We start from the raw sequence: 72,089 nt of genomic DNA, 5'->3' as shown, positions 1-72,089 counted from the left end.
AAACACGAACGTGTGTGTGTGTTTATTTATCTGGGTGTGTCTGCTCCCCCAATTTCTTTCCTCCACCTCTTTTCATTTCTGTATTAGCCCACCAGCAATGTAAAGGTCACACATTGCAGCGGCGTTTGACTCTGCAGTCTGTTAAATAATAGCGTTGCTATTTACTGTTCTCAACCCCAGCCTGACATCTATGTGTGGCCTGGGGGCTACATCATCTCCACAGCATCGCTTCAGCGGCAGCTCGGCATCGTGTCATCGCACAAGGGCACATTGGTCTGGTTCATGTTTTGAACTTGTTCAGCCCCCCCAGACAGAGAGTATTTGAATGGAAATGAGGGCGGGGTGGGGCAAGAATAGGGTGAAAGGCTAACAGGATAACTACAGATTCTAACTATTTATAACATCATTTTTTTCAGATATATGAGATATGAATTTTTCCATTTTAAGCTACATTCAATTGAAAGGAATGTTCCAGAGCTGTTCTTCCTTACTTACTACAGTAAATAGAAAAGGTACATTTTTACTTAACTCACCAATCTTCAGCTATGCCTCCTCCGAGATTTCTCACTTGCGGAGGTCATTTTCAGTAAAAAATTTAGGGTTGCCAAATTATGGAACGGCTTTTCCCAGTTAGCGAAGAACTGCTCTTCTATAAAATGTTACAAAAGACCATTTAATTACCGTTATTCAACATCTTTTTCTTTAGGTGGTAAGTTCAACATTACCACCCGGCCTCAAAAAAGCCGACTTGGCTTTCTGCCTCCCCATGCGCTTCATAATATTAGATAGGAGAAAAGGAGCAATAAGGAAAGAAATAAAAAAATAAAGAAATACTATAGTGTTTTTGTTACCGACAGAAAATTGAGGATTAGCAACTAAAAGCAAAAAGAGCACACGAAAAAAAAATGTGCTTGCTGACTCTACTTTCTTTGCAGTCTCAATGTTGTCAAGAGAATTTTGACTTTTTTATACACTGATGCCTTCTTTTATCAAGATTTGTCCTAGAGGTCACAACAGCAAACTCCAACCACGAGCATTGATGTAAGGTGTGTCCTCTTTTTCAGTCACACAAGAGGAATTGATGTTCAAGTGAGGTGTAGTTCATTGAAAGTTTGAGTTAGATTTAATTTATATCCCCTAAAAGTAATGAAAATAAAATAGTGAGAATATAAAATGATTAAATCTCTGTTGGAAACACTGTTCCAAAGGTTAGTCGTGTTAGATTGACTGTGTATGTCGGGCCTGAACTGAACATTTCCCTCACACCCATGTTGGTCAGTTTGAGCATGAAACTGCTGCTTTTCTTTGTCGGGGCAGTATGTCCTTGTTGGGCAGACGTTGTCGTGATTTTCTACATTTAATTTTGGAACAAAGTTGGTCTCTTTTGAGCTCATTAGCTCTCAGATGTTGCCTCTAAACCTTACAGCTGGTAAATTACTGCTAATTGCTACTCAACCTATTATGACCCGTCTGTGTGTCATTGATTGCGATTGTGATTAAGCAACTTTGAGGTAAGTGCCTTTTTGAATGAGTTTTCATCAAGTGTGTTTGTTATTTTATCTACCTCCTGTAGGATAATGATTATGAACTGAGGAATGACAGTAAAATAATAACGTGCTTTGGGAATGTGCTGTTTTAGAGACCTTCATTAAACAGGGAGGGGTTTAGTGTCAATATCAAGGACGCACTCAGAACTTATGTTACAGATATCGGCTCTACTCATTCCTAATGAGCAGGTCATCTTATCCAGAGCCGACTGTTGCACTGTGTGTGGCATTTTAATATCAGACAGGTACCACGAACAGCTACAGTAAGAAGTATATGACCCATTTCCATTCACAAATCATCTATCCCCATATGACCATTTTTCATTGTGTGACTTTCTTGGACCCTTATTACAGTAGGTTTAAATGTAGTCCACCGAATAAAACGTGACACAAATACCTTTTTATTTGTTTTCCTGACGACAGAAAGCGGTTACCTTGGCATGGTTAAAATTAGCCATATACGTTTTCACTTTCTCTTTAGTAGATAATTGCATCCTTTTTGTGAACTCCTCTTTCAGTGAGTGACTCTATTACAACGTACGCAGATGTTCCAAGGCTTCAAGGCTTCATTTAATGAGCCTCATGCAGAATTGAGGAAAATAATTTTTCTGTGATTAATCACACTGTGTGAGCTCAACCCTGGCATCGTCTGTGCACAAGGTCTAGGACATCCTTGCAGGGTGTCCCATTTGTAATGATTTCAGTGCTCTCCAGTTCTCCTTGGGTCATGTTCAAACAAACAAAATCACTGATAGCACATTCATGCAGTGAATTCCAATTTTCTTTTTCTGAAGTTGACCTTAAAAAATTGGGATTTACATAAAGAATGAAAAAAAAAAAGCTGTCAGGTTGGTGAGGTTGAAATAAAGGATTTCGTAATGGTGAATCCTCTAAGACTAAACAATCTGTGCAATTCCCGCATTAATACAACAATACCTCGACTTGTCTTTCAGCATCTGCACCAATGCATGCATTCAACATGCTCCATAAGATTCCTTGTGCCAAATAGAGAGCGCTGTGAACTGCCAAAAATTAGACAGATACTCCAATTATATATTTCGGAGTACCAAGCATATGGAAAATAAATTTAAACATTTTGAAAAGCTGCAAATATTAAATAAATACACTCCAGGGCTGAATTGAAATAGAGGTCAATTGATAGCAACCATAGCACAAGTAGATTTACCTTGGTGGGTTTTTTTTAAAATGTCCATTTGTTGCACACATTTGAAAGAGTGGGAGATGCTTGAATGATAGAAAAAAGGGTATTTCCCTATTAAAAAGAAATTCATTACCGCCAAACAGAGGGGACTATAATGTAAATACAGCAAGTGCTAAACTGTCCCAATCCAGTGGCAGCCTCTAGGCTTGTCATTTGCCAGTCAAGAAGAGGTATTTTATCTTTGTTTGAATAGAGCTCTCTTGTTCCCCTCGCCTCTGGTTCCGCACGTCTCAGCAGCAGCTCCAGTTCAACATGTGTAGTGCCTATGTTATCTTAAGTGCCTTTTCTCCCTGGGGCTTACAGAAAGGAAGACAGAGAGAGAGAAAGAAAGAACCTTTCCCCCCCCCTCTAGCCAGGGAGAAAAAGAGGAATAAATCAAGGTAAGTGTACTGTGTATGTGTGTGAGTTAGAGAGATCATCTCTATCAGTGTGTGTTTATATGTGTCAGTCTATCTGCACGAGAGTGAGCTTTAGTATCGCAGTATCTGAGAGTGTGTGTGTGTGTGTGTGTTTGTGTGTGTGTGTGTGTGTGTGTGTAAAGCTACCTGTGTTTTGGTATATCTGAGGGAGAGTCGGCGCCTTATGCTCCCTGGCACAGATGACTCTAGGTAATTGCTCCTTATCTGGTGGCCTGTCAGTTCACATCAATGTGACAAAGGGAGGGGGCTCGAGGAGCGATTTAATCCAGCACCTCTCCCCCCTCTCCTTTTAATGATCATTATGAATGATGTATGCTCTACTGGCGTGTGTGTGTGTGTGTGTGTGTGTCTGCATGTCACAATGAGAAGATGATGATCATGTGAGTGTGTACTGCAGTCAAGAGTGAGTCACCAATGGACACTGTGTGTGTGTGTGTGTGTGTGTGTGTGTGTGTGTGTGTGTGTGTGTGTGTGTTCACTCACCTCTCACTGTCCTTGGTTGATTCTGCATTCATGAAACACACTTTTCTTTGTAAATATTGTTCTGAAAGGGAACATTTGGTTTGTGGGTCCCAGTGAGTATTACTGTGACGCCTTTGGGATTTGGTGAGCGACAAAAAAACAGAAGGATTATTATGTTTGTTAAGAAACAGAGAAAGAGGAATCAAGAGACACACTGAGCTGGTGAGAGAGATAATAGACACAGAAAAGAGAAAAGGAAATATGTGCATGAGTGTGTTTAGTTAGACAAATGTGTGCCTGCTGCACATGTCTTTTTGTGTGCGCATGCTCATACGTTCACATATGTTCAGAGTCTATATCTCTGTGCATTGTTTCTTTTCATCAAGCCTTTCAACCGTGGCTCAGCAGGAGTTGTAATTGTCTCCGATGGGACTGGCCCGCTGGGTAATGACTGACTGAAACAGGTTTTGGATGGCTTCCTTAAATATTTCAGCCCATATAAACGTGAGGTCTCCCTGCTCCCGCCTCAGGCTCAGCCAACACTACCACTTAGCGGGCTGCCCCTGCCTTTGACGGAGCACAAGAAAGAGAAAGAGAGCCGGATACAAATAAAGAGGGAATGTGGGGGACCGGTTAATGTGTGTGCTCTGTGCTCGCACACCTTCGCGGATGTGAAAGGGAAGTGTGAAAGTGCTGGTACAATCCATCTGCGGAAACCAGCGTATAATGACAAGCCGTCATTAAACCGCCGTCTAGGAACTGGCAGGTTGAGCCGCATCTCCAGATGTCAAAGTTACTTCAAATGGTGATGCCCGTTTGCAACAACGAACCACTTCCTCATTATAGCATTTCGTTGTTGCAGCTTGTTACGCGGACATCTTTGTCAACACCACAGAGGAGCTTTCTGCATGATACCAAATATTTGGCTTCTTCAAATGCTTCACCTCGAATCCCGCTTCCACATTCTACCTTTTCCTCTCACTTGCATCCTGTCTAACTGTCACTCTTCCCCTTTCAGTCACTCTTTCCTCCTCCATCTACCCACTCCCTCTCACTTCTCTCTCCCTCTATCTTCCTCTGTGTGTGTGCGTGTGTGTGTGTGTTGTTACCTCTTCTTTTCTCCCCTTCCTCTCCGTCCTATTCAGGCACCTTCCACAGATCCAAGGCAAAGGGAAAAAGATAATTCCCTGGTTCTCTGCAGAGAGACAGTGAGCAAAAATAGAGAAGGTTACCTTTCATGTTCAATTTTAAAGGAATGTTTGAGATTTCCCAGAGATGATTAAAAAGGAACGCTCCTGACAAGGTCACACAGACTAAAACGAGCAGACACACAGAGACCCACACACAGAGAGCTTGGTCAAAGCACCTTTGGGATGTGATTCTGTTTCTAAAACATAAAACTGGAAAGCAAAAAAAGAAGACGAAGAAGAAAAACATCCATGCCTGGGTGGAGAGAAACATAGACAGGATAGTGTGCCCGTGTTTGCGCTGCTCCTGTTACCTGAGAGGCTAAATGGCAACGGCAGCACAATTGATTGGACATTCATCACCTTTTATTTTTTGTTGTAACAACACAACACTTTAAATATTTATATCCGTTTGTGTGTCTGTGCAGCCTGCATAAGACTCGCATAAGACTTGAATGTTTATTTTCACGTTTGCATGTGTGTGTTTACAGCCTTATTAAGGTTTAACTTCTAGCTTTAAGCAGCATTGTATCTCTGGAGACCAATTATTTGACAAGGCTAAGGAAATTCTAGTGCCACTGAAGGGATATTGTGGGGTTCTGACAACACTTCAGTTTCCTCTGGCATGTTGACTGCGTGTGTGTGTGTGTGTGTGTGTGTGTGTGTGTGTGTGTGTGCATGCGTGTGTGAACTGTATGCGTGCATGCGTACGTACGGGTAGTATTTATCATCAGAATTCCAATTAGCTTTCACATTAGTAACGATCATGATTTTCCAGGGTGATGCTTTGATCAGCGTATTGGCCCTTGCACAACATCACACGAGGAACACGCACGTGTGTGTTCTGCGGTGCGTGTCGGTGTCACACACTCCAAATCGCTGTCAATCACGGCGTTAAGGTATTCTGGATGTGTCCCAGCCACTTGGTAACTATAGCGGAGACTGACAGAGGTGCTGCGGGACAAAGTGGATTTGGCGTTTTGAATGAGTTATCCCGAATTCAGACTGTGTCCGTCTCCAGAGGCTTGGATGAATGGCCCGATTCTCTCTCCACCTCACTTTTTTTCTCTCTGACTTTCCAGCCCTCTCTCCTCCCTCTCTCCCTCCCTTTCAAACTTTCCCAGTCTCTCGTCTCTCCAAATCCTTACATTGTGTCTTATTTTTGATCACTCCCTCCCTTCAGCCTCCCATTTTTGGCTGTTCCTTTCTCCTGTCCTTCCTACCCTCGCTACTTCTTTCTCTTACTCCTTCATTTCTCTTTGGCCTCACGCAACTTTCTGTCCATTCTCCCCCTCAAGTGTTTTTTTCCCCCCAACAATGGGCTGCACTCAGCAAGCTCCAACTCTGTTGCCATAGTGAGACGAGGTCCACTAATGCCCTTGGCTATCCCAACTTGAACCCGTGACAGAGTTTTCCTTTACACCAGGGCTTCTCTCTTTCTTCATCATCCTCTATTCCCACTTCCTCCTTTCTCAACAGGAACGCCAGTTCATTCTGTTGTTTTCCTTAAGCTCCTCTCAATCCTCTCGTCTCTCTGTCTTCACATGTAATCACACAAATCAAATCTATTTTGAATTTGGTCTGACCACACCCTGAGGGTCAATTTATGCTCTCTCTGAACAAGTTCTTAAGAAGTGCTCTCTGACCACATCAGAAATCAAAAGTGTTTTTTAATTGTTGCAAATAGCCACAAGGGAAGGAGGAGTGAAAAGCCAGCCATCACGGGGGGGACGCAATATTTTCAGACCGTCTCTCCAGGGAGACATTCACACTGTTGCACTCGGTTGTGTAACAAATGGAAAAAGAGAGATAAAGAGACAAGTGCAATGCCTGGCTCTTGTCTCACTTACGCACAGCTGGCCAAGCATGGCAGGAAGAGGGTGCGAATGTCGGATTCATCGCCTTCCAGAAGTTCCAGAAATGGTCTGACACAGACCCCTAATATCTAATGTCAAAAAGGTGTGTGCGTGTGTGTGTGCGTATGAGTGTGCGTGTGTGTGTGTGTGTGTGAAATCTTTCTGACATCACGATGGAACTGAGGCTGTCTGACAACTAAGAAATCTGACAACCACAGCGACTACACAGCAACTATAGGTGTGAGGAGGGGATGAGACAGTATGTCATTTGAACTTTTTACATCCTTCACGCAATTATTCCTTCACTTTGTGTGTGAAACCAAGTGCAACACAATGGATGCCTTTGCAGTGTTATCCCTATTCTGATAACTGGCTGCACAGCTGCATCTGGCCTCTCTCTATGACAGCTGGACTTTTGTCCAGCACTCAAATGGACCCATTTGTGAAAGCAAAATTAATACTTTGTTCTTTAGACATGGTCACGAGACACTTTGTACAAACTAGTTTGCTTCAAAGCGCGACCCTGCTTAACACCTCAGCTAACCTCCTTATGTCCCCCAGTGCTGCTCCTGCTGCTTCTTCTTCTCCCAACTCCTCCTGCTATGTCACTCCCTTTCTTTGTACTTTTTTTTTTTCTCACCTATCCCTCTGCGTTCAGCTAAATGACCCCCGAGAGTCCCACTTCCTCCCCTCTCCTCCCTCTGGCCTTCTGTTTCCTTTAAATCTCTTCCCATCCCTCATAACTCCCCCCTGTGCTATGCCGCCTTCTCTTTTCCCTTCCCTCTTCTTTTCTTCCCAAAAGGGCCTGTGGATAAAGACGATGCAGTCTTTATTTTTGGCCAAGGACAAGGATTAGCAAAAAATAAATAAATAATAATAAATGGTTTTGCCCAAAGTGACTCATACAGTATGTATCCACGGAGAAGAATGCACAGAAGCAACCACATGTCTAGATACGCATACAATATAAACATACATCAAAGTCAAATGTGCATGTAGCTGCATCCACACAAAGCCAATATGTGCAGATGTCTCGCACGTATAACTGTACCTCGGATCACATACCATCCAGACACATCCACGTGTGGTCTATAATTAGAACCCTGGTCAATGTAAAGCTCTGCAGAGTCAGCAGCTTAGAAATACACACACACACACACACACACACACACACACACACACACACACACACACACACACACACACACACACACACACACACACACACACACACACACACACACACACACACACACACACACACACACACACACACACACACACACACACACACACACACACACGCAGAGGTACTGAATGGAGACAGGCACAGAAGGGGGAGGGGGGGAGGGGGGGGGGGGGGGAGACAAAAGCCTCACATAAGGCTGCTGTTATGTGACCCCTCTTGCTGCTGTAAGTCATTCTCCCTTTCTCTACGAAGCAAAAGAAGGAGCTACTGTATCTACATCACTGTACACTACATTAGGGTCTTTATGCGTCAATGACATCAGTGAAGACTCCCAAGTGCAGGGGGAGCTGTTTATAAAGCCCATGTTTATGGTGGATGTGAATCTAGTGATCTACTGGATGGATGGACTGATGGGATAGATAGTGATTTGATTTTGGTAACTTGTTTGTTCACTCTATTTTCCTTGCAGTTGTTTCAAGATCTTTTCAATATTTTGTAATAACATGTAGGCCAGTTTAATATTTGATTGTGAAATGTTTCTAGCTAACTACCAACTTACAAAGTTTCTTCTTTTCATTCTGCAGCAAAAGTTAAGGATATCCTGAGAGAGATTTAAGGGCCCTTGCCACCTATTAGACAAATGACTTAATGACTAAGTAATTGCACCAAGCCACGGAGAAACAAAATAAATACAATGTCCCTATGGAGAAAGATATTTGGTTAACAATAGTGGATTTTAATTAAAAAGTACCAGACTACACAATAAAAAATGTAATGAAAAATACAACTAATAATTGATAGATGAAGACCACCACTTTTAAAGACAAATATAATCAGCAAGATAAATCTGCTGTATTTATTAGGATTCCTTGCATCACTTTCGCAAATAATTATAATCCTTGTGATTTACTAACAGAGTTGGCAGTAAAACATAATTATCCTCCCCATTCCAGTGCAATAGACTGATCAAACCTGAATTATCTGAAAGATAAAACTCATACTCTTGCAGTGACTTTTTGTTGTTGTTGTTGTTGTTGTTTTTTTAGAGTAGAGCAGGTGCAATATGATATTGTGTCAATATTATGCCCACAATGATATTGTGTAGCTCAATCAAGTGCCTCCCAAATATCTCCCTCTCCTGCTCTTTCGGAGATGCAGACTTGGAACTATTACAATTTATCTCAAATCTGGTAGAGTTTGTATTTTGCACTGTTTTGAGCAGAATTAATTTTTCCAAAAATTAGAAAATACACAATAAAAAATGTTAAAGATTACAATTATTTGTATAACTTTTCGAACTGTGTAAGATATTCCTGATATGCATTATTGTTTGGAGAAATTCTGCAATTGGTGAACAGCTGCTATGACAAACCTAACAACGTAACACCAAAAGGTGTAAGCTGCAATTAAAGGTAAATGGAATCTATTAATTAATCTACTAGCTGGACATATTTTTTCAAGTCCCGGGAAATATGTGAAACAAAACCTCTGAACTTTTCCCCAATGTAAAGTTTAATACCTGAAAACTCACAAGGCGTAGGAAAACCTGTTGGCTGGATATTTTCATACTAAAGGGGAAAAAAAGCCACTTGTCAAATGCGTCATAAACGATAAGCCCTATAGTGCACTGCACTTAATGTTTTCACTGTTATACACTGCTCATGTTTCATTGTATGTGTGTGTTGACTAAACATTTTTCCACATGTGCTAATTTAGTATTAAAAGCACCTGTACCCAGAAATACTGAATTGCAGGGGTTAAATGTTTAGATTTGAATCCGTCAATCTTTATGTCAACTGTGAATACTCTCTTTCTCACTTTTCACCGAAATCCGCCGCTGAAACACTCCGTCTCAGCATTTTAGCCCGAAACTATGTCTGGCAGAGGCATGAGCTGAGTGGGAACATGATCTATAATTCATCTCTACTTATGAGCAGACAGTCTGTCAGGGTGTGTTTTGTGTTTGTGCATATGTTTTTTGTGAGTGGATGTGAGTGAGCAATGTGTTTTCAGGACTTTTACCAAAATGAGAGTCTAAAAGTGACATTTTTTAAATTATCAGTCACACTGTGTGCTCAGAAAGAAACCTTTAGCATAATTTTTTTACATTACATTGCCAATATGTAGTCTGTTGCTAGCGGTTTAGACGTGGTCATGGCAACGTTGTTACCATGGCTTTTGTAGAGCCAAAGGAAGAGGAAGACAAACCTGAAGTGGAAACTATTGTGTGGTGTATTTCTTTGGAAAATGGTGCATTATTGTTTAATGTTGAGAGCATTGTCCCTAGCACCATCTCTCTTACACTAGGATTAAAAGCACAAGTGTGTTAAGCTCTTGCAAAAACAAAAGAATTACTGTACCAACAGACAGGTTAAAAAAAATGGGTGTAAAAGTACCGCCGATATTACTGTTATAGTGCAATAAGTGACAGCACTCTTGATCCACGCAGCGTTTTTATTTCTTCCAAAAAACCACGTGAGACACTGTTTTATGCGTTTGTCTATGGCTGAATATTCATGGGTGCATCTGTGTCTGAATGTGTGTGTCAGAGTGCAGATTTGTACTTTCCCTTGGGTTTTTACACATGCTGTGCACGTCTTTGTGTTGCATGTGGCAGACAAAGAACGACAGAGAGAACGAGAGAAACCGAGACTCATGGATAAAGACATTGTGGGACAGAAGCTGTATTGATTTATCAATAATATGCCAACATGTCAAGAGGGCCTCAAAGAAAATGTCTCAGTAAAGTTACCTTGCACACGACTAAAACAAGCTACTAAAACAAGCCTCATAGTTTCAATGTGTTCAATACAAAAGAATCTAAACACATTTTAAATATTACTTTTTTTTAGATTAATGCATTAGTTAAAAAAGGTAAATGTAAAAACAAAAAGAGGCATATAAGGTTTTTCTTTTATTCACTCTCTCGCCCCACCCAGGCTACAGGCCACACACGCTAAAACTTATGATGCATTACTACTCCTCCCATGCACACAAAAATACACACTTGTGCACAATAGCATGCACTTGTTCACTGGCTACTATCAAACCACACACACACACACACACACACACACACACACACACACACACACACACACACACACACACACACACACACACACACACACACACACACACACACACACACACACACACACACACACACACACACACACACACACACACACACACACACACACTAAGCCATAGGGCTATTCATCTGCCTGGAGCAGTGGCTTATGAAAGGTCAGTCTCTGAGTTATGACAGAATCTCCTGGCCACAACAACCTCAGCGTGGGTGGCAGGGCAGTGATTCTGTGTGTACAAGTGTGTTTGGTACATGTCCATGTGCGCGTGTGTGGTAAATGTTCACGTCTGTGCGAGGGAGAACAGGGGCTGACCTGTAATGAGTGTGTTACTGTCGCAGGACAGTAAAGGTGAAGGAGGAAGAAAATGAGCACCTCACAAGCAAAGTGGGTCTGCGGAAACAGTTTACCTCAATGCATGGGATGGAAAAGGACAGCTTAGAGGAAAGACAAATAGAGTGGAGCTCTAGAGAATTGAATATGAGGCGGTGAGACAGCTGATGGGGGACAAAGCTGTGGCAGAGATGGAAGAGGAGAGACAGAGAGTGGTCAGTGGAGTGAGAGAATGCCGGACATGTTCCAGGGGAGAGGATAGATTAGCACATGGGACAGGGGGCTGGGGCTAAATGAGAGATTGTGAATTATCTAGTGTGTCAATACATGTATGTCAATCTGTGAGTGTCTTTATGCGAATCCATTCATGTATGAGAGTGTGTATGTGTCTTGGCAGCAACCGAGGGGCAGATGCTGCCTGCACTCCAGGCCCACTGCTTTATGGCCTTCTGCGGAAATGTTGTTGTGCCAACCATAGCTCTCATCCGCAGCCAATCACCCGCCTGGGTCCACGATGGACTAGAGTTACACAAAACCATATACATATACCAGCAGCAACACACACACACACACAAACTCACCTGAGCGCACGCACAGAAAATGCCATAATGAGACGAGAGACATGGGTAATAAATGGAAAGTGTGCGTCTCAGTGGTGATTGTGTTCATTAAGGTATGGTGTGTGTCTGCAATCAGCAGGAGACATTTACCACACACACACACACACACACACACACACACACACACACACACACACACACACACACACACACACACACACACACACACACACACACACACACACACACACACACACACACACACACACACACACACACACACACACATCATTATCTGGTATACCAGATGATCATTCACTGGAGAATTCAAGCCCCATGCACATTGTTTTGCCTCAGTTGTGTTATATTTTAGTTGCGTTATATTCTCCTTATTTGCTGTTAGTTTTGCTGTTTCTAAGTTTATTTTAATCGTTCACCGTAATTATGGCTTGTTCATCGGCCCTTAAGGGAAACTATTTTGTTTTCCAAATTAATTGTTTATTGCACAGGGTAAACTGCACCCATTTTGGTTGGTGTGCTTTTTCCTAGGTGTTTTGAATACCTTAAGGGATTCAATAGCAATTACACAGGTAATGCAAATTAAGGATGAACCTTACTAATCAAGCAAGCTAGCTAGTGCTAGTGCTCCTGCAGATAATTGTCCTGTATGAAGCATCAGGTTACATGATGGAGGATCACTATGTCAAATATGTACATATTAACTAAAAATGCAATGTACCTAATGTGCAAACACATTGCAGGACTTAATAATATTTTTTAAATAACTCAATAGCATGTAATCAGGAAAAAATCAGTTAGACTAGACACACTAGAAATGCTGTTAATTTTCAAAATGATAATATCACAAAGTTATGTGTTTTCTTATGGCCTCCACACCCACAGTTACATTCCCATGACCCTGAGTGCTAACGCAGTGTTCTCATGAAAACAAAGCACATGAATCTATGAAAGTATGTCCCCGTCATTATATACGATACAAACAATGTATAAAAGAACATGTGTAACACAGGACTTAGTTCATTTAACACCTACTCACTTAGTCAGCACTCAGACATCTGGCATATGTATTGTATGTGATCCACTTAACTGTAATTAGAAAAGTAGAGACACTTTTAAAACTCAACGACGAAAAGTTGGTTGTTTGGACATCTGTAGACTCCTCACTTTTCCAGCGACCCAGGTTAGCTGACTTACGCGGTAGCGGGTTGGTGTATTGTAGTCAGTGGTGTCTGGAGGTATTGGTAGGTTGGTATGGGGTCAAGACCTGCCCTATTGATTTTTTTTTCTAATCCGTCAAAGGTCAAGGTCAGAGCATGGGGTCAAAGTTGTACCGGTCTTGCGATCACATTTTACAGAAGAATGATCGATGTATTATTATGCGGCCCTGCATCCTCTCTCATATTTGTCATGTTATAATAGTTTCATCAATTTTGTCAATAAATGAAATAAACTTTTAATACATTTTAACAATGAAGAATATATTGAATATCTAAGGCTGCATGCAGCGTGGGTGTAGTGTCTCTGAGGGCATTTCCAGTTTCTTTGACAGTTACCATTTTTCAAACTTCATCTTTGACAGATTCTTGGCAATTTGACAGATTTTCTCCCTGCTTCGTTTCTGCAGTAGAGACGTCAGGAGGCACAAATAACTCTTAATTTATTTACTCTGTGGTAGCAGAACATGTTACATGAGCCCGCAGAGACTCCTGCAAGTTAAACTGGACTTAACATGTTTAAATCTGATCAACTCTGAAACACTCACTGTAGACTTGAATATCCTGCAAGCCTTTGGCAACTAACAGCCCAAAATGAAAAAGACCACACTGATACACGACAAAATTGTTTTGTTAATTTTTTAAGAGCCAAATTTTAGAAAGAAATAACTTGTCATACATCAAGGCCAATATTGTCGCGCTCCAGATGTTCACATGCTGTGCAAAAATACGTACACACACACACGCACACACACGCACGCACGCACACACACACACACACACACACACACACACACACACACACACACACACACACACACACACACACACACACACACACACACACACACACACACACACACACACACACACACACACACACACACACACACACACACACACACACACACACACACACACACACACACAGGCTGACTAAAAAGACATTTAAGGATGCTTTATGATAAGCGATATACAGCTGTTCCAACCTCTGAACCATTCTGAGTTGTAGCAGCATTTTACAGAGAGAAAATTTGCTTTTGACAAGCTTTTAATCTCTCTAACCCGCACTCTGTCTATTCAAAAAATTCTGTCCCCTCTCTTCTACCCCGAGAGATCGAACCGGAGCCTACATATCATTCCTGCTGTCACTTGAGTGCTGCCACTGCTTCGCTGTCCAAACAGAACTCCATCAAGAAGTGGACAGGGAGAGTTGTCATGCAATGGCCAATAACAGAAGACTGACATTGAGGCAAAGACTTTCTCATCGTATGTATCACAGATCCCCATTATTTATCTTCCTACGCATGATATCCAGCTTCAGTCCAACTTCGGCAGAAAAATAATCCCAAAATGTTTGGTTTTTTGCATGAATAAACATTTTGTATCCTTTATATAAACTGCAGTTCTGTCTTGTGTTTTGTCCCTTTTGTTTTCATATACACAAGTACAATTCGAGATTTAGAAAAGAAGAAGAAGAAAGATTGGCAGAGAGGTGAAAGAGTGAAGTAAGAAATTGAAAGTAAAGCAAGAGAAAAAAAAGAGGGGGTGGATACCTCAGAGGGAGGGATAGAGAGGGCATCAAGCAAGAGAGGCAGAACATGCTGTGGAAGGGAAAAACAGGGAAGCAGTGAAGAATATGAGATAAAGAGAAAGCAACGGAGGGATGAAGAACAGAGGCACGGAGATGAAAAAGGCAGAAGAAAGGAAGAAAGAGTGAAACAGAAGGAGAGGTTGAAGGTTGAAAGGTAGACAGACAGATCACAACCAAACTGAGACTAGCCGACAGCTGTGAGAGCAGAATTTGATACTGCGGCACAGACACACAAACACGGACGGGCGCACACACACACTGTATGCAGGCATGTGCGTGTGTGTGTGTGTATGTACATGCACTAGCACAAACACAGGCTCACACGGGCACATACACATGCTCACACTATCCAAAAGAGCCACATTACACATGAAATATTAATGGTGCAAAGCAATCAGCAAAAATGGAGATGGGGGAGACAGAGGGAAGAAGAGAGAGGGAGACAGAAGGGGGGTGAAGGGGCCATATGTCTTTATTACCAGTTCTAGTCTGACATGTTGACGGTCGGAAAATCATATGCATTTTGAATCATCACTCTCACCAGGAGCATGATCAACCCACAGGAACAACTTAGTTTCTTCCTCAGTGTAGTTGACACTTATTCCATTCTGCAACAAAGGAAGGTCATCCCGAGTGCTAAAATGCCCTAATGTAGAGCCACTCTGCCAGCAATAAATATATAGAAAAATGTGTATGTATGTGTGTGTGTGTGTGTTTATCTGTATGTAATGCTGTTAGAAATGCAAAGCCTAATTCAGCTTCTCAAGCATGGATGGCTTGTGTGAATCTCAATAAATCATTAATGAATAATTTTCACAGGTGAGAGCGTGCGCGCAAAGAAAAAGATGAAAACAAAATTGGGTGAGAACATACTGTCTTCCTCGCTAAATACTAATGTAAGAATACAGTATGTGTTGTATGTGTGTGTGTGTGTGTGTGTGTGTGTGCACACACATCTGTTAATTCCTGATGATAAAGCACAAACAGTCTGGTGTGTATGTTCTCTTAAGCACCTTTCTGCCCCTTAAAAGCTTCAGGTAATAACACCATCCATCACCGGCTTGTGCGGACATGTGCGCATGTGACGTGTGTGTGTGTTCACACGTTCGACAGAAAGGTCAAAAACAGGAGGAGTTTGCAGAAACACAGGAGGTATCGCTTCGCCGCAGGAGTTTAATCAGAAGGAAGAAATATGCCAGCGTGTACACACACACACACACACACACACACACACAGGCAGACACTGAGCTGCACGCACAAACAGACACGAACGCCCAGGACATGAACATCAGCCGGGTACATGCATTAGTGCACAGCAGTAGCTCCTTACTAATGAAGAGGGGAAACATTGTGGAACGGCGTGTCTAGGCAGGTGTGAGAAGAAATAAACAAATAAGGAGATCAACACTGCCGAGATTACAGCACATTCATTACAGCGTTTAGTGTGTTCCCATCAAACAGACTCTTTTCTTTTCCCCTTTATCAGACAGGATCAGCCGCTTCTCACGTGTTTCCTCTTTTACAGCTGTACATCTGATGTTTGCTACAGCAGTGTCACACCACTCGTTCCACTATGACAAACTACCTGGAAGCACAATTGATGTTCAAGTGCAAAAAAGGAGTCACTCAGGCTGACTTTTGAATTTAGGGTTCTTAATCTTGAAATCATCCTCGCCGCTTGTGATTGTGCGTTCACACTGAACGCGAAGCATATTTTTGAGAGATCACGTGCAATGCAAAGACGACGCAATACGCAGGTAGGCACGTCTACAAAGTCAAGAGGGATAACTTTGCCTGTTAAAAATATTACGATTCTAAAGCAGGATCAGCCCTAGAGATGCTGATACCGATACCTGGAGAATCAACCAATACAGACTACCAATCACATACCAATGTTTCATGATTAATAAGCATAATGCCTTACACATTTTTGGACTACCATTCACACAATTGTACTTCATTCACATCATATAACAGTAATTTACACTGTTAACTTTATATTTTTTGAATATTTAAGGTCTCGGGTAGAGACCGGGGCCAAAAAACATGACTGGGACATCACTTGAAAATTAAATTAGAAGCTGAGATCATTAGAAACTAGTGTACTTCTTGTTTTAAAATAAACAAGTAATGTGTTTTTAAATGTCTCCTTATATCTCTTTATTTAGGAAAAACATCATGTGATAAATTTTCGCTGCCGCCCTGTAGTTCTTTATGCCCTCTTAAATCTTTATACTTTTTACGTCAAGCCCTGAACCTGGAGTCCAATCAGTGACACAAGATTGAGGTGTGCATGAGAGAGATTTGATATTTTGCCCAGAGTAACAGCTAAAGATTTAAAGGAATCAATCGTGAGTCAGTCTCACATATCTTGGAGCATGACAGTGGGAGGAAATCTGCTGCTCTCCAAATATAACATCTTTAGTTTGCCAATGATACATCCCACAATGCTACTGGGAAAATGTTTCGCGGACAGATGAAACTGAGGTTCATATGGCATAAAGAGGGCAATGGATATCAACATGAAAACATCATTCTAACATTAAAGCAGAGCAGAGGGAGAATCACAACTTGAGGATTTGCTGCCTCCGGGCCTGGACAGCTCTCCATCACTGAGTGGAAAATGAATTCCAGAGTATACCAAAGGTATGTTACAGGGTAATGGCTAGCCAAGTTGAAGCTCAGTAGAAGTTGGGTGATGCAGTAGGACAATTACTGATTCACGGAGGAAAAATCTGCAACGGAAAAATAAAATAAAAAACTGCATTTTGGAGTGGCCCAGTCAGAGTCCAGCCCCATAGGAAGTCGTTCTCAACAGACATCCTGAGAACGTGACTGAGCCGAAACAGTGCTGTGGGAAAAATTCCTCTTCAATATAGTGCAGTTCTGGTCTGCACCAAGGAGGCTCTAACCATTATAAAATCCAAGATTTCACTTACTATTTCAATAAAGACTGAACAAGGGGAGTTCAATAAAGATGCAACGGATAATAAACTATCCAAATTTGTGACTAAGATTAAGATCAAATCTCATTTTACGGCCAATTAATAAAGAAAACCAGGTAAATCCAGAGGCTTCACATACAGTTTCTTACCCTGCAAACTATCCAGAGTGAACACCACCAATTTAACATACAAACACATAGGTGTTGTTGTCATGGCCACTGTTGTGGGATAAAATACTGGCAAAATAAAAATTCCTTCCCTTCCTACAAATATAAAATAAATGTAATTTGTATCAAGACTTCTTAATGATCCGTGGGGATCCTAGCCTAAACTCTGAATATAATTTAGATTATATTACATTCTCAATACTGAAAAAGAACATTGACCAAGATTTATGTATTCTGCTTTACCACGACGCTTTTCTGCCCTACAGTCTCATTGCAGTTGAATCAATCCATGACCCTCAGCTTGGTCTACACATTGTAAGGATTTCAGACTCAAACTGTCTAGTTCCATGACAAATTTGCTCAGATGTTAATACATAATATTTGCTGCCAACTGTACACAGTTTCCTCTAAGGAGCTGTGGCTACAATAAACTATGATTTCTTCACAAAGAAAATCTCCTACAAATGATTTAGAGCCTGATGATTCTTTAATAGAGACTTTTTCTTTTCACCCCTTGGTATTACTTTAGTGGTCCCTTTGCAGACAGACAAAATGTTTTGACTCAACAGTGTGATAGTACTGCAAATCAAATACCGACATCTGTACAAGGCAAAACTGTCTATTACAAATAAAGGTGAAGTATGGAAAGTAAAAAAAAATTCTGCCCCTGCTTTTTATTTGCCAAAGGTCTGTAACTTTCTGACAGCTAGTGCTGTAGCAGTAAATTTCCAGTGGGGTAAGCCTATTCTGTCTGTGCCAGCACGCTTGTTATTCTGATGATGGAGGGAAAGGAGAAGAGGAGGAAAAGCTTCCTGATCTTCATTAAGAATGACTCAGCTGCTTTTTTAGTCTGTCAGCATTTCCGAAGCTGATGGCGTTCCAGGGGCACGGCTAAGAGAGCTCAACACAGAGACTGAGAGTTTAAGACTATGTCACTGCTTGAATTAAACTATTATTGGCAAGTGTGAGAGACACTGTATATTTTGTGAGCGTGTGTGTGTGTGTGTGTGTGTGTGTGTGTGTGTGTGTGTGTGTGTGCGCACCAGAGACTAGGAAAAGGACTTGACACAAGCACTTCACATTAATATTCTTAGCCTGATTAAAAAAAGAGGTTTAGATGAGAAATAATCAGAGACGTAACAGACAGCGACAAACCTCTTAAAGACTCCTGAACAGAAAAGTCTGTAATGCCGAGGATAGCAGTTGTATGACACACATCCCACCCCTCTCTCCAAAAAGCCAATTGTCTGCTTTAGAACGGCGGAACAGGAAACATATCAAGCCAATTGTACTGTACATTTCTGGGAAGTTTTTAATATACTTAACTGGAGGCTCAATATGTGTTTTTTTTATATTTCCTGTTGAGCATTGAAAGTGAAGTTGTGGCCATCTCATTAATTTACATAGGAGCTTGGTTTGGTCTAGACTAAATAACCTGGGGCAGTTGCCAAGATGGTAACCAAGTGGCAAGACTTTCTTACAAGGACTTGGAAATATTTAAACTCTTGTTCCTTATGTAAATGTCAATGTTAATATGATTACCATTACTAAATCAAACCGTTGGTGCATCCCCTCTTTCTGGCAGTGAGAGTAGTTACACAAACACTGTCAAATACTGAGACATTTACAAAGTTCCAAGACAATAATTCACTTTTTAGGTAGAGTAAATCTAGTAAATGTAATGAACGACATAGCTTTCAATATTTTACAAATGCCAGCCTATTAAAAAAGACAAGACAACATCTCTGTCTGTCCTCAGTCCCTTTTCTTTCATTCCATTCTGGACTGTCAGAAACTTTTCAGAAAGTTTTTTCTGCCATACTGCAAGTTGCTGTGGTTTACTCCATCTCCGTTGCTATGGTTGCTCCCCTTTTTGCTCTTTGTAAACTGGCTGATTTATGTTAAAAACATAGATGCTGGCGCACAATGCAGGTACATCACCACAGACACTAGATTTAAAACTGTAGTATACTGTGACATACAGAAAGATTAGATGGGCACTAGTTGGCGTTGTGTGAACTAGGTTTAACAGGTGTTGATTATAAAAATGTATAAGTGCAACATTTCAGGTGTAAGGGATTTGTTTCCAATTTTTGCTTTTCAAAGAAAGACAAGTTATTGATACAAAGAAATTAATTTCCCTGAACTATTTTCTGAGCTGCTGGAGGAGCTTGTTTACTGTAAAATGTGGTGATCTTCCATCTTCTTGATGTGTGAGACATAATTAACATGATTAATTGCAGATCGGTATTTCAATCAAGAAAAGAAGTGAAGAAGAAGAACAAGATCTATATATGAGGCAAGGTTCAATTCTGCATTAGTATTATGATGTTTTGCATCTTAACTGAATCACTGTTTGTTCGTTCATTTCTGGTTTCTTCGGCTGGGCAGTTTTGAAAATGAAGACATTTTGACTCAGATGCTGTACAACTGCAGGTATTCATAAAAATAAAAAAACTACCATAGGATGGATTTAATGCTGACGATTTTGCTCAGCAGTGTGGATGCCATTTATGCTTCCCATTGCAGGAAAGCTGGCTCAATTGAGGTGCATTAACAAAGCAAACAACCACTATGGTGTGTCTAAAGGGATTTCTTTTATTTATTAAATTTTTTCCATGAGACATATGAGCTATAATATGCTATTTTTGTAAGCTTGAGGAGTAAAACATGGAAAGAAATGTGAATCATTGCTCACTATATTGTCAGAGAAAGGATGAAAATAAAGAATGGGAGACATCTTTATAGACAGCATAAGAGCAGGTTAGGAGGGAAGCCTCGGAGAGGAAAGCACAGATGAAGGATCACAAGGAAATAAAGCAGTAACTTTGGTGAGTGCGTGCGTGCGTGCGTGAGCATGCACATGAATTGTGTATACGCATTGCTCTGTCAAGACCTATCTGCTCTTAAACCCTTAAACCTTTCTTCCAGACCTGACAGGAGGGAAATAAAAAGTAGTAATGTATGAGCGAGAGAGTGTGTGTGTGTGTGTGTGTGTGTGTGTGTGTGTGTGTGTGTGTGTGTGTGTGTGTGTGTGTGTGTGTGTGTGTGTGTGTGTTGCTGCTGCTTGCACATCCGACTTACATAAGAGACGAAGACAGACAGTAAAAGGAAACAAGAACAGCATATGTGCAATTATGTATGGTGTGGATCTATATTTGAGACCAGGTTTGTTTTGTATGCATGTAAGAAAGAATTTTCTCTGCCGGCATCGTGATTTACTGTTCGTATGTTTGTGAGTGTGGCATCCATGCGTGTGGAGGTGAGAATGGCTGAACGAGAGAGGGCAAAGTACAGCCAACTCTCTCTCCCTCTCAGTTTAGACTCACTTCTGAGATGTATCCTCTGCTACATAACAAACTCTCTCCCAGATCCATTAAGCAGTACCAGGATCCCAATACATGCATGTCAGAATCACAATAAACATATGGTGCAATGAATTTGTGAATATGGTTGAAAGAATTTCTTAAAATATCTTCCAACAACACGTAGACAAAATATCTGTAGTGTGGATAAAAGGAGTCAATCTGAAAAAGGAGTTTGCAATTAACAACAAAAAAGCCAAAATGTATTGCTCAGTTAACACAGAGGCCAGAAGAAAATATTCAGCCCTTTTGGAAAAAAATAAATTATATGATAAAGTAGAGCACAGACAGCAGTTGTTGGATTTCACAGTAAATGTGCCAAGACTTGCCAATAATCACTTCAAACAGCGCAAACAATATAACCAGTTTTGATCATGAAAACATGCCTTTGCCTGTATGACAACAAACTAATAATGCAGACATCACAGCTGGAAGAGCTTACTACGAGCAACACAGCTACTCTTGTTCACCTGGACTCCATTTTTTTATTGTTAATATTAGACAGCCAACAGTAGAGAGAGGTTGACGTGATATAGGACATGCAACTAGTACCCATGGTTATGACCAATATTAATGTATTGACAATGGACATAACTACTCATGTAAAAGTAGTTGCTTCTTGTGATGAACCAACAGAATTATCACCCACTTCTGCACTTCACTCACTCACTCAGCTCGACAGAACTTTATAGTGTCTTCTAGCCCGTTGTTTTGATGTTACTGCTCACAGCTTTTCTGTTTTAGTTCGCTCTCATTGAATGGCCTTCAGCTGCCGCACACAGATGTTTCTGACAATAAAGCTCCAAAAGTCCCCTGTGCACTACCTGCTCCGCACCAAATAGCACACGGACACAGTTAATGACTAGCTGGTGAGCATGATGGTTGTACTGAGTAGCTCAATAACAAAACATTCCCTCAAAAGTTGGTAAAGACCAAAAGCAAATATGAAAGGTAAGTGAACAATTTCATCTCCACCATTTGAATGAAATCCTCAGATTCTCCATTTCTGTGTTTAATTTCTCAAACCCTTTACAAAAGTCAAGATCTTATTTTTGCAGATGTCTCCAATTATAATTAACAAGACAAAGGCTTTCAGAGAGATTTAAAACGCTCATTTCTCAAGGTGTGAAAATGTTCTTACCTTAAAAGTTCACAAAAGTGAAAATAAAATCCCCCATTCAAGAAGGCACAAACACAAGACATGTGCCTTTCAAAGTGTGCCCGTGTTAGGCCACTTACAAATCTCCTTACCAGGCCGTGAGGTAAAGTAGACTAACTGGGATGAGAACCTGTGCAGATACACCAGGATAAGGTAAAGGCACTTCATATCCCAACGGACATGGAAGTCCCCTGTGGGAATCCGTGGTCTTTGCAGTCATTCCATCCTGCTAGTGTGGAAAATAAATCCCAAAGGGAAATTCCTCATAAACATTCGATGTGGTCTGCAGCTCTGTGGCCCAGAGCAGATTGGTTCAAAGTTTGTCCACCGGGAGAGAGAAATATACAGCACATGACTACACAACTCAAAAAAAACATTAACGGTTTGCCGCCACGCATGTGATGTTACCAGCGAGAAAACTACAGCACCTGTCCTCAGGGCAATGCCCCGGTCCACAGATGAGGACAGACATCAGAAACAGCACTGTGTCATCGCTCGGCTCCACGCGGCCTTCTCAGGTGCATTTGCCATCAACTCAATCCGTCATTATCCATCATGCATATCTTTGTTGTGTTTGTTACTGAGTTTTTTAGAAGTGTTTCAGACATCTGTCACTTGCCTGTCTCACAGAAGAGATTCAAATCAGTTTTACCCGAAATACAAATCAACACAGACTCCGAGACAATGCAGAAAAGTAATGTTCACAACAGCCAAGTCACTGCAAGTCAATAAGCTGTAACTGGGGGAGAGGAAAAACAATCTAAAATGTCACTGCTGCCTGCAGGTAACACTGGTCTGTCTCAGACAGTTTAAAATAAGTTTCAACAAACAGACAACTATCATTTGAGCTTCTTATAAAACATGCCAGTAGACCACTGACAATCAAATATCCAAGTGTCTTAAATACCTACAGTATACTGGGGTCTTCCAAATGCTCACAAATCAACTCAAATGTCTCTCGATCAAATCAACGCAGCAGTGATTCAGTTGCAAAGTAAACAAAACCAAAAGGGCTGGCAGTTCACACAGGGATTAAATATACACTCTTCAGACCTGACCTGCAGGCAGCAGCCTTCTTCCTGCTCCTCCAACGTGGTGGCAGCTTCCTTCAGAGGCAGCTCCGTGACGAAGTCCGTACTCCTCCGTTTGTCTTGTCAAGCAGGTGCTCATGTACTGCACTGACTCCAAAACAGTCTGAAAGCGCTGCCGTTATAATTCAAAACAGAGCAGCGACAGCAACTCGCGGCAGTCACATCTTCCGTGACTTCCTTGGTTGATCCTTCTTCGCTCAGGAGCTCCTCCATGTTTTTGTTTTTTTTAATTAACTCCTTTCACGAACACCCGTGTCCCCCTCTGTTGTTGTCCCGCCCCCATCCAATCAGGAACGAGGAAAGTTGATGTTCCGCCTTCACTGACCAATCACGAGTAGAATCTAATCAGCACAGTATTTTACGGAAAAAAGCAGGTTCACAACTTGTCAGTGTCCTCATACGAATTTATTAACTGGCTTTTATTGTCATTAAACAATATTTAAACAATTAATGGCACATAACAAATGAAGCGGCAGAACATGTAAATAACTATAAGCATTGAAATTAAACATACTACCCTAAAGATTACATTAAAAAACTGTAGAGTTCTAATCACAGTCCTAATCTCTATTTTTTTGGAGCCACATGATTGTGTATGCATCATCAACAGGGGAATACAGTTGAACACAACTATTCATAAAAAGCATGTGGGGACATTGTGCTTGAGCTACTAAGCAATCAGTATAAAACACCAAGTGGATGCAGCAGGAGAAGGTGAAGTGCATTTTATTTGAATGGATGGGATAGAATACAGATATGATATAAAAGGACATAATAGGATATGATGCAATATAAAAGCTAAGAGTGTCTAAGCAGCGGTTTGTCAAGTTAGGTTGCAGCACAATTAGCAGTATGTCCCCTAGTAATTTATTTCCCTGTTAGTAAGTTTTAGCTCATGGCTGCTGTTGCTCGTTGTCACTATAGTTTGTTTATGATGTCATATTCAACCATTTTGAACAGTCTTTCCCTGCAGATATTAAATAGTACTTATTTTTTCCACTGTTATTCCTGTAATAGAGTTCAAATGATATAGCTTCTTTAGTGGCCTCTGACTGCATGTTATTTTGAAAAGACATCACACTGCTGACATACAAGCTACTAATTGGCATTCTACAGTAGCTAATACAGCCCACTTCAGTGGCCGTGTTTCCAGTTGTGATTAAGTTATTCCAGAGTCCAATTTAATGAAGTTCATTATTATGACGGCCTCTGTATAGCGTATATACGTGTGTCCAGAGATAACTTTGGAAATATATCAACATATAAACTGTAATTATAGGAATTAAATACAAACAGAAATGTACACTGTATCCTCATATGTAATTGTAGGTGCACAAATATTTTCCTTAATATACAGAATACATCTATCATAATAAACAGAAAGAAGAAAAAAGAAGTATACATCCTGTAAATATATAAAGCGCAACTGCAAAGGGCAGGACCAGATGTGTGGGTAAAATCCATGGTGCTAAAGGTGAGGCTTAGGTGGTCCTATCATCAGCTTAGAAAGGACATTTCAATTCTGGTCTTCCTCCTACCCACAGTAACTGCTTCCAGATAGAAGTTGGCATTTTTTAAATGACTTATTGAGCCATTCAGCTTTACCAACCTTGACTCTGCTTCTCTAGCACATCATAGAATAGAGAGCACCTGCTACTGACTGTCTTGTGTTAGGCTATTTTACAGTACATTCTTCACTGCTTTGTACCTCTCTAGCTGTGCTGTTTATGTATTGTAGTCGTGGTAGAGTTTTGTACATATTTGTGTGAATTTGCACTGTGTGTAACAAACCTAGTCTAATATGTGATTGTTTTGATTCTCCGACGCACCTATGAAAGAAGGAACAACGTATGTGGCCTGGGTGCAAGAAATCAATCCCATAGTAATATTATTACCCTTTATAAATCTGCCTAAACCCAATCACTGTCTTTATTCCACTTTATTCACATTATTCCTTTTTATTTCCTTCTATCCTTACAAAATTTGGCCTGAAGACTCCCCAGACGTTGCTCCAACACTGAGCTCCATCACTTGACTTTGTGATTTCCGTACCCCAGTGACAGACTCTCAGCATTTATGTTGCAATAAACATTTACCCCACTAAGCCGAAGGGTCCTGTTTTAACCGCACAAGTAGAACAAAGTTGTAAGTCCCGGGCACACAGACTGCGTGGGCATCTCCAAAAGCCCCTGCTGTTTTGGTTCCTGTAGGTGCAGCAGTGCAAAGTGCAAAACGGCTTGCTGAGATGGAATACTCATTGGAGGCTTGGATGATTAATAAATTCACCCTTAGTCAGCAACATCCCTGGTGTCATCCCTGAAACAGCTTTGCCAATCACAGTGACGCATGATGACAACAGCTCGGCAAATAGAAAGAGGCTTCTCAAAGGAATCATGTTGTTATCTGGATGTTGTCGAGCGGCATGACCTGAACACACAGCACCTATAAACCTGCATCCACAGGCAATATGTGAGGGTTTTCATTAAACCTGAGCAGTGATGATGTCATTCCTGCTCTTTCACTTTTATGCGTACTCTATCTAACGCCATAAATGCTCACGTCATACAAACAGCAGACACAAGAATGTGTCAAGTATAAAACTGAAAAGAAAGAAAATGAAGTCTTCCAGAGACAACATCTCTTAATGGACGAGTCTGATGTATGTCGTTACTTTGTCGCAGTCTGGTAAAGGTAAATAGAGTGGACAGCGGAGCATAATACTGTGCTGTGGCACACACTTCTCAAAAGCAGGTTTATCAACACACTGTATGTGGCCTGAATCTTTTCATACAAACATCTTTGGACACATTTTCAAAATATTTTTTTAGTAACACAAACTGATTAACCAACGTTCTTGCTTCAAACTAAATAAAACAAATTTTCTATGGCTTTTTAAACGCTTCTTCTGGCCAGGGAGTCATTTGTTGAAATGGTTTATTTATATTTCAAGTATTATTCCACCATTTGTGTGTGCTTGCACCATGTATTTAGTTTGCGCTTTGTTGTTAATCTCAAAAGTGGCAAGTGTTTGAAGCCGCGCCACAAACTGATGTAGTACTGCGACCTCTGTTCTCAGTGCAAAGTAACAAGACACATTTTCCAACAAGATGCCAACATTTTGCTTCGAACTACATCATTTGAATGATTCTCCCAGCAGGTGGCACCTCTCCTCCCACGTGTGCACTGTGCGTTCGGAAGCATCTTCTCAAATCAGCCCTTGTCTCCTCTTTTGATCGTGTTGTTGGAGTTGCCAGTGCTGTTAAACTTACCACTGGTGTGCAGACTTCCCATAACATCCTCACTTGCAAACATAAAAGGGCTTTCCTCGCATGTGCAATCATTTGTGTAATAGAAGAAGAGCATGGGGCTAGAGTGTGCAGACATCACAGGGAATCACCGTCGATGATTATCAAGGTATTGGATTTAACTTTGCCCTGCCTCATTTGCTCCTTTCCTGTGTGAAGAGGGCATCCACCAATTTCTAGCGACAGCATTTTTACACACTGCACACTATCCATGCTCCTCAACTCACCATTAAAAATAAACATACGGCCACTCATGGATATTAATAAACAAATTAATAAATGATCTAGAGATTTTACAGAATCCGTAAGAAGCAATGGACAAGAATGTTGTCTCAGAAACAGGAAGTCAGAGAGTAAGGAGACACAGTCTGAGACAGTATATTGGATACAGTATATTGCTGTTAAAGGAATTGGCTGACAGAAGGAAAAGCATGGCGTTAAGCCAACTTCATCCATTTAAGTTAAAAAACATAACTTTACATAAATGTTGGAATTAGACCAGGAAATTAATGGCAGCATTACATGACTGACTGCCAAATGAAAGCATTTTCAAAAATGAAAGTTGTGTTCTTTAGCAGCAGTTTGAAATCAGAGTTTTGAAATCTGCCACGGTGGATGTTACGAAAGAAAAGGGCTTGGTCGAGATTTTTCTTTTGTATTGGCAACTGCGACTCTGACCCAATAAATATGTTAAAGACTCAATAGATGGATGTTTGAAAAGTTAGATATTTGCAAGTGCAAAATCTAAGCCATGTGTCTTGAAAGTGCAGTGAAGAATAGCACAAAACGCCTTCAGGATATCTGGCAAACCTGATCCCCGATAGTTCACTTGAATATTAGTTGACTGTATTCATTTTTTCCCCCGCAGTAATGAAGCTGTGATCCTCTTTTGTGGTGGTACAAACATTAGATCGGCCCTTTGGGCTCTAATGGATGTCAACACAGGTTAGGTTTCTCCAAAGAACATCCTGTCTTTAACTAGAACACACACGCGCACACACACACACACACACACGCACAAGCACACTTTTCATTCAATATGCAAATTGAAATTGCAGTTCATTTGCTGATGAAAGAGGATTCATGCTCAATTATATCTTAATGGGTTGGATATAACACCGTGCTCAGGCCAACAGATTTTTATTCTGCTTTTTTTTTTAATTAGGTCAAATCTGACATCAATTTCCTAAATCAACTTGAAGTAGGCCAAAAGTGAGCTGACCTGACCCAGCAGAGCGTTACGCACATACACACATACAAGTCTCTCTTGTCATGGACTGAGTTCTCCAAATTCACACGCACCAGAATGCACGCGCCAGATTTCGCCTCGACTCGGCTTATGGATAGATATATAAACAAGAGAGCGCGCGCACGGGTCCAGCGCCACGCACAAGCCTGATCCTGAAGGCGCGAGATGGGAAGGAGAGAGAGGAGAGAGAAACGGACTACAAGTCAGTGAGTGAGGGAGAAGGAGAGAGAGGGAGGTGGCAAAGATATGTGAGCTCTCCCTGCAGTTTGTCAGTCTTTGTTTACTCTCTGCCAGCCATAAACTGCTCACTAATAGCTGCTACACAGAACTCTACAGCCCAGCCAATAACATTATGTTGAGGGGGGGGGGGGGGCTCCCTGCCCTGTGTTCCAGCCTGGCCCGGGAAGCAGAGTCCGCCTGAAAATTTGGAATGCAGAGGGGGTTTAGCAGAGCAGCAGCGTGGAAGCCCCGGCAGTGTTCAATAGCAGCAGACCGATGCTGCATTGCGCTCCTCATGGAGCAGGTCGGCCCGCCGGGACACTGCATCCGCACAGCCGTCAGTGTGTGCACGTGTTTGTGTGCATATACAGAGGTGGAGGACACTGCCGACAAAGAACACAAAGAATGTCTGATAAATAAGGAAACTGGAGGAAAGAGAGCTGGATGCAATGTGTAGTTCCAAAAAAATCAATCTACCTCTTCTTGGTTGTAGCATAGGTTCGGCAAAGGCTACTTATTGGCTTAGAGTTTGCATTGGCAATAGGTCAGGGACATTAAAGCAATTTGTGTTAGAGGGCGTGTGATCATTTCTGTCTCCTTGAGAAAAGGATGAATGAAGCCTTCTACTACTGCCCCGGCAGAAGGAAATAGCTGCACCAGCAGAAATGTGACTGAGCTCTGAGCGGACTTGTGTTAAAGCCAGATCATCTCTTCTTCCCCGCGCCTCCCTTTGTCCTTTTGTATGAATATGTGAATAAAGATATATATATATGTTTCTTCCACCAGGAGCTGTCAGCAGCCGGGACACCAAGCCGTTTAATCTTCCTCTATGACAGGATGGGGGGGGGGGGGGGCGGGGTCGGGGGTGAGGTCTGTCCCCGGTAACCGACATACACGCACGGCGACCCAACACCGCCTCTGCTGCCTCTCCCGTTACAGCTCAGCGATCGAGTTACGCGGCCGGGTGAAAAAAATGTTGCAGTAGCTGAGAGAGAGAGAGAGAGAGAGAGAGAGAGAGAGAGAGAGAGAACTGCAGCATCGCTGGAGACCGGCAGCAGCAGCAGCAGCAGCAGTCCCAAGCAGTGCAGGTGAGAGAGAGAGAGAAAAAAAAGCAAGAGGAGGAGGCGCATGTGGAGGAGAGAGAGAGAGAGAGAGAGAGAGAGAGAGAGAGAGAGAGAGAGAGAGAGAGAGAGAGAGAGAGAGAGAGAGAATGCGGGACTCTTGGAGAAAGACGCATCTCCACTCGGGCCACCACCACCGACACATCCATCCCGGACACAGGATGCGCAGGATTACGCCGAATTGATGCTGATGTCGGGATCTCCCCTTGTAGCTCGGAGAAGAGAGAGAGAGAGAAAGAGATAGAGAGAGGGAGGGAGAGAGGGAGAGAGAGGCTCTTACTGTGTTTCTCTTCCAAACAGCCTCTGGTGAGAAGAACTCGCACTGAGGAGCAGGGAACACTTGTCTCCTCGTAACTTGCGCGAGGGAATCCGACGTCTTGGCACGTTGCTCCACTGCGGGAGAGAAGGAAACAAAACGATACAAGAGCGAAACGCAGCTGGACCCGAAGGTAAGACAAGACCCAGTCGCCAAGACTCAAAGACTTTCTTCTCAAACTGATTTTTTTTTTTAAATTCCTCTCTGAGGATGTGACTTCATGGTTTTTTTTTCTTCTTCTCTCCACTGCGTCCGAGGAGCAGATCTGTGTGGTGGTGCGTTGTCCTCTCTCTCTCTCTCTCTCTCCACATCTTTTGTGTAGTGGTGCTGCATTGCAGTTTCTAACTGTGAGAAAGAAGCGCGAGAAAAGCCTCTGTCCCAAATGTGACCGGAATAAAAAGCACTTTGGAGTCATTCTGACCCGATAGGCGTCCGCGGCTGGCACAGTGGTGGAGAGCTCTGCTTGGAGAACGAGTGAAGTGGATTTATTAAAGGTTGGCGCATTACTTTCTCTCTCCCCCCCCCTCCTTCTTTTTGTTCGCAGCAGGATGGCTTTTCTGATATCTCTGTTGCACGAGCAATCACTGCTGTCGAAGTTGTGAAAGACCCCCCGCGGAGCGCCGGAGGAGAGGGCGCGCAGGAGCGCGTCCCCGGGACCTCGGGCGGCAGTCCGCACAAGGCAAAGCAAGGATACATCCGACACCCGCGCTGCAAGGGGAACACACGCCAAGCCACAGAACCATACGAAGAGGAGACAAGCCGCAGCAGCCCGGACAGGGAGAAGGAGCCATGCGGGGGCTTGGCGCAGTGCCCCGCTCCGCGGCGCGGCCTCTCGGCCTCGTGCTGTTGCTGCTGCAGCTGCTGACTCAGCCCCCGGGCGCCCACTCGGCCCTCCGGTACCGGGTGGCGGAGGAGGGCCCGCCCGACGTCAAGATCGGCAACGTGGCCGCCGACCTGGGCCTCACGGCGGGCACGGGCAGCGGGGACGTCACCTTCGCCCTGGAGAGCGGCTCGGAGTTCTTCAGGATTGACAACGTGACAGGCGAGCTGACCACTGGCCCGCGGCGCATCGACAGGGAGAAGCTTCCACAGTGCCAGATGATATTCGACGAGAACGAGTGCTTCCTGGACTTCGAGGTGTCGGTGATAGGGCCACTGCAGAGCTGGGTGGACCTGTTCGAGGGCCGGGTGGTCATCACGGACATCAACGACAACACACCTTCGTTCCCCTCGCCTGTGCTCCAGCTCTCAGTCGAGGAAAACCGCCCAATCGGAACCCTCTACCTGCTGCCCACGGCGACAGACAGAGACTTCGGGCGAAATGGCATTGACCGGTATGAGCTGATCCAGGATGGTGGAGCCGGGTCAAGTTCAGCGAGGCGCACGGCAGGAGGAAACCCTATTGCTCGAGTGGATGGACTCGGGGACCGGAGGGGAAGAAGTGGAGATAGTGGAGGAGGAGCCAGGAGCAGTGTGTTCGAACTACAAGTTGCAGACATACCGGATGGCGAAAAACAGCCGCAGCTCATTGTGAAAGGAACATTGGATCGTGAGCAAAAGGACTCGTACGAGCTCATCCTCAGGGTCCGAGATGGAGGGAACCCGGCGCGCTCCTCCCAAGCCCTGCTTCGTGTTTCCATCACGGATGTGAATGACAACAGCCCACAGTTCGAGAGGTCCACGTATGAGGCGGAGATGGCAGAAAATGCTCCTCCGGGTACACCTGTACTCCAGGTCAGAGCTTCAGACCGCGACATTGGAGTCAACGGGCAGGTGGAGTACGTCTTCGGGGCTGCCACTGAATCCGTCAGACGACTCCTGCGACTGGACGAGGCAACCGGATGGCTGAGCGTTCTTCACAGGATTGACAGGGAAGAGGTGGCTCAACTGAGGTTCACGGTAACTGCCAGGGACAGGGGTCAGCCTCCCCGCACAGACAGAACCACGGTCGTTTTGGCTGTCCGGGACGAAAATGACAACGTCCCAGTCGTGGAGATCCGCAAGATTGGACGGATCCCTGTTCGGGATGGTGCAGCGTTGGTGCCTGAAAATGTGCTGGTGGACACACCGGTGGCTATGGTGCAGGTGTCAGACCGAGACCAGGGAGAGAACGGGGCTGTGACGTGTACAGTTGTAGGAGATGTCCCATTTACACTGAAGCCAGCTGGTGAAACGGCACTCCCTCCGCTACCTGCAGATGAAGCCTTCGACAGGTAAGGCTTATCAGAGGTAACCATTTTAACAACTAGACCTTAGTGTTTATCAGTAAGCAAACAACCCAAAACAATTAAACAATTAAAGTCCTTGAATTAAGATTCAAGGACTTTGTTATAGATGGTAAGTTAAGTGAGCAAACACATTAGATAGTTATGAAGCAGTATCCAATATTCGCTTCCTTCGATTTGGATAGGATTATGTATTACTCTTCTTCAGTGACGACAAAAATGGTAGTGCTTCAATAATCATGAGTAGTGAGAATTCCAAATATTAGTAAAGTATAATGCACCACTTGTTCCTGGTAATTTTGTTAACAATTGTAAAGTTGTAACGTTGAATTTCAAATATAACAATATATAGATAGGCTGCATGCAGGCACTATCCGTCTCACACTCTACTGCTCCAGGAGAATATTTCTGTTTTCCACAAAGACTTCAGAGGAGAGTGGCTCAAGTATTGTTGCATACATATTTTAATGGATTTTGGTTGAGAATGCTGCCTCTCATTCACCGAGGTTACAACGTATTCAGAATTCCATATAATCTGTAAAGCAAAAATATTCAGTCAAGGATTTTATGCTTTTTAAAAATATGATATCAGCAGTACCGACTACAAACTTCAATGCTCCTCAGTCAGGTGGGAATGTTGCAAATAGAAAAAAGCCATCTTAGGATAGCACTGCTTCTACTTCTGACACCTATATCATAAGGTAGTTTTTTGTAATGAATGCAGAGTTGTTCTTTGCAAAATGAAAAATCAGTCAAAAAAAAAACAAACAAACATCAGAGGTCTTCAGCAAAAAAAAGTAGTTAATATATTTGTTTAGTATTGTTGTCCCTCTGCAGATGACAACACATAACCCTAACCCTAACATATTTTTTCATCTTCCCAGCTTTTCAAATGTGAGGATTTTCAGCTGTTCTTTGCTTCAAATAATTGTAAACTTTATATCTTTAGGGACTTTGGAATGTTGTTGTTGCAACACCAGATATGCTAATTTGTGAAAAATCCCTATTTACTCATATTAGCATATTATAGAACATTCCCCTTAAAACACCAACACAATAATTAACAGCCAACACCCTGGAGACAAATTAGTTAACTGATGAAAAGGGAGCATCACTAGTGCATTATATGACTTTGGGGACAAGACCTGTATTATTTCCATTCTGTGTAGCAACTTCATTGATGCAATTTATTTTCTAATCATTTTCACAGGAACAAGAAAAAATACTTCCTACATACTTCTGCCTTGCTGGACTACGAGGCCACCAAAGAGTACAGTGTAACCATTGTGGCAGTAGATTCTGGAAGCCCCAGTCTGTCCAGTAACAGCTCCCTGATGGTGCGAGTGGTAGATATCAACGACCATGCACCAACCTTTGCCCAGAATGTTGTGGAGGTTCACTTTGCAGAGAACAACTCACCTGGTGAGAGGGTAGTCACTGTGGTGGCTACAGATGCAGACAGTGGCAAGAATGCAGAGATTGCGTACTCCTTGGACTCCACTGCTAGCGGGCCATTCTACATAGATGCAGATAATGGAGATATCCGCGCCAATGGGGTTTTGGACCGTGAGCAGCGGGAGAGGTATGAACTCCGGGTTATAGCCAAGGACAAGGGCACCCCCTCCCTGCAAGGCTCCGCGACTGTTGTTGTTCAGGTGACTGACCGCAATGACAATGCACCAAAGTTTGTTCAGGAAATCTTTACATTCTACGTCAAAGAGAACCTGCTCGCCAACAGCCCGGTTGGCATGGTCACTGTGACTGACGCTGATGAGGGCGAGAATGCAGAGCTCAGTCTGTTTGTGGAGATGGATGGTGTTGACTCGAAGAAGGCAGGAGAGAAGATGGAGGGTGAAGATGGAGAGAAAGAGCAAGGGGAAGAAGTGTTTTCCATTGAGAACAACACAGGCACTATCTTCTCCTCTGCATCGTTTGACCGTGAAAAGCTTTCCACCTACACCTTCCGTGTGCGAGCTGTGGATGGAGGGGAGCCACGCAAGACTGCCACCGCCACTGTCTCGCTCTTTGTGACAGATGAAAATGACAACGCCCCCTCAATCACCTCTCCGGCCAATGAGTCTTACACCCTTCTTCCACCAGCCAGCAGTGCCCGCACCATAGTCAGAACTGTAACTGCCATCGACTCAGACACAGGCCCAAATGCCGACCTTCACTATGCCCTAGTGGGAGGAAATCCCTTCAGACTGTTTGAGATCGGTCACACCAATGGAGTGATCACACTGGCAGAACCCCTGGAGCGGCGCCACAGAGGTCTGCATCGCCTGGTGGTCCGGGTCAACGACAGTGGTGCCCCCTCTCTCTGCGCAACTGCCCTGGTTCATGTCTTCATTAACGAGAGCTTGGCCAACGCCACCCTTGTGGAGGCACAGGTAATCTTAAATTGATTGCTTAAATGCATGTAACTTGAATGATGGAAAACTTTAGTAGAAGAGGTAATGAAACACACTGTTTGGGTGTGTGCGGACCTCTATTGTTCCACAGAGCTGATAATGATAACCCATAATGACGGAGATGATACTGTCCTTTGATCCATTCAAACAACAGTGATAACACATTACAATGGAGGAGGGTGGTAATGACAACTGATTGTAGCTGTTTAAACTGCAAAGAAGATTATTTTCTTGATAGACTGAAATAAATGCACAATTTCAACATGCTGTGCAGTGTTGCAATTTTCTGCCCATTTTTGAGGAAATAATTACGTCTATATTTGTCCCAGATATAGAATCCCGTTTCTCCTTTGAAGGCTATTGGCGAAGCCAGCTTCTTTGTAGTTAGGATCCTACTGGTTCGTGTTCTTTGTCTAGCATGCATTCTTGTAATGATGGTTTGGATAAAATAACTGTTATTACTGAAGTGGTTTTTCTTCTATGGAACATTGAATAGCTGAGAGCATTAGGTGTGTGTGTGTGTGTGTGTGTGTGTGTGTGTGTGTGTGTGTGTGAGAGAGAGAGAGAGGGAGAGAGAGCACATAAGGGGTGAGTGTGTTCGAGAGGCAGAGGGAGAGAGATGGGCCTGTCCCAGTTCTGGCCTTGTGATACAGAGTAGGATGAAGTATGTCAATTTGAAGAGAAGCTATACTTTAGCAGTGTCTCTTCACTATAGACCTGAATATTGATGAGGCTTTAGAGTTAGTTTTGTGTTATGCAGCACATTCTTAGCAGAACAGAGACAGTCTGACTTAGAGGAAAGTAAATAAAAAACATTACAAAGTCTACATAAAAAAATGTTCACACTGGAATAAAGGTAATGTGAAATTAATGGGAATGTGAATTAATGTACTAATACTCCCACTATTGTTGAATTAATCTCTGTTGAGCCGGCTTGAAAAATTTACACTGGTGTGCAGAGGTAATTGACATTGCTGAGATACCAGAAATAACCACAAATTTAGCATGTGCTGTGCTGCTGGGAACCTTTCTCTCCTACTTGCCCTCGTTATTTTAATCAAATGAACTACCCATTATGCTTTTAAAAAATGTTCAATTAAGCTATAAATGCTGGCAGGTAATAATTGCTAAAACTTCTTCTCTGGTTTGGACAAGGTAATTGGTATTGACTAATAATTAAATCACCCTGGTGGTCTTTGTTACAGTTTGTTCGGAGACAAAAGCTTGTGGTTTTAAAGCCTCCTTGAAACCTTGGTTCGGAAGCCATTCTCATATTTTCCCTGAGGAGAATGTCTTCCTCTGTCAGGTCTGTGCATGTAACATGATGTAAACAGTTTAACACCAAAATAGCTCCGAGATATTAGAGAGGAAAAGAACAGTCAGGCAGATAACCGGCACAAATCTTCAAAATGTTGTTTTTTTTGGTACCCCAAAATACCATACCTATGCCGTACCTTGATAGAGACCTTCTGCATCAAAACACCCAATGAAAATTGTTCAAAATGTTTTGTGGGGAAAAAAGAAGCTGAAAGTTGTGATCTTGAGGAAACACCTTGCAATGCAGATGCTTGCAGCAAATGCTTCTCTATTGCAAACATTGCATATTATCACTGCAGTGCTTCCCTGGGGGTTTCAACTTGTGACAAAACAGAGAGTAAGACTGGAAGCACCTTGGGTGATGAACATGATTTCCAAGTGAGAAATTTGAACCTCAGATAAGTTCTTTCAATTTGGCTACAATATTGTTTGACTAGAATACGTTTGCGCTTTGTGTGCTTGATATCGTTTATGTGAATGAGAGCAAAACACAGTACAATCACAAATCCAGTGTAATCGCAGCCTGAGAGTTTTGACTGACATCATACGGAGTCAACTTGGCATCGAAAAGTGTTTGTTTGTTGACCCCTTTCACTACTCAAACGCATGAGTGCAGATAGAGGACGTGGGATTTGAGCCAGGAAACAGAAAACCTTTCAAATTTAACACTGTCATTCAAGAGTAGAACGAAATGTACAAATTAAAATGAGGCTGAGGATTAGAACTAAACACTTTAGCGCTAAGCGGTGGAACAATGGTGTTGACAGGTGGAATAAACTGTGCAATGTGCCTAAATGACCTGGGCCGTTGAATCAAACAATACGGTGTAATATGTCCGAGTGGGTATGAAAGCCATCTTTGATTACAATATGCATAGTTTAGTTTGATTGTAGGGAGGAACTTGGCGGAATAACTGAGTAGAAGTCATTGAGGAGAGCACCTCCATATCATAATGAAGTCAAACTGAGTGGTGGATGGATGCCAGATGTAATTAGGGAAGGAGATCGGCTGCTACTGCTGCAGCACCGCAGCAGAAAATGACTCCAGACTTTTCCAATGCTACTGGGTGAACCACATGGTGGGCAATTAGTTACAAAATGATGCTGCGGAGTTTGAGCTATGGCGGAAGAAGAAGGAATTAACTTGTGATATTTGAGGCGTGGCTGTCATCCGGGAAACTTCACTGTGCTTTGTACATCGTAAAATCCCCTCACTGTGAAGCTGTTGAAGACCTTCAGGGATAATATTTTCACATTCTTGAAACTTGTATTTCATCGTAGATGAAAGTTTTTTTATGTTAAAATGGGTGATTTTTCCTTTGTTTTTTAAATATGTGCAGCATGCTTTCTATTAATATAATTAAAATCTAACAATTACAGTGCTGCAGCTCTCTATTCTTGAGCTGAGCTTTGAATTCGCTGAGCTGTGAACTGCACCGAAATCAGGCACTCTCTAAGCATGCCGGGTCAATAGTGTGGTCAGGGGAGAAGTCCTTGTCTTGGTCGCAGCATCGACATCCGCAGTGTCATGCAGACAACAGAATCCTTGGAGAGTGGAGCAGATAGATGAGGGTGTTAAGTCCAGCCGGAACAACGCTCATGCAGCAGAATGGAAGATTCCTCTGGGAGTTTTGGATGCATCAGAGGGATGCACTCGAACACTGGCCTGGCTGTTGCACTTATCCAGCTGAACACTTGTGTCTGTCCTGTGTGTGCCCAACACTTTTTATGACTATACATATCTTGCACTCAGTCGGGAATCTCTTCTTCTCACATGCACACATGCATATATACCCTGCGCTTCCTAATATGTCTCTCTATGTCACCTATACCTGCAAGCTCATCCTCAAACACAAACTCGGCTGCCGCATACCGTCAAATACTATATACACGTACGGTGGTACATCGCAATTTTCCCTCTGTTTTGCACGCACAATGCAGCAAACAGTGCATGAATGCACTAAGCCAGGGAGATGCCCAGCAGAATGAGAATGGAAAGAAATACTGCAGGCAAAAGAAGAACAATGGGGCTGAGGGGAGAGTGGATTCTGCTGGAGCGGCCCTGTGCAGTGGAAGCAGAATAATGGAAAAGAACCAACACAACTTGCTCAAAAACAATGAAAGTTAACCCAAAGATAGATGGTGATGAAACAAGGAAATATAACAGTCCCCTTCTTTGCTTGGGGGTACCAAGAAGTGATATTGAATAATGCGGCTCTATATGAATAAGCCTAATATGTCTTGGGTAATGTAATAAGCAAGTTCCACAGTGCAGTTGTGTGAGCAATACTATCTGCATTATTATGACTGCTGCAGGTTTTACTGCAGTTATTATTATTTTTTGGTTATCACAAACCACAGGGGCTTAAATTCAACTTCACTCTCTCACCTGCTCACTGTTTCGCTCCTGTTCTTTCCTGTGAGCCTTATTACCCGCCACTGTTAAGGCAGCAGAGGATTACAGGAGTATATAATTTCCAGCCTTGACGGGCCAAAGGAATTGTCATATATATGAGCTCTGAGATGAGGTGTCACGAGGCTGCAGAATGAGTTGTCTCACTAATAGACAGGTTGCACTCAGTGTGGGCTCGTGTAGGTGCACGCAAACGCGTCAGTGTGTGTGTGTGTGTTTGTGTGTGTGTGTGCGTGTGCGTGTGCGTGTGCGTGTGTTTCTGTATTTTGTGTTTTCATGCATAATGATTCTCCCAGTATAGTTGCTATCTATTGATTGGCTATATTCAGATTCATGACCCTGCTCGACGCAGCCCTCTGAGGAACAGAACTCCACAGCCTCACTGCCTCCCGTCAAACAAGGCTCCACAACCAGTAATGGCTGCGTTTGTGCCCCGGCATAACTCGCTTTCTTGTAATGATCCTTACAATCTCCGACCGTGTGTGTGTGTGTGTGTGTGTGTGTGTGTGTGTGGATAATAATGGAAGATCATTGTTATTTGTCTACTGTCTTAAACCCAAATATAAAAAAAATGTCTAACTGTAGCATATATTGGTTAAATGGATTTGCATGGATTTGCCTTAAAAAGAACAACTATTATCCTTAAACTCAAAGCCGTAAAAAGAAAATGGCTCTAAATGATTCCACTGAGCTCACATATTTACAATAGCCTTCTATCTGTATAGCCATCCAGTTTGGAGTGCAAATAATTGAGAAAGCAAATCCACGTCTACACTATCATTTACAATAGAGACATTGTTCATTGATTGGACAGATGATGTGTTTGTGTTCTGGGGATGAAGTCACTGCACATCTCTTTCTTTTAATTGCACAATTATTGACTGTTTCTCTTACTTTTCCTCTGCTTACTGCCCAGACCCCAATGTCACAAGTTTCCCTTTATTCTTTTAATCAGCTTCCAACAGTATGATCCTCTGCACTTCCTGTAACACGGCCGATGATGCGAGATCACAAGTGGAGAATTACAGGCGCAACTTGAAATGCTGCAACTGTGAAGCAAGAGCAATTATATATTTAGTGACACACTGTGTGTCTGGGAATAATGGGGAAGCTCCTCCACTAAAACACAGTGATGAGTTTAATTACGTTGAAGATGCTGTTTGATGTTTCTCTGTGGCTCACACCCACTGTGTCATCTTTAACAGTCACAGTTTTGGACTTGTTTCTCACTTTTGCTTTGTCTCTTTTTTTCCTTTTCTTCTTATTATCTGCCTCTTCTCTCTCTTGTTCTTCTTCCATCTCCCTCTTATCACAGGTGGCCCGCAGCCTGATGTCTCCACTGTCAATGGACATTGCTGGGGACCCAGACAGTGAGCGTGCATTAGGGAAACAGCGCCTCAGTGTAGCTATTGGTGTCCTGGCCGGAGCCGCAGCGGTCATCTTAGTGATTCTCCTTGTAGTTACAGCTCGGCAATGCGGTGCTCAGGGCAAGAATGGCTACGAGGCCGGTAAGAAGGAGCCAGAGGAAGACTTCTTCAGTCCTCCAGGAGCTCAACCGCATGTCGGCCGTGGTGGAGGATCAGACCGTGGACGCAAACCTCGACGGGACAAACGTAACGGAAGCGGAGGTGGTGCGGCTGCAGCAGGAGGGAAGTCAGACAGGTCGCTCTACAGCGGTATCGTCACAGTCAACGGACTGCGTCGCCATGCCAATGATGACGATGACGAGGATTTGAGTAGTGCTAGTGAGCGCCTGGCCGCCCGCTACTGTGCTGTGGAGGGTGACCCTGGCAGCCCACGGATGGGTGGTGGCAGGAGGCACCAATCGAGCCCAGATCTCGCCAGGCACTACAAATCCAGCTCACCTCTCCCTGCAGTGAACCTGCAGCCCCACTCCCCCCCGGCTGAAGGAAAGAAGCACCAGGCGGTCCAGGAGCTGCCTCCCTCCAACACCTTTGTGGGCAGTGGAGGTTGCGTGGGCAGCGCCGGCTCCAGCAGCAGCAGTAGTGGGGGCAGTGGCAATGCAGATGCCATGTCCCTGGGATCTGACCAGTGCTCAGAGTATGGCTGCCAGACTGGGAACAAGTACAGCAAACAGGTAGGAGTTCTGGGAAGGGACTGGGTTGACGTTGTCTTGGTGTATCTTCAAATTTAGTTTGCCCTGCCCCCACTTTATTTAAATCAATCTAAAAAATCCCAGTCAGTTTTTTCTCTATCTGTCTTTCTCTCTCCCTTTTCCGCTTTCTGGCCTGTGATCTCTGTCTCCTCCTACTCTTCATCTTTTCTCATGTATCTGCTGACCTGCTGTCTTGCACACCCCGTTGCTAACATCTGAACACCATTTTATCTGCACAAAATAGCAGTCAGTGTGTGCGCACAGCGGCTCGCACACCCGTGTGTCTGTTGTGTCAGCATCCTAAGCCCGTGAGCAGTGTGATGCTACCCTGCTGTCAGAGAGAGTGTGTGTGTGTGTGTGTGTGTGTGTGTGTGTGTGTGTGTGTGTGTGTGTGCCCTGTGTCAAACGGCAGCCCTCTGTTTAGCAAGATATTGCAATGAACATGTATCAACCCTATACTGTAGCCAAACAACATGTGAATGTGCATTTGTGTATCATACATGCATGACTGTGCACGTGTGTGTGAGAGTGTGTGACTATGTAATGACTATGTGAACCCCTGAGGAGTTGAGTTGGAGTCAGGACACAGAGGGAGTAGGCCGTCCAACAGTGTAATTGGTCATTTTGTTCCTGTTTCCCTTGTCAAGCTTTTATGTTTCTTCTGTTTAGCATATATGCTTATGCTGTGATATCAGTTGCATAGATAATGGATGCACATGGCTTTGGTGTTTGCTCGAGAAACTGCAGTTAAAAGCTGACGACAAATAAATACTGCATAGAGACCCTTTTACACACGCACACACACACGCCCCATCTATCATTGTAGACACACTGACACAGCAGGGTCTCCCTAGTCCGTGGGGAGTGCTCCCAAGAGTGATGTTTGAGTGACAGCTAACCCTTCTTAAAGGGGTGGTGTCTCATTTCCTTGACGGACAGCTCTACATTTATCCTCCCTGTGGTGAAAAAGTGCTGATGTGGTCATTAAAAACGGAAGGAGAGGAGCTTCTTAGGCTAATCAATCCATACACGGGCTCTCTGATCCTGCTCATCAACACACACACACACACACACACACACACACAGAAGAACATGCACACACCCGCCAACACACTCCAGAGGTTAATCCATTACGGAGTCAATCCTCTTAATCTGCCGTTCCCAGGGAAAGAAAATGCTTACTGGGAGAGTTTGGTGTTCATGCGTACGTGCACTCAAAACGTGCCAGCGCACATAGAGAGACACGCAGACACACAACCTGACAGCATAATGAATTATTGATTGTATGGGGTAATTAACTCCTCTGCCGTGTACCCCGCTCCACCCCAGCCTGCCCCCCCAAATATCCAGCAGCCAGTGGTATCAAACATAGCACTGTGTGGGTGGGTGTTTATGTATGTGCATGTGTCTAGGACTTTGGATGCTCTTATGTGTGTTTGTTCGCGTTCGTGTCAGGATTTGTTAACTCAAACAGTTTGGCAACGTGAGCCGGTCTGTGTCAGTGGGTGACTCTCGCTGTGCTTGAGGGACTGCTTAGTTCAGGAAACATATGCACGGGTGCAATTGAGAGATAGACTCAGCGACTAATAGGTGGCGAGTGAGTACCAAATGTAGGAACTGGGATGCTGACAGAATTTGGAATTGGAGTGGGAGAGAATTATAGGAGGTTAGAAGTGAAGGAGTAAACATGATGATGGAGGAGGGAGGTTGTTTCAAGGTGAAAACTCAAACGTGTTTGTTCAAACAAGTCGGCACATTGGATGAAATTGTGTGCTCAGAAAAACACGTGATAAAAAGTGGTCATCGTGGATGAAGTGCAAGATTGCATCAGATTTTATCAACATGATGAAACTGTTCACAGATTTCCAAACGATGGGACAAACAACAAATACTCAGAAACAGATGAACATTCAAGGATCTTTATCGTAAAACTCTTGGATGCAGAGGCGCAGGGCTGGAAGTAGGTGAAGCAAACAGCAAATAAAAACCAGATCAAACTTGGTTTGGAGAAACATCAAACAAGCTGTGAAGCAGTTTTCCCATAGACGTTTTTTTTTGGGGGGGGGGGGGGGGGGGGGGTTATCTTGTGAACAGCTTCAGTGTTTCAAACTTTGAACTTATGTTCAACTTCTTGACAAACCGTAGCCCCTAAATAAAGGAGAGCCACCAGTACTTCCCCGTGAACACAAGGTCGGAGTTTCCCCCCTCAGGCACATGTGAACTGCAATGTGTCAGACATACACGTGAATGAGCTGCTAACTTCCTCTCTGAGTTGTCATTTTCAGTCAAAATCCATTGTCCAACATTGTCACTAATGTCCATGGTGATTTTGTCAGATGACGTTGTGGTTGTAATATCAGGATTTTGAGCAGCTGGGAAGTGGTTTGGAAGTGACTGGTGGTTATTTAGCCTCAACTCACTATTTCATACTCATTCTTTTGTTGACTCACAAAAGAAACTGAGAGACATCTGCAGCTCACGAGCACAGCTTTATTGGTTATTCGGCTGTGTTAAAAATTGACCACAGAGAGTGGAGCAGGAAACAAATAGAGGGCTGAGACCGGCTGGTACTGACACAGAGTACAAATACGACCCAGTGATACCAGTTGTTTACAGCGGTGACATTTGGTCATATACTTGGTATTGACCATTAAAATCTTAATTGTTCACTAAGAAGAAGGGAAGGAGAGAGGACGAGGCAGGATGTCCATATTGGCAGGAGTCGGGGGGAAAGAGTAAAAGAGTGATGAAGGGGCTGTAGGAACAGGAGTGAGAGACAGGGGTCAACTGAAGGGGAAGAGAGGCATAAGACATGTGCAAGAGAGAGGAGCTGTGACATAACAAAGGCAGTGTGAGCCAATGAAAAGACAGAGTGGAAAATACATAATTGAGGATGAGTCTCTGTGTTTTGCATGTTTATTAAGGGTTTGCATCATGAGAAACTTTTCAATATTAGTGCCTGTATAATATCGGTGGTTATTATACAGGCACTAATATTACCTCACGATACCTCCCTTTGTTTCCATAATAACCTGTCTTTCAAATTTCAAATGTTGTCTAGATGCAAGTAGCAGAACAAGAATTTTGCCCAAATAAAATAAAATGAAGTGTAAAATGAGCAATATTCTGATTCCAAACAGCCAACGCTCAGACGAGAGAAGAGGCGCCGCAGACGCATTTTGGTCGGCACCAGAAAAAGTATTGACTTTCGATACCCGGCCCTAATGCTGATAAAAATTTGTGAAAAAGTCGAAGGTATGTGCTTCCAAGCAGGGAGAGGCAGGGAGAGCGAGGGGGAACGAGGGAGGTCTGGTCTGGGTGGCAGCCAGCGAGAGAGAGAGAGAGTGGACTGCTGAGATGTGGGTCATCAGGATACCCATTGGCATCAGGACCCATTAATGATCACAGCAGTCACATGGCACTGCAGTCAATATGGGCAAAGTGGCCTCATTCTCCCCTGCAACCACTACCACACACACACACACACAGACATAGTTAGAGAGGTTTTCTGTTCTGTTTGCTGTCCTCAGTCAACCGCAACAAAAGGTTGTTTTGGTTGTTTGAACTCTACATTAAGTTTCAGTTTTCTTTGGCCTTTTCTTTTTTCCTGTTCTTCTTACCGCAATGTGTAACTGATCTTGATGAGCACTTTGCGCCCCCCTTTCTTTCTACCTCACCTTTTGACTCTCACTCTTTTCTTCCTCTCTTTTGCTCCGCTGCTTTCTTCTGCAGCCTGCGTGGCCATAAATCTAAACACCCCACGGCTGCCACCTTTTGCGCCGTCCATGCGCCACGCTGACCCCTGAGAACGAATCGAGTCAGCGTTCTTTCACTAGTGCCACTTCTTCTTTTACCGTAGTGAGCACTTTCTCTCTCTGGACGGAGCGAGTGTGTGGGGGCGCGGTGCCACAAAGGCTGAATCGAACCAGACACACCTTCTTACACACACACACACACACACGCGCGCCCGCGCACATCCAAAGTCTAATCAATGCCACGTTAACGAGGCCAAGACTGCAGCAGAAACAGGTGGGTTGACGGCGCAGTTTTTTGCGCATTGCACATGTTCTGCAACGCTTGGTGAAGGTCAGCGCTGGACTCTGATGACGCCGGGCGCCTCAGTGTTTTGACACAGCAAGGACGGGGTATGGAGATGAGTTTGTGGTGCGCAGGACTCATCTGGCCTGCAGTCTTGTTCATCTAATTGGACTGTATGGACGGGCGCAGGCAGAGATTAGGTCTACTGGATTATAAAATTGAAAAGCAGCTTTTCATTTCGACGAAATCCCTCCAGGATTAAATATTATGAGCGTCTGTCATAGATTCAAACGCGCTCCTATACGCGCACACAGGCATGCCACATGAACGCGTCCGCACATACACCTCCTGTGATAACCCGCAGCATGTATTAGGGTCATAGAGGTAAAGGCACTGTCAATCAGAGAAAACATAGCACCCCCCCCCCCCTCCCGCCCTCCCGTTCTCTCTATTACACTCAAACTGTAACCGACCCATGACCCCTGTCATGATGATACCACAGCGCACTGATGCATTTATTAAAGCCACAGCGAGTCCGGGCCATGCTGCCGGCCATATGCTCATGGGGTGAGTAGGTGGGGAGGTGGGCAGGTGAGGAGGCAGGGGGAGCGAGAGGTGAGAAGGACGTGGTAACCAAAGTGGGGATCACCCAACGGGGCGGTCTGAAAGCTGATCTGCTGACCTGGAGACAAAGGGCGAGTGGAGGGGACAGGGAGGAGTCAGTGGGCATCAGAGAGGGAACATGAGCCAGACAGAGAGAAGCGAGGGAGGTGAAGATGATGAGAGGAGATGAATAAAGGTACAAACGCTACGGGAAAACGGAGACAGATGCATGTTTGTGTCAGACGCTGGAGGTGGAACACATGCTCAGCCTGTACACATTGATTTTCTGCTTGGCCGCGATCATATTCCTAACCGACCTTCTGCGCTGTGCTTATAGGTGCGTTCACACTCGCAGTTCAGTTTCATCGGCCCCGAATAAAGAAAATCACTCAACACCGGTGCTGTTTAGTTCTTGTCCCTTTTGTGTTTAACTTAATTACAAAGATTAAATCACTTGGACTGACTTTGAAACATCGGGCTTCATCGTCTCCTCTGGTGGAGACAAGGAGCTCGAGTAGAAGTTGGCCGTGAGCAGTACTACGACAGCTACTGGTGCTCATCTGTACGTTTTTAATTTGTTCAGTTTTTATTGACACAAGTGGAAACAAATTCCTGCATTCATGTCACGAAGTAAACTTTGATAACAATGTAGATGATCACTTGCTATGATTCAGAAGACACGCAAACCCTGCACATTTATTCAGGTAAGCTAAATGAACCGCTTCAATTAAAATGCACTTGTGTGCTGAAGCAGACCAGCGGTTTTCACACTAAACAGGCAAAGTAGGACTTAACTGTGATAAGAGGTGGTCGTATGTAGACGGGGAGATTGAAACCCCTTAATTCCTTCATCTTTGCGCCTATTACAGTGGACAAGAAGGCATCCTAACATCACTCCGCCTCCACTTCTTCCTCCTTCACTGCTCACTGGTTGTGAATCGTGCTGTGAGCACTGTCTGAACAGGTTTCTCGATTGATAGCAGTGTTGGTAGCAGTGCTGTGGCGGACTGCGTCCATGTACAGAAGTGACGGACGACTGGAGTGTGTGTTTTTCCATGTGAGTGTGAGCCGAGGACAGACGGGACAGGACAAAGGCAGAAAGACAAGCGGTGGGGGAATGAGGGAAAAATCGTCTTGTTTCCTCACTCATCAAGGTCACTGAGAGCCGGAGTGGGATTGGAAGTGTGTCGTCCCCCCCCCCCCCAGACTGTGAAGCTGATAATGTTACTGTGTTAACAACTCCTCCCTTCAGCTTTTGTTTCAAGCTCTCTGTGAAATGACAGGAATGTGGGAATGTCATTCCCACACATGCACGCACAGACAAGCCGAGGCGCGCGGCAGCCAAAGTCAGACGTGTGATTTGCACACACACAGACATGCCTGCTGAAACAAGCCCGTGTGTGTGTGTGTGTGTGTGTGTGTGTACATAATAGCACCTAATTACGCACCCTTCCAGATCCTCATGCATTATAACACTTTTTGCCACCAGCAGACAAACTCTGATAAGAATGTGATGACACCCCAGCGGAGGGCAAAGTTTTTCCGGCTCTTACATCAGTTTCTTCTCCTTCCACTCCCTCCGGAAAGCAATCACGTGCACACGTCCGGGCACACTCTGTCTCCTAGAGTCACACACATCCGTGGAGGCTTGCTAACACACTCTGTCTTAACTCTCTGACACACACAGACACCCGAGCGCACACAAAGACCCACATAGGCAGCTCTTTGCTTGGGATGCTTCCTTTTATTCGCTTCCTGAAGACTCCGCTCTGCATTGTGCGTCGCTGCGTTCGTCTCGTCTGCCTTCCAGCATTACCTTAATGGCTGTCTGTGGGTTGAGCAATTTTACTCAATATTGCCAAACAAAAGCGCCCGCTCTCACGCACTAGACAGGGATTCTAGACAGCTTAGTTGCCCTGTGACTGGTTTTATCCACCTACACAAAAGAATCTTCAGTGCATTAAGTGGTATCGAGTTGGGTTGAATTAAATTGACTTGAATGGATTTCGGATTGAACTGGACTGATCCCAACTCAGCTCAATTGAATAATTCAAACTGTATGGAATCCAGTACGACTGAGTCAAGCTGCAGCTGAACCAAGGGTGAAGGGATTTGAATGTGTGTTGTGGCCGTCTGCTCAGTGGGCAGGGATTTTTTTTATTACATTTGGTGGCGTGACCTTGAACTTCTCATCATTGTTGTGTAAGCTTGTATATTGACGTTTGTGGCCGTAAACTCTTTTCTGAAAGTTTTTGTTCCGTGCTCACTGGTTAAAATGTTCAATTCTGAATATACGCTGTTTGCAATGATCCCCAAAAAATCACTTTGGCTTCAATCCCATCTGCTACAGGATTTATGTAGATTTATGTGTCACGTGTTGAAGTGTCCTTAAATAAATAATCAGCTCGTACCTGCTGAAATCATTAGTCGCACATCTGTCGGGGATCGCACAGCTACCAACAGCTGTCTCACCGTCACGTGACCGGCGGACGTAAACAACCAGTCGCACTGATTGCTTAGCAGCTCAAAGCAAGCCGTGAAATGTCCTCTCTCTGTGTGGACACTGTTTTTCAAACCTCACCACTCAGTAACCTTGTCCCACGTCTGTGAGCATGCAGACAGATATGTGCCTGCTATTTCATTTACTTGCTTATTTCATTTTTTATTCATTATTTTTACCTCATAACTTAAAAAACTCACTTGGAAGTCAAGTAACTGAATGCATACGTATAAAGGCAGAAAAAACAATATTCAGACTTGACACATTAAGAATATAAAAAAGTTGAAAAACTGAGTTTAAAGGTTCAATTTTCAATCGACAAATGTATAAAGCTAGAAAGAAATGAAGAAAAATGTCATATTCAAGCACACCATTATGAATGATTGAATATTCTATGGACTAGTCACCTCGCGCTGTCGGTCTACTTCTGAGTTCAGTCCTCTGTAACTCATCCAATAAAAAAGCGTCTCTTTCCAACCCTCCATCCCCAACGTCTGTCTGTGTGCCTCACCCACCCACACACACACACACACACACACACACACACACACGCACACACACACATCCTCCTCCGTCTGTCTTCCCTCTGATTGATCTCTCTGTTCTCCCTAAGTGGTTTCATCTCTTTTCATCACACTCCATCTGGACCCATCTTTTCAAACCTAATTTTTTTAACTGGTTCCAAATCTTCTTCTTTTTTATAACACTTAATAGTTTCTTTAAATTTTGCAAATGGCTCTTAACAGCCCTATCTCTCTTTCCCTCCCCCTTTCTTTTTCTGTTTTTAGATTTTAGTTAAAGTCAGCTTTAGTCTTTACTTTAAATTTTTTCTGATAGGATTAAAAATAAGCATGCTACCAAGGAACAAGCCTAAGGTGTGAATAACTGCACTGTGCAATATGGTTTATGCATTTTTGCCACTGGCGAATTAGAGCACATTTCTTGCCGGATATCAGTTTATTAGATCTTGCGTGAGTGCGAAAGACTGGTCCTGGTAGCGCTGTAGTCCAAAGCCAATGTTTTTGCCCTGGGCTAAGTGTAACCATCTGTTTTAGAATTGTTGGAGGAAGATAGATTTATGGAAAGATCAAGTTGGAGATAGAAGAGAAAGAGGGAGGAAGAGGAAGAGATAGGGCATTTGTGGAAGAGGAGAAAAGACATTCCTGGTCAGTACCCAGGGCTGAGAGAAAGAACGGGATGGTGGTGGTGGGAGGGAGATGAAGAGAAATTAAGGGAGTGGAAAAAAAGGCGATGGTTCAGTGAGTGGTAGGGGGAGATGTGAAGCTACAAAATGAGAATGCATTCTTAGGTATCGCCTAGGGGAGAAAAGCTGAAGGAGAGGAGATTCACTCTGTGTGCCTGCGTGCGTGGGTGCGTGCGTGTGTGTGTGTGTGTGTGTGTGTGTGTGAGAGAGAGAGAGAGAAAATAGAGAGCTTTCTACCTGCTCGATCGATAGAAGTTACATAAATGTGTGTGGGCAGTGCCCCTGCCTACAGCGACGCTCCACATTATACACTGACCCAAGCCTCTCAGTGTACATGTGCACCTATGTGTGAGTGTATGTATGCGTGTGTTCGGATCCTCTCTCAGCTCCCGTTGCCTGTTCATGTCAGGAATAGACCAGATAAGAGACGCCCACCTATACACACACACACACTGAGAGAGACAGGTACGTAGCTGAACTACAAGAACTAACCGGCCAACCTTGTGGAGATAAATCCCCCGGTGCCTTCAAACAGAGGCATTAAAATAGTTTGACCTGTTTGACACACACAGCTACTCACACAGACTTCATAATCAGGCACTCCAGGTTTAACCCTCTGCTGTAGACATCACAAATAAATGGTTTCCACGGCCACCTTCATCCAAAATAGGTAAGCGTCATTGTTTTCTTTTCTTTCACCCATCTACACACAGACACTACTGAACCGAAACCCTGATGAATTAAACTTCACTTAAAATCATTCAGTGCCTGCAATATACAGAACAGCAATCGCACAGCGTTACGGCAAGGAGGGTTCATCGTGGGCCAACTCTGCACAGCTACAAGTGAGACATGCATTATTTAAGAGGCTCCCATCTACTGTTTCACAAATAAAGAGATATTATGAAGAAATAGCAACTAACTGCACTTAACTTAACTGCAAAATAAGGGGGAACGAACCAACAAAACCAAAACAACAACTTATTGAGCGTTACTCAGATCCACAGACGCACACGTGGACTTAAACACACGCACGTAGAAATATTGCAACCAAAGTAATGCAAATCTATCTGCCAATTAGGGCCCCAAACAGGTTTCCATGGAGATGAAACGGCAACCTCTAATTGGCCAGATAAAAGAAAACTCACATCTGAGCCGGCAACCTGAGATGGTTTGGAAAATATACTCACCCCTGTGTGCATGCATACATGCGCGCACGAACACACACACGCACACGCACACGCACACACACACACACACACACACACAGGTGTACACAGTGTAAGTGGGGATCACAGACAATTTATGCACGGTAGGGGGAGTCACACACAGTATCAGCGGTAAAATGAGAAGCGAGGATAGAGTGTGTTGACACAGATATGGTGTATTGTCAGGCACGGCACAAGCGCACGCTCATTGACCGGTCAGTCCCTTTTAAAAGTGTGAATAAAGCTTTGGTCGCGGTGTCGTGTTAACATGAAAGCTTTCACGGCTGTTAAAAAGAGCAGGCTTTGATTAGAATTTGATGTGCGCGAGTGTTTCTTAATGCCAGCCTCTGCTGACGACGGCCCTTTTAAATCCAGCAGAGCCGTTGCAGGGAGCCTTCCATCAAAAAAATATGTTGAATGGACAATTTCACCTCAACATGATCTCCATCGGGGGGGGGGGGGTTTCCGTTTTTTTTCTCCTCTGAATTTTCTAAAAGGCACAAGTCAAGCGTGGTTCTACATGCATGGACACATTTTAAGTGAGCTGAGGTCTCGACACAAAGCAGCAGCAGCAGACCAAACATGATTGCGAAACTTATTGACTAAAATGCTAACTGAATATCAAAGAACCTAGTGTAATTTCCACGTGCATGTTGGCATACTGAGGGAAAATGCCTCTGCGTGACTTTTACAAAGCTGTGTTACTCTCACATGGCATGATCATTATGAATGGTTTAATAATTCATTATCTAGTCCCATATGGGACTTTATGTAGAATGTGAGTCTGAGATCTAGATTGTTAGGAAGCCAGTTTACACACAGCACGACATAACTTAGACATTAGCTGGTGCACTTGCATCTCCAAAGTGCTTAATTCGAAGTTTGAGCTTTTTCATACAGTCAAGTCATGCATATATTCCATACACTGGAGGTCGTGTTGCTGTCCCATCAAAACAACCTTGTGATATTTCAGTTTTCATCTAAAGCTGTGGATTAATTTGGAAAAGTAATCTTAAACAGCTTTAAACAAGGCTGTTTGTCCTAGTTAATGAAAAGACACTTTAGAGATGCAACGTTTTCACAGCAGAGCAGCACTCTGCGACAATTATTTGACTGGTCGATTATGGGATCGACAGATACTCAATTAACAACAATTTCTTACAGTTTTCTTCAAAAGGCCAGGAGAAGAAAATTACAGCCTGCAATTTCATAAATGTGAATATTCTCTGACTTCTCTCCCTTGATTTCTATAAGTAGCTATAATTCTGGACTTTCCATCAGTAATTTGGTGTTATCACATGATTAATCTCTAAATTGACGGGTGGAAAAAAATCTAAAATAAATTTATAATGAAAGGCAGCCGTTTTGTTTGAGGCTCGGAAGACCTAAAGACAAAGAAATTCCTAGTTAACATACTGTATATTTTATTACTCTAAACTAAGAGAGTATACTTGTATCAATTATAAGTCATTAGTGTGGTATATACATGTTGTTTTAATATGCAGCAAACATTATGTTTCCAGCTGCTGCTTAGCTATTTTGCTGGAGCAGTTGTGGAATAATTTGCATTTTTAAACACATTTTTTTTTTTTGCATGATAATAAGGCTGATCAGCAGAGGCTCAGCTCTCTGAAACTCTGCTGGATACGGCTTGACTGAAGTCATGTCTTAACCATACTACTGAACCATAATTTCCAAAGGGGTCTGCAAAGATTGAGCCAAAGTACCTACGTATACGCTTCGAGTGTGTTGTGAGGTTATCACTGGGAACCGGGTTGGATTCTCCCCTACTTTCTCATTAACTCTCCTCCTTTCTACTTTCATTCAATGGCCCGACTCTGCACTCAGTCTCTGGTGACTCGAACAGCACACACACGCACACGCACACGCACACACACACACACACACACACACACACACGCACACGCACACGCACACGCACACACATGCAAGAAGTCTGTTTGCATACCAAAAGCATACTTCATAGCTCAAAGAAAATGAAAGATATATTAATTATACAGTCTACATTTGCACATGCACATGCACACACACACACACACATGTGCACACACACACACACACGCAAAGAATAAGAGAGAGAGAGAGAGAGAGACCAGTTATTTTATGCTTTTCCTCTGCGTCAAAAGAGACAGAGTGCGAGAATGATTGAGTCTCTGTACGTCAAGGAGAGAGGGAATGAGAATAAGTGTGAGGGGAGAGAAAGACTGCACTGTCTTCCCTCTTTAATGTGTGTGCGTGTCTGCGTACTTGTGCGTGTGTGTGTGTGTGTGTGCGTGTCGTCTACCCAGTATAACGCTCTCTCTGTGTCCCCGAGTCGCTCTCTGTCACTCACACACACTGAGACTATTGTCAAGACATTGGGCGAGGTGCCCCAAGACATTTCTGTGGCACTGTGTCTGTCACAGGGGTGATAGGGCGGAGATGGGGTTCACTCACTCTCACGAGCACGTGCGTGTGCACACACACACACACAGATATACCGTATTACCATTTTAGGTCATATTTATATGTAGGTGGGCGAGCCGAGGCAGTCTTCTCCTGGAGTGCACTTGCAATTGGCCTGAATTCGTGGCTATCGTGTGTGTGTTTGTGTACGTGTGTGCCGAGGTCTTTGTGCGTGTTTGTTTGTATCTGACAGCACATTAGGCAAAGCTATCTTTAACCTTGTAAAATGACTGACACTGATTCTAAACCGACAGGATGGATTTCAGTTTGCTGTGGCGCTCCGCCGTGTCAGCCGGTGTCAGCTCAGCCCGTCCGCCCATTTTACAAAAAGACACGAGCACCACGGAGCGCATGCAGGAGAGCGAGGGAGAGGACGGAGACAACACGGAGATGAGCGATGTAGAGAGCAGGCTGAGTCAAATACGATGACAAATAGAATAGTTTGGAATGTGGAAGAGAAAGAGCAAGAAAAGTGACACAGAAGGAAGGGAAAGTCTACATGACGCCCAGGACGAGAAAAATATGGGGGAGGGGGTCGGTGTTGGAGGGGGATAGAGACCTTGCTCTTGTAGCCGGATGTCTCCGAGGTCCTTTATTGACTCTGTCTATTGTTCACAGCAGCAATCCTAATCACTCTCAACAGGGAGGTTGTGTCTGCATGCCTTGTGTGTCAGACTATGTATCTTAAGCCTCATCCTCACTTTTACCCCTTCACACACTATCCCCCACAGTGAGGCCATTGTTCACTCTCCTCTGGTCAGTCTTAATGGACAATAGCAGTGGGTGGGAAAAGGCTGTTCCTGACACGCACACTATTAGTCCACAAGCCCCCCCCCCCCACACACAGAATGGATAGTAAATGCCATCTAAATAGCAGGCATACATATGTATGGTCTCGCTTACTCACGAGCGCACACTGAAGGCCAGTTGTGCGCCGCCATCCTGCTTGCGTCTTTTCTTAACAATGACTGCTGTCATGGATATTATAAGAGATGTCTGTTTTAGGTACTAGCAGTGGAAAGCAATGGACACCGGCAGCACAACACAAACACACCAACAAAGGAGCATAATCTGAATCATGGGCATTTGTCCGGTAAGCCTCGCTTTACATCTCAGTCCCGCCCAGAGCTTTTGATTTGCTTTTGTTTCTCCCCCTATAGACAGCGATGGCCGCACAAAAGGATAAACACTTCAAAGGCCCAACGCTGTGAATGGAGCGAGTGATTTTACAGTGTTTGTGCGCAGGGTGGAGGACCCAGATGGAGAGAGGGAGAAAGCCCAATGCCAGAGTGGACAGCTTGATGGTAACAAAGCTGTGGTGGATGGCGACGTAGTAGACCCGCATATGGTTGAGCAGGCTCTCTCTCTCTCTCCCTACACAAATTACACGCACACAACAAAACCTACAAGCAAAATACACCCACCCACACACCTACAGTAACTAGTTAGGGCTATGATAATGAGCACTGGCCTTGGGGTTCGGCTGCAATTGCTCCCAGTAAGACAAATATGGTTTACAGTCGGCGAGCTTCAGCAAATTACATTCATTCACCGTACAAATGCAAAAGCTGTTCGAAAGACCGAGCATGCTGCTGCAGGCAGCGTGGCCGGTAGTTCCAGCGGTGGCCAGAGGGGGGCCGGCGTCAGACTGCAGCAATGTGAAGAGGAACAGAGAGGGAGAGGGACCGCATAGTGCCGATCAGATGACCTCGCTGCTGCAGTTAATGTTCTCTGGCGCTCAGACACAAGGCTAACGCTCCGCCTCATATCGTGGGGCTGCTGTACTACAAGCTGTTGGAGTGGTTGGGGTGTCGTCGTCGACAAGTGTGTGTGTTTGGTGTGTGTGTGTGTGCGTGAGGGGTGTTTGTGTGATGGAATAAAAGGGAGCATGACACTCAGGAGGTATATGTTACAAAAGCAGACCCAAATTTCTTTCTGTCTTTCTTTCTATCTACTCCTACTTTCTTTTTACTCCTCTTTGTCTTCATCTTTTCTCTTTGTCCCAATGCCATGCCCTTCTCCTCTCGGCCCAACACACACACTCTCTTTATTTTGTTCCCCCTTTTCTACTGCCGCACTTGCCCCCCTTTCACTCTACCTCGTGCCCCCTTTCCCTCCCTCAGCTCTCTCCCTGTCTCTCGCTCGCTCCCCCTCTTCTTCCTCTCTGCAGTGCAGCAGTGATTATCATTCCTCTCACAGAGTCAGGCCTGATAGTCAGATACTGCTGAGCACCCTTCTACATCACCTGCTTCTGGAGGGAGCAGTGGAGAGAGAGGCTGAGACAGAGGGAAGGAAGGGGGGGGGGGGTTAAAAGAAGGGGAGGGGGGGCGGGGCATGACTGGTTGACTGCAGAATAAGAAAAGACAGAAAGAAAGAAAAAGACAGATAGAGGAGAGGAGAGCAGAGAAATATGGGAGGGGAAGAAGTAAGGAAAATGCAGAAGCGTGGAGAGGGGAGGATTGGAGTCTTACTGCAGAGGTGGTCCCACTGCAACATACACGCTGCATACTTATTAATGTGTGAGAGTGTGTGTGGGTGTGTGGGTGTGTGTGTGTGAGTGTGTGTGTGTGTGTGGGGGGGGGGTGCACACCTGCAAGTGTAAGCGTGAGCGAGCAGGTGTGCCTAATGTGCGGATTTACGGTATCTGCATGGAAGCTGCGTGAGTGTCTGTGTTGTGGTAACAAGGCGCCTTGGCTCATCAGCGTCTGCGAGTCAGACGGTGAAGACATGCCGCTCGTGTTGCTTCATCCTTCCCCGAGCTGGGTTTCAACCTGCTCCAAACCATTTTCTGCATTCTGCAAATACCACAACAGCCCGCCGTCTCGCCCCTCAATCTCTGCCTACCTCATTTCCACTTCACAGAGTTCGTGGTCATGCAGACATTTCTTCCCCTGCCACGCGTGGTGATTAACAGGCGTTTGGTCTCATGTTTGTCTCTCTTTTGGCTTATTCACCCCTCTGTCTGTTGTTGTATTCATCAGTCGTTGCTGCATCCCTCTTAACACATGTCTTAACCTGCCTGCTTGGCCTAATGGCTAAAGTGTGTAAACAGGACGTCTGCTCTTTCCAGCATAGCCTCAGGAAACGGCATTCCAACACTGCACTCGTCACTCCGTCACAGCACAAGGTCTTGAATGCTGCTTTAGATCAGGTCTATATTTAAACATCAAGTGTAAATATATCATCGTCAAAATGAATTGTTAGCCCGTCTGTCCTGTTCACACAGCCTCTGCGAGAGGCTTTCTGTCAGCATCTTTCACTGTTTCTCCTCCTCGCCGCCTTTGATGCAAAACTTAACAGTCGACAGCAAAAGATTTCAAAAGACTTCCGAGCAAATGATTAAAAAAATTTTGTTCAAATGTAACCTCAGAAGAGAGACATTTGACCAGTTGAGTCAATCACTTAATCAGTGTTAAGTTAGGTTTTTTTCCTCGGGCTTCTTGGCCTGGTGATAAAAGTGTTGAAGCATTTTGCTGAACTTAGATGTTCATGTGACTGTCCACCACCACCAAATTTCACACTTGAAGTGTTCAAAAATGTCCTTACAACTATCAAACAAGGAATCTGGAGATGATATGAGAATCTAATCAGCCACACAACGCCATAGTGTAAAATAATAGTTAAGAATGGCAATGAAAACAAAAGATTAAAGCAAATGTGTGCTGTCAGAAGAGGCCCTGAGACCTTTCCATCTGAGTGCATGAATTAAACAATGGTGCGAATCAATGCATGTAGTTAGTGTCTCTACACGAAGCGTCTCTACGCGGCAACTTAATCACGCAGAGTGACGGCGTTCCTGCAGCAAAGCTGCTCCATAATTTGAACACAAAGGCAGTCAATACAAACTCAGAATTGTTCAATAATGTTTGAATTCTAATAACCACACAGTTATTGAATACGCATTCCATCCCTCGCCTGACTCTCAAAGTTGGAGCACGTCCGTTTGCCGGCTGCGTTGGAGCACGACATGATTTCAACACTCGAGAGCGGAAGCAAAGGTCATTTTGACCGATGAGCACTGCAGATATGATGTCTGGACGTATATACCCATGTGGTGTCAACACAAACATATTACTTTCCATCGTGTGGTAGCATAGTGCACTATCACCTTATGTGTTCTGTAATATACAGAGGACACTTCATCCACTCATGTATTTTTAGGTAGTAAATAAGCTATCGCATTATGAGAAAACAGGATGAGGTGACATAATTTGATCATCTGAATAGTAATATTACACTGCTATATTGATCTTGCATTGAGTATCGCATGGCAGCTTGTCCAATGCGGTAGAGTTGTTTTCCTGAGAGCTTCAATTATGTTCCTTTTGTAAAGTTATTACTCCATGAAAATAGACATTATTTTTTAATTCTAGCCGTTTAATAGGCCATTCTGTCCACTGGAGCTGCTAAGCCACTTAAGGAATTTCATAAATCTGGCCTTTAATTGTGACTTTCAGTTTCCCCGTGAGTGTATCACAATCCTGTTTCTGGCATGAAAATAATCGCATTCAGAAATGTTGATGGCTGGCAACAAATATCATGTGTCCACACGCTGAAATCACTAGTCAAGGACAACCGGCAGGGAAATTAACATGCAAAGCTACAATCCTCAGTCAACGTTAGGAAAATTCCAGGTGTCTGGAGGGAGAGATTGCAAATAGGATGTCAGGTGTCAACTTGATTGATATTAGGCTCATTCAGCTGTCCCACTTCTGCCCGTTTCATCACAAAAACTTAACCAGCCCAAAGGGGAAAAAAAAGAGCTTTTCAACCTCCGGTTGCTTTTTTTCCTCTTTTAGCAAAGTAATAAATGCAAGCCTGCAGCAACATGGCGGAAAGTAGGAGTGGGATGCTGGGGATGAATGACGAAAACATTACCTACTGCTAATGATGCTGGCCAATGTGCTACCAGACGAGCTAACGGCATGAACTGATGAACATTTGTGAAAGATTGGAAAATATCATCCTTCTTTCTCAGTCATTAAAACGTATAAATCCCCTCTGCCACAGTCTGCTACAGTGTTAATAAACAAAAAGCAAGCAGGCAAGAAAAAACACATCTTTTATGTAATTAAAATCTAAGCGCTGTTTAGCCCAAATGTAATTATCGAACAGCCTCTGTATCAATTAATTTGGTTATTTCCACTACATTAAATATCAATTCAAAAGCACAACACTATCATACACTATGAGTGGATATTGATCTTCAATCATTTTGGAATATGGCTTTAAAATTAGTCAAACTCCAATTATAGTGTGGTGCAGAAAATGAATTATTATAAGTTTATTTATCAAGTCTGCCTTTAGTATGCATAATCATTAGAGTAATGCATACGCTGTGGTATAACTAAAGTAGGATGTGCAGTAGCTCCGTGCACTGTGGTCAGTTATGGATTATGCATGACATCCTGCAACGTGACTTGGAGTTTAGTAAAGGGATGAACAAATGTGTGGCCACAGTGGAAAATTGACCTCCAATCTGAGCGCTGTTGTGTACATGCGGTGTACAGTAGTGGAACTAAAGAATATAATGTATATATAACAAGCTGATTAATAATAGATTCAGCCATTACACGGTGGCTCCCTGTACCTCGATGATGTCGAACATAAATGAGAGTACAGTATAGAGGAGCTAAAGGGAAAATGTGGCTCTAGTCCTACAACCATATTTGTAGTTTTGGTTTATGCATAAGCCACATCCTGTCAAGTCATTATGCAGACCAGAGTGTAGCAGGGCATAGACAAACACAAACAAACGCTCACATCCAAATGTGCTCTCATACACACACACACACACACACACACACACACACGAACAGTGAGATGTGCAAATGATGCACAAAAACACACGTGTTGAATATGCAGACACATGTTACGAGAAGAGAGGGAGACTGTTAATTAACTAGAGCTCGTTAATTCTCTTTGAACCGACAGCGATGAGGTTTACACACTAATTACCTTGATGACTAAGCCAACCTGTGCACATGCACACGAATGCACGTCCTCACACACACACACACGCATACCCACACGTGTATTCTCGCAGGCTGAGAGAACACATCTTGCAGGCTTTGAAAGTCTCACACCCATACACAGCCGTAGAACACAAACTTAAAGGTGTGAAGTCCCACTCTTAAGTGTAAGCATATACCAACACACGTGCACCGCAGCACGAGCTTGCCCTGCAATCAAAACTAAATTAGGAAAAGTTTTTTTTTTCTACAACTTCTTCAGAGCTGCAAGATTCCAACGGTTGAGTTCATCCCTGAGTTCAGACCCATCATTTCTCTTTTTGATTCATACTGATCTGCCAGAAATAACTTTGACAATGACTTCCATCGAGTGCCAGGGCACTTACATGCTTGTACAGCACAGATGCATTAAATGCACATTGAAGATACACAAACACCCCTTGCACACACACTCAAACACACTCACCGTACCGTGCAGATGAGTGCAGCTCCCATGTCAGTATTGAACTGTAATGGCCCGTGTCAGATTAAGGGGAAGGTTTTTTATGTCCTTCGTCAAACTCAATTAATATCCCATCAGGCATGAATTCATATGCCACATTGGTCCTTAGCCAATTTATCCATATGTGTGTGTTCACATGTATGCGTGTGTCGGCATTCATTACTTATCTGGCATATTTAATAATCAGTCTTTATTGCATTTGCTCAGCCAAATAATAGATAGCATGCACAAATACGCGCACTATTTACACAAACAAGCTTTGTGTTTTGTGAGTCTGGCTGGAAAAAAATCAAGGAGTTTGGAGTAAGAAAGTGTGAAAGATAGAGGCCGGTAAAGCAGAAAGGAAATGAAAAGGGATAAATCTAAGGTATGCGAAAGAAGAAAGAGGTGTAAAAAGCTTTTTTTCTTTTAAAAAGACATCCTTGACAAAACAATGTTAGAATGACTTGGGATTAGTAGAAATAAGTGCATAAAAAAATGAATGTTGGAGCATAAATCCAAATTTAGGAAGAAGTGAGAGAACAATGATGGGCAGACTGTGTTGCGTGTGCAATTATGGGAATTTAATGACTAAAAGATGCCAAAACATGGAATTTGGCAAAGGAATAGAAGAGAAGGTTTGTCAATGAGCGAAAGACTTTGAGATAGAGAAGACGGAAGACGAGGGGCAAGAGGAGGCAAACGCTTAGGGAGTGAGGAGATGTCATGGGTCAATACAGCCTGCTGTGTGGAAGAGGAGCGGGACTCATAACGAGGTCAAGGACACATCATCGATCGCCACATAATAAAGCTGACTGGCAAACAGAAGAAGGGTCGGAGGAGAGGGGGGAGCAGAGAAGGGAGGGAGAGTTACAGCTGGGAAAAGCCAAGTTGACTTCAGGATCGACTGTAGGAAGAAAGGAAGGAAGGACGGAAGAAAGGAAGGATGGATCGAGGAGAGAAATAGAAAAATAAAATTATCAGGATGAAGGAATGAAAGTGGGGCAGCTCTGATCAGAAAGAGGTTTAGCACCAAATTGAATCAGATGGAATCATGGCTGAACACATGAATTCTGTAATAGAACACACACAGAGAGAGGGAGAGAGCCCCAGGCCTCCAATAGTACCAACTCCTTGTCTGTCAGTCAACCCCCTGCCCTGTGGCGAGGCCTGGATTTCTACATTCATAAAGTAATCCCAGCTTCGGTTTGTGCCCCTCATGTATTGAGTCATGGACCAGAGCATCCGGTGAATGGAAATAGATTATTGGATGCAATCGCAATAAAGTTTTGTACAGACATTCATGGTCCCCAAAGGATGAAACCTCAAGAAATATCTTGACAACCATTTGGTTGGGTTGCCATGGAGCTTGGTCCATACATTCCAGTCTGACCTCGGACCAATTCCAATAACTGAACACTGAATTAGACAATTAACATAAATGCCTGCTCAGCATCACTATGCTAACATTGCCAGCTCAGCATTACTGTGTTAGCATTGTCTTTTTTGAGCATTTGAGCATTCCATTAGAATTTGGCTCAAAGCACCTCTGTGTCAAACTGAGGCTGGAGACTTTCACAAGTCTTCTTTATGAACATCAACCACTGTTCTGTGGTATTTCCAGTATCCTCTTAGACTCTGACCATCTGGATGAAAAAAAAAAGATTCCATCTGTCCACAACAAACAGAATATGTTCATCTGGCTATATCTGACTGTATTTCTTAAGTCAGATTGCTGGAAATTTGTCTTTGCTCTTTCTGTAGAACAAAATTAAGTTATTGACCTGGTATTTTGTATTAAAGCATACCATTTTTGAAAGTAATGTCAGTATTCAGTAACAGATTTGATAGTTTTTGGTTGAGATTTTGAAAAATTGATGAGCGATTTACACTGTATACAATACACAATGCCCCTCGTCAGAAGGAGTGGAAAAGAGGTTGGACTCCTTCATCTAAGCTATTGCTCTAAAAATACATCTCTCTCTCTCTCTCTCTCTGCGGAGAGTTAGGATAAAGCCACTGAGATTCCAAGAACTTTTCCATTAGCCTCTCATATCTGTTCCTCTTGCTCGGTCCTGCTTGTGCTCACCATCCCTGCTGCCTGAGTTACTTTCATCCCTTTCATCTGAACGTTGTTGAGAAACGACAGAGGAAACAAATGCCCTGTAAATCCCCCCCCCCCCCTTCTGCTTAATTAATTTTGCTCCTCTCCTCTTGACTTGCATGTTCATTAGGTGAAATGTTCAAATGTTCCTCTTTTTTCTTTGGGTGGTTGGAAGAAAATAAAAGACTTTGTGCAGTTTTGGCTTTTATCCTAGCCGTCCATCAGTCGTGCCCCCCCCCCCCCCCAGATTACCCCGGGGCGACGTTTCGAGCGTACATTTTTTTCCACCCTAATCTGCCTGTTCCCTCACTTCCTCTCTGTATGCCACGTGTTTGAAAGCAGATCTAATTTGAAAGGGGTTGTAATTTTGCAAGCAGATAAATGACTTTGAGAGGAGATAAGAGGGGTGTTGCACAGAAATGGGCTTCCTGGTGCAGAGTGATCCCCCCAGGCCAGACGGAGCCATTTAACTCTCTGATTTTCTCCCAGCATGGACTTATTACAATCTTTTTTCCCCTCACTCAAGTGAAAACTGCTCCGCTAACTAGACTGGGGTGATTTGTGTGTTGAAATCGCAGCAGGTGTGATGCACAGTTTGAGTGAATGGCATGATATCTTATTCTTATTCTGAATCACCAGCACTTACGTACACTGCGGGATTGGGAGATTGTCACTGGTGGTAGATTGTCCATTGCTTTGTGTTCACAGTCATGGCTGCAGCCTACCTTGCAAACCCCTCATGGTTTTAATTTTAACCTTTCTCAAGTACAAATCATGTCATTCGTAACTCTGTGAACTTCCACATGGTGGTTGGTGGTGTCCCGTGGCCCAATTGAAATGATAAAACCAAAAAACCAACAGTTATCACACGGCACCAGTGGAACCAGAAAAGGCAGGACAAACCACACGTAAACAACAGACAATATTTTTAATTACTTAACAACCTAAAGGGTCAGTAATAAAAAATGATACACTGAAAATATATGCGCTCAGCAAGGCGGTGTGGGTGGGATTGACCTACAATAAACTACAGTGGCCATGTAATTTGTGTGGAAGAGAACGTGTCACCCAATGCAACAGTGCGGCTCGCTGTGTGCTGAATTGACAACAGTGGAGGTCTGTGCCACAGAGGAAGAAGCCATAAGGCTTGGGATACACGGACAAGACTTTTTTTAATAAAAGTACATTGCTTCTTTTGTTTTGTTTGTTTGTTGACAATAAGAAAAATAGAGAATACCACTAGATTTATCATTTAATCCTTCAGTTGAGTGTCTTTGAGAGGGGACTCTATATTACCCAGCTGCTGCTACCACTGGGCACCGCTCCAGATGAAAATGAAATGTCTCCGGGCAGGCCAGAGGTTTGTAAACATCAGCCATGTCCAGCAGCATTAATCTAAACTGGGATTAAAATGCCAACTGAAAACTTTGAAATACCGCCGTGATTGGTTGATGACTATTACCCTGCATTGTAACCGCTAAGACCATAATCAAGGCGAACACATTCAAATAATCCGAATATGTCTTTGCAGACCCTTGCCCACCGGCCTAATCCCCAGATTCGTAATCTCAGATTAGGAAACCCCTGGATGATTAATCCCATATTGTGTGTGTTTGTTCTCCGCAGGGGACCCTTCGACGGGTGACCTTCTCCGTAGTCAGCCAGCCCCAGGACGGCGGTTGCTATGACAGTGGCCTGGAGGACTCGGAGACGCCGAGCAGCAAGAGTTCGTCAGGGCCACGGCTGGGAGCCCTGCCGCTGCCCGAGGAAGGCTACGAGCGGACCACACCAGAGGGCAGTGTGGGGGAGGAGGAGCATGTGGAAAATGGTCAGAGCAACCAGACAGACAGACACACACACACACACACACACACACACAAATCATATTCAGTACAAAGCCAATCAAATTAATTGAACACATTTAGAATTGCGGTCAGCAGGCTGCCATCTTACATTTTTCACTCAAGGCTGAATGTGCTGTATTCTCTGAAAAGCTTGGAATGGTTTTGATTGTACAACCACCCTCAATCACACACACACACACACACACACACACACACACACACACACACACACACACATACACATTTTCCACTGAAACCTTGACTTGCTGTCAGGGTCTCAGATGTCCTTTCTCTCCTCATGAGAAGAGAATGTGTTTTATAGTAGCCGCCTCGTGTTTTGTGTGCTGCACATGCTATATTTTGTGTAACCCATTGTAAAATAGCTTTTCAGAAAACCTAATGTGCGGTAGCATGTTGTGCCAGAGGCTCATCCGTGGCTCAGTCAGCCAGCAGGCCAACCATTCGCTTTCGCCTAGGAAATTGTATTTTGACTTTTTTCTACAGGGTCTTTGTAAAGGATGGGAAAGGAAGGTTTCTATTACACCGGTTCTCCTCGTTCCTCTGCACATGCTCATGACAGTGATGGAATAACAGTTACAACACACCAAGGTCGTCGTGACCTCGGTGACTGGCTGTACTTCTGGGGCTGTTTCTGGAATTTAATAAGATTCCGTCACGGTCAGATGGGGAGAGGAATTGAACAGCAAAACTGGAATTAGTTTTCAGGATTTAAAAGAAATATTTAATTTCTTGTGTTTAATTCAAGATAAGTGGGATTTTAGAGAATCAAACATAGAATGAATGTATTGTTTTCAGTGGCTTCAGATGTGTATTGAATATATTACTCTACTTTATTACAATCTGTAACTTGATGCCTGCACAGTTACAAGTCATAGTTACTTCATCTATCATCATTATGATTCCTGTCTCCATGCGACATGATGTCAGTATTCATTCCTAAATGACCGGTGTACATAGACAATAAGCACAACCTCTGACACTTGACTCTGTAGGACATCAGCGTTCAGTCTCTGGTGCCTCACTAACCTTTTGAACCAACACTCATGGAATGTAACAGGGCCGATATGTAACGTATTTAGATTTGTCGTTTAAATCCCTGATGAATTTCCTTCTCTCTGGCATCAATATTTGTTTGGTCCGACCTCACCTTTCACCTTTCATGTAATGCTGAGCACAGCCTGGCTATTTTTAAAAGAAATCTTTTGAAGTCAGCAATTTTCATTTTTGCTTTAACAGCATTTTTCTTGCCTGTCTTGCTTCCTTCATGTTCTGTCCCCTCCCTTATATAACCTTTGTCCCCTGTTTTTTTTTTGGGTTTTTTTTACACTCATGTATTTCTCCCTTGTTCCTCACCCAGTGTTCAACTCATCTCTTGTATCTTTTCATTTAATTGCCTCTCCTTGAATTGGCCTAGTATATACAATATAAATGCAACATCACCAGTTCAACTTCTTGCTCTCTCTCTCTTTTCACACTCTCTTCTGACGTCTTCCTGTATCCAGATGCCAGACAGCTGCCAGACGTCGCTCTGACGGGAAAGTGCACCAGGGAGTGTGATGAATTTGGCCACTCTGACACTTGTTGGATGCCCGTCCGCCATTCTCCTCGCCAGCGCCAACGTCACGGCAGCGACCCCCCGCGGCTCTCCACCTTCGCCCCCGGGGACGACAACAACAATCTCCGCGGTAACGACCATGAGAGTGACAGCGAGAGTGCCGGCAGCGCAGGGAGCTCGGAACCCGGCGTGGTCGTCAGCGGAGAAGGTCAGAGATTACCGATAGCCAACGGGGATCCTCTCGGCACCCTGGGCAGGGGAGACCGCAACAGGAACATGGGCGATCACAACCGTAACCTACTGAACCGCAAGATGACTTCGGCATCCTACGACACGTTTAGCAGCGCAGGCTTCGGGAGGCGCCAGCAGGAGGAGGAAGGAGGAGAAAGCCAGAACCCACCGGAGGTCATACCACTTACGCGAACAGGAGGGGACTACAAGACCACGTCCTGTCTCACACTGTCACGCCGCGAGGTCTACCTGTGACAGCCTCGCAATGGAGCACAACTCCCTGCTCTGCAAGAGGGGGAGGGTCAGGACTTGACTGGCAAGTCATCAGTTTGGAGGGCCTTTTAAACCTGTGAAGATGTGAAAATGTCAGGCAAGATGTTTTCCAGAAGCTGCGTATGAAATTGGAACTTTTGGACTCTGGCTAATATTTATAGGCACTTAATCTAAAGCAAGGGACGGATCAATCCTTCAGCGAGCTCTGACCACGAGTACTTTTTTTTAAAAGTGTTGTTTTTTAAAACTACCAGTGATAGTTGCCTCCAGGCAAAGATCCTGTTATGTCCTTGTGGAGGAGGACAGCTTCATCTCCTCTTTTTACCTGAATCTAATGCATGCCTGACCCTCTGCCACAGAGGGGATCTGTGTGAAGACGAAGGAGATTGAAACTGAGTGAATCGTGATGTTAGACCGGCCTCGGTACATATAAAGACTTTCTCTGGGGCTATAGCAGACCAGATTTGGACTCAACTGATGAACCATCTTCTGAAAAACCACTGAGGTCTTAACCAGTCAGAACGGATGAAAAGATGTAGTGGGTCTTTGCTCGGGTGATTTGGATGAAATTGAACTTTCTATTGCCCAAACTACTCTATTGTAACCCAAGATGGGAATATTACCAACCAATGAAACTAGTAACACAGTGAGTCATAAACTGAGCATCAAAGTACCAACGGAAGCGTGGTCGCTGTACAGTTACACAGTAGGAAAAAAAAAAGTGCTGATCTAAAATATCAGGTACTGTTCTTTAAAAAACAACTCTTCTTTTTTACAGTAATCATATGAAATCATTCAGAATTCAAGGTTCTCACCGGTTGTCAGCTGTGCCACAGTTTCTCTGGCTTGTGTGCAAAATTTGTGTTCATTATTTTTGCCTTCACGTCCAGTATGTATATATTGTATGTGTGTATTTGATGAAACAGCAGTGTTCTCTCTGCTGCTATCCGCCATTTCAGAGTAGACTGAGGTGCTGGGTCCACGACACACCTACAGCATCCGAGCAGTGTTTATGTATCATTAAATGTTCTTTCAGACACACGCACACACATATACACATGCACGCATGCACGCACTTACACATACAGACCTTAGCATGTTAACACAAACTCAAACAGAGCATTTACAGAATGTCAACATGCATCAGGCCACAGTTTATGACGATATTCAGTGGCAGTGTAACATAAAGTATATAATAACTTGCATTAACTTTCATACAGAAAACAGTAAGCGCACACACACACACACACACACTCACAAACACTCTCTTTCTCTCTCTCTAACATACACACAGACGCATATTAAAACACAAGTAGAAACACAAATCCAAATTAAGAAGTGTGCAATGCGCAAAATTCATATGCACTAAGTGTGTATGTCTTATTCATCATTTTTTAACATATTTGCTCTCATTGAACTAGCTGTAGCATTTTGCCTGCTCCTCTCCAGACAGTATTTAATCATGAAATGTATTTAAATAATTCTTCATTTTTCTGACTGATGTCTGGGGCAACATCAAAGGGAATTTCAATGACATCTACTGTATGTAATGATAAATAATGTGGGAGTATGAAACCTTCCGCATACTGTAAGTAGGACTCATAGGAAAACCAAATTTCTGTAGTTTCTGTTAGGAAAAAAAAAAGGAAAAAGAAAAGACTCTGCATGAAAGGAAGATGATGCTAACCTTTTTTTCCCTCTCTTTTTGAAACCACACGCCTTTCTGGCATACGATGCCTCTTTGGACACATCTGTACTAAACGTGTGTGCTAATGGGGAAATGGGAGATAATGACCGCAACAGGGGAGTTAGCTTCAGTGAAATCGACTGTCGCTTCTTTATCGCAGAGCAAGTTTGGTCGGGCTCTTCTCTCAGTTTCCAGTGCCCAGAGTTTGCACAGAGGGTGCCACAGGCTGTAGCCCCAAAAAGAAAGAATACAATGTAGTGGGAGTGCAGAGTGCCGCGACCCTCTTCACCGCACAGTGCCGACCTCAACACGCCCATACTGCTGTGCTGAACCGTGCAGATAACAAACTCCTTCCCATTTGTGCTCTCCAGCAGCTACTGCACGACCCCAGACACACTCGGCCGCACTGGGCTGAGGAGTGGGCGTGGATCGAGGCCAGCACATCTTAATTCTCATCATCAGTGTGTGGTTCAGCGGTGTGATAGGGGATAATAGGGTTAGGTCGTCCCTGTGGTCTTAATGAGTTTCCTTTCTCCTCTCGCCACCTCCCTGGATCTGCGCAGATCTCATTAATGATTGGATAGGCGATTGTAACACCGATGGAAATTGCTGTAAGTGTGTCTTCGTTTTTCCGGGTGTTTTGGATCAGATGGGGCGAAAAGAGACTTGTACTGCAATTTAGTCCATAGGCGCTCGTTAGAGCTTAAGAGTCAGAAACAAGAACAACACTCAGGTAAGATGCACAATAGTGTTTTAATCTGCTAAACTACTTCTACACTGTTGCTGCTTGAGCCTCCCCTCACCAGTATGTGGAAACAGTAAAGTAGTAAGTATCATGACTCATCCTTTGATTTGTCAGTGGAAATCAGGCCGGGGAAGGGGTGTAGTCATTCGTGTGATTACAATTTGTATACCTGCATATACCTTCAACTTTATTACTCTGTAGCTTGTTCTGGGTCACTGATGTACTTACTCCCTAAGCCTTCATTACCCCTAATTCCCCCAACATGGCTGTTTACTGAGCTCTGTTATCGATGGACTGTGCTGAAGATGAAATGAAATATACGGAGTTACTGTTCATGTTGAAAGGGGATTTGTGAGAACAATCACAATACCCTGCAGGCTACATACACTGAGACGGGTGCGCATTCCCTCGGGATAAACGTGTCTTAATCCCTTGGACGCCGGAAAGGTCTTGAAGAACTAATTTCCAGTCGGTGAGTTGTGGAAAAAGAGACTCTGGACACGGCCTCTCCTCATCACACTGGCAGATATTTCCTCAAACTGCTGTTTTATGGCAGTTCCATGATGGCGCCTTTCTAACTCCCCAATCTGGATTTGAGGGAACTCGCTGTACAAGAATTTTGTGTGCGTGTGTATCTTTTTTTTTATACTGCACGTTTAAACATGGATATGTTTCAATCTACTGCAAAACAGAGAGGGGAGACAGACAAGAGGAAGCGTGTTAACGTCTGAGATCGGTCACCCAGTAATCAAGACATTTTGTAAAAAAGAGACGCTTCAGCGGACATCATTTACCTGTCTTCCCCCCTCGTGCTGTTCTCCTTATAGCCATGTACAGATAAAACTACACTGTAGAACATACGACTCGAATCCATAACAGACAATGGCATGCTTAAGGTCTTAAAATCTGCACTTGAGAAAAAGAAAATGAGAAAAAAAAAAGAAGTTATTTTTATTTTCCTCTACTTTGTTTTCTTTTCTTATGGGGCTGGCTCTGTTGTTTTTTTTGCTGCTCCCTTCCTGTAATTACATAATGAACTAATTGCATTTGCTATGAGGAGGAAGAGGAGGAGCTGTCGATGAAGGGTTTGGTATGAAGATGAATCATGTAAAAGTTTGACTTTGACATTAAAAACTTCAAACACTCTTGTTTGTTTTTTGAGATCCCAAAAAATGATCTGGGGCAACAAAGTATTTTCACAATTTTCTTTGAGACCAACACATGAGTGCTAATTTGCAGCATTTAAAATGTGTTTATAAAATATAATAAATGGCTTTATGAATGATTTTTAAAAATCATTTCATAATGGTCTGAAGAAAGTTGTGATCTATTTTAACTATTTTTAGGTTGCCAGGTTGTAAAGAATCAACCTATTCAATGGACCGCATGACCACTTGCCGTTTGGAAATGGCCTCAGTTAACAACGTATCAAAGTCAACAACTCTTTATGAAGTTTATTATTAACTCATCTAGAACTATTTCTTTACTGTCTATTAATATTTATAATAGCAGGTGACTTGTGATGATGACTTACTAGATAGTGAGACACGTCTGTGTCTTACTAACTGCACATTTGGTGACTTAGAAATGTCTCATGTAAATTGCTTATAGTCAGAATTCATGAACTCAAAAAGGGGCATTATTCGAATGGCACTGCATTGTTCAACTGTCCATTCATTTTCCGCTTACCAACTTGTTCAGGAGCTTCTGAACATAGACTATCAAACTCCAGTTCCACGATGAATGAGCAAACTTCGTCTGCGGATGAAGACCATCTGGTGTGGTTCAAATCCACAGAACAAGGAAATAGGTGGGCATCGTTTTTTTTTATCATCTGCTGTCTCAAAGGTCAACTATTCTCATGTCCAACCAACTGAACCAAGACCCTGCCATTTGGCAGACTGACACCTTCACACTCCCACTTTGTTGTGCAACGTCAATCTACACCTGGCTGAGACCCAAATAGGCCTACAGTATATTTCTAGAGTATCACCAAAACGTGGAACCATCCATCAATTTTATAATTGACTGGGTCCTGCTGCAAGAAAACTTTAACTGTAGAGGGCAATTTGGACTTAGACTTATCAGAAGAGGCCTCAGAGGTGCTAAATGCTGCAAAGATTAGTGTGAAGGACTCGAAATGTCCCCAAAAAATTCCCGCAATCTATATTTCTCCATGTCTAGTGTGCAACACTGACACCATGCGGTCATGTATCGGTACTACCTACCAGTTTTCTAGAAATGCATTCAATCATGCTGTTATGAGATATTCTATTTGTTTCGAATGCATTTTATTGTATTGAAGCATAAGATGAATAAAGGTCAAAAAAATCAGTGTCTTTAAAGATAGATCCAAAAACTATAACAGACGTTGAAAAGCTGAAAATAGATTTATTTGCATTTTCAATTTTAAAAAAGTCATTTCTTTTGATCCAGCAGCTATGGGAGACATACCTTCCAGATGAATTTATAGCTGAGAACGTTGGGACTTATTTTGCTGTGAAAGATTGGAAAGACATTCAATATGAGACACACAGGAAAATGATCATGAGTATGAGCGGTGGGCTCTTCATATTTCACAATTTGTGTCACATCAGATATATAATGGAGAAGGGGTGAATAATGTATCTTCCGAGGGCGTAATTCAGAGGTGCGAATCAGAAAAAGTGACGGAGCCGTGGCTTTGTGAATGGTTTGGTTGTTATGCGCCACAACCATATATAAAGAACTGCTCGGTTTTCTAGAGGGTCCTCTCGCTGCTGTCATTCAGCACCTTGACGTTACGTGACCCACCTCCGCCCCCTTTCACCACCTCACCTGTGGCCACATCACGAGGACGTCCCAAAACCTGAGCTCCATTCCTCATCATCACCACGAGGGCCCCGAGAGACGTTTCCCATGGTGATCTACATCCTGTGACAGTCTATTCTAGTCCTGTTCGTATTACATTCAGACATCTTTATTCTGCTCTGTTCTTCTTTGGGCTCTGTCAATTCATGAATTCAAAGGCCATATAATGTTGTATCCTAATTATCTACAATTTGTAAAATCACTTGTATCAGAATGGCAGCACGTGTCACATCCAATAAAAGTCTATTCCCGAAGAAAAGAAAAATGATGATTAGCTGACCAGAGTTTTTGGGTGTTTGGGAAGGAACAGCCCAGACATAACCATTCCCAAAGGACCGATTGTTCGGCAGGCTGCAGTGAAGTCATTCAATAGAATCACTAAACCACACGGCAAAAAGCATCAGCAACTGTCTATGAAACGTCAAACGCATCAGGTATCATATAAATCAACTTGTAAGTCATCTCACATGAGTGGAAACCATAAAAGACTTTTTTGAATACCATAAATCAGCAGATAAATGCACAAGGAGTTGTCTGCAGCAGGGGGGGGAAAGGAAGTCAGTATCTTCGAACTCTTAATTGAATTCCAGGGGTAGACCCGAAGGATGTGCATTTTTATTGATTTTATGAAGATAGAGGAAAGCGTTGCGAGGGAGGCGCCTGACGAAGTACGATCTTGAATTTGAAGCTCCTCACGCAGTGCCTGGCATATCAAATGGTCGTTGGGGTTTGTCAGATGCTCTCAGGGGCTCGAGCAGGTTCTCCGCAAGTTGTGAATCTCCAGTGAGACGCCTTCACATGCAGACACAGAGAACCTTGGGCCCTTGGCTTCAGAGTGAAAAAAGACATGATATCATATAATCTCTTGAAATTTCACTCATTTGTGCTTGTCCTGCCAGAAAGACTAAAATCTTTGCTGATGTCCAGGGACTTGACATCTGCAGTCGGATGCTGCAGCCCTGCAGCACCAGAGAAACATTCGGTATCGGTGCAGATGTGATCAGTTCTGTCAGAGTGCAGTGTTCCTCGGCTCAGGAAAGCGGAGCTGTAAACATTGCTTCTCAGTGACATGCCAGGCGGTTGGACGTGAGATTCCATCCCTCCCCGCGTCAGTTATGTCTCTGCACCTTGTTTCACGGACACATCGGTCGGAACTCATCAAAGCTGTGCCAGCTGTGCAGAATAGCAGGAAACAACACATGTACGACGCAGTTTCATATGAGAGCCTCTGTCCGTCAGGATCATTACTGTGTGCATCACCCCAACTACACAAAAAACAACCTTTCTGATAAGAATTAAATGATGTAGTTAAAAAAATGCACACCATTAATTCCCCAATAATGTGAGAGATATTCCTTTGGCAATACGTCTACATCACACTTGTACAACCTTAGTCTTGATGCGTCTATATATCTGAGCGTGTAGATGTACAATCCATAATGTTTTGGAAGGAAGACTCACATTTCCAGTTCATTCTAGTCGATTTCTGTGACACACAAGTAAAACGCTTGGACTAAAAGAACAGTATATGCAGGAAATGAAACAACTACATTCAAAAGCAATATACACTAAACCTGGGAGTGTCGTGGTGGTCAGTATATCAGCTGGACTTGATGATGATCTGAGGTTTCAAAGGTTGGAAAATATGAAATGCCGTGTTTGCTGAGAAACAGGAAAGATCTGTTGGGAGATCAAATAGAAACAGCTAAACAAGTTCCAAATGTGTTATATCTTATCTTGATACAAACATTAAATCCATGTTCTGATGGAAAATAGTATCGCTCACTGTTAACTGATCGGGGTTAATGAGACCAGTTCATATTGCCACATTTGCCTGTGAAGTTGTTATGTAATGATTTTGTGGAGATTAAAAAACGATGGTCAGCAGAAGTCACCTTCTGTTCTAGGTCTTTATTTATATTATTATCTATTTTTCTTTTCTCTGTCTCCCCCACTGTCCTCACAGATAACTCTCAGACTGTGGCCCTCAGAAAGTAATAAAAAGTGTGTGTGTGTGTGTGTGTGCGTGTGTGTGTGTGTGTGTGACTGATGACTTGCAGGTGGCGATGTGTGATTTTCAGTTTCAAGTGATTGCGGAGGTGTGTTCCATCTGCTGATTGGCCGGTAGTTGACAGCTCCTGGTTTCTGAAAGCTCCGAGACAAACACAATCTTTGGCTTCACTGTATTGTTGTTTT

At 43.5% G+C, this 72,089-nt stretch overlaps 1 protein-coding gene across 2 annotated transcripts; it reads left to right on the top strand.

Annotated features, from left to right (window-relative positions):
• Window positions 1-29,381: 29,381 nt before the first annotated feature.
• On the top strand, window positions 29,382-68,188 carry pcdh7a (protocadherin 7a). Of its 2 annotated transcripts, XM_047334054.1 has the most exons (7): window positions 29,382-29,763; window positions 29,894-29,905; window positions 30,175-31,843; window positions 33,066-34,245; window positions 39,311-40,093; window positions 62,314-62,515; window positions 64,055-68,188. In XM_047334054.1, the coding sequence occupies exons 3-7, from the start codon at window positions 30,420-30,422 to the stop codon at window positions 64,591-64,593; spliced, it is 4,128 nt and encodes a 1,375-aa protein (XP_047190010.1). In that variant the 5' UTR covers window positions 29,382-29,763; window positions 29,894-29,905; window positions 30,175-30,419; the 3' UTR covers window positions 64,594-68,188. The 2 variants fall into 2 exon arrangements, with proteins under 2 accessions (XP_047190010.1, XP_035492868.2); XM_035636975.2 differs by lacking the exon at window positions 29,894-29,905.
• The last annotated feature ends 3,901 nt before the right edge of the window (window positions 68,189-72,089 follow it).

The sequence above is a fragment of the Scophthalmus maximus genome, chromosome 8 (assembly GCF_022379125.1).
Source record: "Scophthalmus maximus strain ysfricsl-2021 chromosome 8, ASM2237912v1, whole genome shotgun sequence".
NCBI classification, from domain to species: domain Eukaryota; kingdom Metazoa; phylum Chordata; class Actinopteri; order Pleuronectiformes; family Scophthalmidae; genus Scophthalmus; species Scophthalmus maximus.
The sequence above is the reverse complement of the archived record's forward strand: the minus strand, read 5'-3'. Positions and strand labels throughout refer to the sequence as shown.

Coding starts and splice junctions, on each gene's coding strand:
- pcdh7a (XM_035636975.2), top strand. CDS start 30,420: ATGCGGGGGCTTGGCGCAGTGCCCCGCTCCGCGGCGCGGCCTCTCGGC. Junction 31,844..33,065: donor GCAGATGAAGCCTTCGACAG/GTAAGGCTTATC, acceptor TCATTTTCACAG/GAACAAGAAAAAATACTTCC. Junction 62,516..64,054: donor GGAGGAGCATGTGGAAAATG/GTCAGAGCAACC, acceptor TCCTGTATCCAG/ATGCCAGACAGCTGCCAGAC.